A 72,089-nucleotide genomic window follows, 5' to 3' on the forward strand; every position below is an offset into this window, starting at 1 on the left:
AAAATAGAAAATTTAATTATTTGTTGAGGGAGGGAGAGGGATCACTTTTATCTCCCTGAAAGCTGTAGTCAACCTTAGTGAACAGTCTCACGAGGACATGTGTTTAAGACAGGCCTTACCTGATTGCCCAGGACCTTCTCCATCTCCCCTCCATCGGCCCTAGGAGGAACACCAGCAAAACCTCTGGGTGGTGGCAGGAGCTCAGGAGCAGGAGGGCAGGTCCCCAGCCCTCAGCCAGCGCTGTCCTGTGGCTGCATCCCCAGGTCCTCTGTGGACAGCACAGCTCCCAGCCCTGAGAGACTCTGGGAGGAGTTGTTTCATCCCCATCTGAAGCTCTGGTTTGGGAGAGCACCTCCAAAAAGCAGTGGAGACAACCCTGATAATATTCCACCCCACTATTCTCCCTGCTCTGGCATTATAGATATGCTCCTCCACCCCTCCCCCTACCACTACCTCCCCTCCCCCAAAAAAACCACCCAAACCCACAACTTTTCCCTTGGGAAACTTGGTCAAATCCAATTTTCCAGCACATGGACCTCACTGGGTGCCAGGTGTTTTCATTACTGGTTAGAAACAAATTCCCAGAGGCCGTAGAAGTGCTAGATGAATCTCATCTTTTCCTTTGTCTCCTCCTTCCCCATTCAGATCCCTTTTATTGGTGTCATTTACAGGTTACTAACCAAGTTGAAACATTCAAGCTGAAAGTCCAGCCGTTAAAAAGCAGCAAGGCATTCAAAGCCTGCTTCCCGTGCAATTTTCAAAGTGCTGCACTAAGGAAATGTTCAGGAGAGTGAAGCTTTCCCTTTTATATATCCCAGAAGACTTACACTTTCTAATAGACCCATCTAAATCAACAAAGTATTCCCCAGCCAGGGCCAAGAGTCGGCGAAAATGGCTCGAAGGCAACTGATGCAGCCACAACTTTCCACTGGAAGTTAATGAACTTTTAAAAACATTTTGGAAAGTGATGTATGCACGAGGCTCCTTAGTGTATCACAGTTAATATAATGCGTTCCTTTCCCCGGAGGAGACCCTGGCTGAGCTGTCAGGTTGATCTTCTGGAGCTTTTACTTTATACATACAATCCTCTCTCTGTCTATCCCTTTGTTTTGCTGGGGAAGCAAAAGGCAACCAGGTCCCTCTTGTATAAATCGTGTGCTGCAAAGAATTTGAAGGGCAAATGAACAGGGGGAAATCAAAATCCATCTGGCTGAGTGGACAGAGGAGTCAGGGTGCTGCCCTGGACATCCCTGGAATGTGGAGCTGCACACTCACCTGCGCATGAGCACACATATCGCTGTACCCACACCTGAGGAACAGGAATCTCTGGCATAAAGGGAGTCTCATTGCCCTCCTGCATCACAGGCCAGCAACTCATGAACAGGGGAAGAGTGTCTGGAAAGCTGCCTGGCAGAGAAGGACCTGGAGGTGCTGGTCAGCAGCCAGCTGAGTATGAGCCAGCGTGTTCCCAGGGGGCCAAGAAGGCCAATTGTATCAGCAGTGGGGTGTCCAGCAGGACCAGAGCACTGATCATCCCCCTGTACTCGGCACTGGTGAGGCACCTCGAGTTCTGCGTTTATTTTTGGGGCCTTCACTGCAAGAAAGATATTGAGGTGCTGGAGCATGTCCAGAGAAGGGAACAGAGATGGAAAAGGATCTGGAGCACAAGTTTGATAAGAAGCAGCTGAGAGAGCTGGGGGTGTTCAGCCTGGATAAAAGGAGTCTCAGGGAGGACCATATTGCTCTCTACAGCTACGTGAAAGGAAGTTGTAGCCAGGTGGGGGTCAGTGTCTTCTACCAGGTAACAAGTGACAGGGCCAGAAAAAATGGCCTCGAGTTGCAGCAGGGTAGGTATAGATTGGATATTAGGAATGATTTCTTCACTGAAAGAGTCATCAGGAACTGGAACAGGCTGCTCAGGGAAGTGATGGAATCACCATCCCTGAAAGCATTCAAAAGTCATGTGGATGTGACACTTGGGGATGTGGTTTAGGGGTGAACATGTCAGTGCTGGGGTAAGGACTGGACTCAATGAATTTAGAGGTCTTTTCCAACCTCAGTGATTCTGCACTTCTACAGTTTCTCCTTAAGAAACCTAAAGATTCCTGTACAGAAGTGTTCCTGTACTCCTTCCTGGGACACTTTAGGATGGCCTGAAGCTCATCAGGTTTATGTTACTGGAGTCCAGAAACAGCTGCCAGACTTGAAAAGAAGTAAAGAAAAGGGGGGATCACAGCAGAGCCTCACCTGGTCCAGGAGGTCACCACTGCTCCAGCTCCATCCTTAAATAAGGTCTCCTTGAAGATAAGCTATGGCAGAGGCTCAACAGCTTGTTTGGAGATGGCTCAGCCCACCATCCCTCTCCAGACAGCCAAATGGTCAGTTGTCTTCCAGCCTTAGGAAGCTGAGGTCTAGTTTGGGGTTGAATTTGTTTGATTTCCAGATACCATCATCCCTCTCTGGGTGTCTCTCTGAACACTTCTTTGCACTTGCTCTCCCAAAGCACGACTGGACTCGGCACAGTTCTCTCCCAAGATTGTATTTTCCCTGTCCCAGTTGATATTACCTGTCTTTTTAACTGCTCTGAAGATTATCCCTTTTTATTTCTCACCACGGAATTACGGTGAGAGCTCATCTTGAGAGGTTATCACAGATGACCCTGGAGTAGTTCCTCAAGGCAGTGCTTTCAAACACAGAGCCTGCTATTCTGTAAGCACAGCCTTGCATTCTTCAATCCCAGAGGGATTCCCTTCAATTTAGCTGGACTAAAAGCATCCTGCTGAACCATGACCAGTTAAGTACACAATCCATATCTCTCAGTATGAGTAACCCATATCCTCTCTATTTTCTAGCCTGCAAATTTCTGTGTCATCTCTAATGCCACAAAATGTTCCTCACCCTTATATGTTCTGTATCACTGAAAAAAGACTTATACAAAACCTTTAACAGTGGCGAAGCAAGACCAGTCTCTGGGGAAACCACCTCAAAACACCTCTGCTCGTTGGAGTCATGGCATTAATGGCTTTCAAAATGCAGCAGAGAACCGGTCCACCTAATTGTTGACCCCTTGGTGCTGCAAAATGAACACTTTTGGAAATCAAAATGTCATGGGTGGTATTCCTTGAGGGAGTTTTATTGGCCATATCAGTGTGGTTCCCTTCCTGCTGTGGTTTAACCCTGGCCAGCAGCTCAGCTCCATGCAGCTCCTCACTCCCTCCCTCCCAGTGGGATGGGGGAGAGAATCAGAAGGATAAAAGTGAGAAAACTCACAGGTTGAGACAAGGACAGTTTAATAGGTAAAGCAAAAGCAAAATAAGGTATGAATTCACTTCTTCCCACTGGTAAGCAGGTGTTCAGCCAAGCCAAGGGCAGGGCTCCATCACAGAGATTTGGGAAGACAAATGCCACAATCCTGAACATCCCCCCCCCTTCCTGCTCCTTCCCCAGGTTTATAGGCTGAACATGACACCATATGGCCTGGAACACCCCTTGGATCAGCTGGGATAAGCTGGGGTCAGCTGTGCCCTCTGTGTCCCCTCTCAACACCTCGTGCACCCCCAGTGGGGCAGCGCAGGGGCAGAAAAGGCCTCGAGGCCGTGTGAGCCCAGCTCAGCAACAACAAAAACACGGGTTTGTTATCAGCACCGTTTTCATCACAAAGCCAAAACGCATGACTGTAAAATTTAACTCTCTCCCAGCCCAAACCAGTACACTTCCTCAACCCCAGCCAACGATCATAACATACTAACAGGCTGTTTTCAGTCTGCCCTGACTCACCCCGCCTGAGAAGCATTCAGGAGTTTCTCCAGCTCTGAAGGAAGCTTTGCTAATATCTGGCAGGCAAACAGCAGAGTGAAATCAATAGGGGGAACTGAAGAAGATTATGGCTACAGGTCATTTGTTTACACAGCTTTGCTAGTGACCTGATGAGGGGAAAGTTAACATAAGCCTGCAGTTTTGGAAACCAGAAAATGTTCCCATGTTCAAGGAGTGCAGGAGTCAGAGCCTGTGAAAATGGACACATTGGAGGAATGTCCAGGAGAGGGATATTTTAGCTTTCCAGTATTAACCATTTTGTGCTGGGTCAGAATACAATCCCTGAGCAAGGCTTCAGCAACAAACCAGACCCTGTTTGAGGTACTCTGTTTCAAGGGAGTTTAAAATAAAAAAAAAACCAAAAACACAAAATCCTTTTCTTTTTTTCCTTCTTAGAAAACCTCAACAAATAGGAGATATTATTTAGATATTAGAATTTTAATTAAAATCTCTATCCACACTCCTGCTGCATTCACTGTACCTCTGCACTCTCACCATTCTCCATCTCTCCAGAATGATCACATCCTACTACATTTTCAAGAAGTCTACATAAAATTTGCTATCACAAATATTTTGCTGAACATGAAACATCCAGAATGGTCAAGTAAAGCAGAGTTATGGAACATCCCTTGTATAACACACTGTGCAATGATGCAATAAGTTGGGACTTGTCTGTCTTTGAAAGTCATCGGGGTAAGAGGAGGGATGTGATGTCTAAAAGCTCATCAGTGACTCAAAGGAGATAAACAAGGACCAGGTGTCCGTGGTCTCCACCAGCACAGGAATTAGAGACCAACAAGCAAAACTAACAGGCAGATGTCTTAAACAAACACAAGGATGTGGTTCATTAACCCACGCACGGTTGAGCTGGGGAGCTCCTTGCTGCAGGATGCTGTGGATGCTGGAGGTGCAAAAGGGCTCAGAAATCAATTAGGCAACTTGTCCCCAAAAAATCCATCAGGGATTATTGGAGCTAAAGATATTGCCTCAGAAAGACTCCATACAACACATAGCTAAAGCCTTGAAGTGTCCAGCAGAAATGTTATATACCTTTTTCCTATTTTCAGTGCTTTTTTCCTTTTTTTTTTTTTTTTTTTTTGAGGTTTATTCATCTAGATGGACTGATCCAGAAGTCTTTAAGCATTTTTGGCCTATTTTACTGTTTGAGTTTAATTTCCCAGCAGGATTTTGGTACTCTTAGTGAAACAAATTTTGCTATTACCAAGAGAGTGCAAGAAAAATCCACCTAGCAGGCTAAGAAATCTCCACGGAGAGACAGAAGGAATGATATTCCTATTGTTTTCATGCACTCATATGCCAGAGGGTATGAGCTGCTTCATAAGGCTGGGGAAATTTTACAAACCAGGCACATTCCTCCAAGCCCATCAAGAGACCTGAAACGCAGAGCTGTAGACACAACTCTGTGGATAAGGAAGGTACTAATCCACCTATTGCCAGACATTGGGCTGTCAGGGAGGTGAAAGAGCCACTTCAGAATCCCTTTTAAACCAGCCATTTAAACCTGTCCTGCTACCCAGCCTGGAAGGAGGAGCCCTGTGAAGGGTTAAGGGATGTTACTGGAGCAGCGATGCTGTTTTGGTGCCATATGTTCCTCATCATCCCACTGTTACCAAGGCAGCTTGTGGAAGAGGCACCTGCACGTGGAGCAGCTCCTGCTGCAAGTGCCCAGGGACAAACCTGAGCCTCTCTGCCTGCCAGGAAACACAACACCAGGCATCCAGAGGGATAAATATTGTCCAACCATGCCACCATTTCCACGTCAGGAAAATCACTGCTGTCACCAGAAACTGACTGTAAATCTTCAGCTCAATGTTAGTGCTAAGAAAGTTTTGTTACCTTGCTCTTGGGTCGTTCTAATCCCCAGGTCTTGGGGACCACAGAATCTTGGGCAATGTTTTCCTCAGTGTTGTTAAACGAAGCTTGCAAGCAACTAAATGCTCAAAGATGAGGCACCCCTGACATTTTGGTTGCTCCAGTGTCTTCTGTGCTGCTCTCTGAAGGATCATCAAATGGCTTCCATTCCCTGATTTATGTCTTCCAAGGAAAAGGCAAATCACCATATTTAAAATGCTTGATTGTCTCCACAGGGAACAGTATTAATGTCAAATGCAGGTGTCTACACTGGAGCACCATGAACCTCTTTGCAAGACCCTTACAATTGTTTATTCACTTGATGTAAAATTCCAAGGTTTTGAAACCAAGCCTCATCTGTGAATGGCTCATTCTAGTCCCACTTCATCCCAAGAGGAGAGCAACTGCATGGCACAGCACATCACCTCTCCAACAAAATAACTGTGTGGGCTGGATTAAGGTGATCCCTGGGCTGGGATGGCTTGCAAAGGTTAATAGCAGGAACAAAAACTGTTGCTGAGGAAATCTAGAGGTCTCAGCTTGTTCACAGGAAATCCACAAGTAAAGGGGGGAAACAAGGGGGAAAATTCCCTGGGAAATTGCCTAGATTTCTTTATTAAGAGGACATGGTGTTGCATATCTGATTTAAGTCACAGCACAGTGTGCTCTTTCAGAGGACTTGGTTTTGATGGGAACTTCACTAAAAACAATATTTTTGGTGCTGGAGGGACTAAGGAAAAAGACTCAGGTGCCTGTTAGGCAGCTGTGAGGCAATAGATAGGCACTGGTCCTGCACAGCCAGCACATACAGACATCCTCTTCCTGACAGCAAACCATAGCAGGAACCTGAACCAGTCTCTGGAAAGGTCCCCTCCTTGCTGCTGACCTACACGAGCTACCCCTTGACACCCTGAGACCTTCAGACTTGCTAGGTTTATAGTTTGAGTCCTGTTATGCCAGAGTCACAGGTAAAATGGTGCTCTGAATGTTCAATAGCTCAGGATCATAGAAACATAGAATGGCTTGGGTTGGAAGGCACATTACAGTTCATCTAGTTCCAATCCTTCTGCCATGGGCAGGGACACCTCCCACTAGACTAGGTTGCTCAAAACCTCATACAGTCTGGCCTTGAACACTTCCAGGGATGTGGAGCTCACAACTTCTCTGGGCACCCTGGATGCCCCAGCACTACCAGACTGACTGTACCTGGCAAACACAGCCCTGCTCTCACCCCTCTTCACTGGCCAGCATTAAAAAAAATGGTTACTTGCTAGAGCTGTCCTGTGCTCCTTGGAAACCCTCATCTTTGGGGGTGGTGGCAGAACATCCATGCCCACAGGACACGTGGTGAGGCACAAGCTCTCCCAACACCATGTTCTTCTCAGCACATGCATTTCTCCCTCACTGTGGTCTCAGTGTTGGGGGCAGAGGGCAGTGTGTGTCTGTATGTGTGTCTGTGTGTGTGTGTTTGTGTCTGTTAGCACAGCACTGTGGAGAAAACTTTGACCTCAAACACAACCACTGCTGCCGTGGCCGAGGGAGTGATTTGTTATCACTCACCGACACTTAAGCATCAGCAAACAAGCCTGGAAAACGCCACGGGCTAACAAACCACTCCAGATCCTACAGGGAGCTTGGTTACTTTTAGAGTGCTCTGCCCCATCGCTGATTCTATTAAACACTGAGCCAAGCCGAGCACTTCAGAGCAGAGGACTTTCGATGCAATCAAGTGCAGGCAGCAGCATCCTGGAGGGGCAAAACAGGCCTGACCTTTCAATCCTGGGTGACTACAGCTACAGCTCTGGAGCAGGATGAAGCCAAATTAGGGATTTTTCAGAAATGTTTTGCTGATAACAGCGATCACTCTAAGTTGCTGAATGAATGCAGACACTGCTGCCCCGCTTCCCAGATAAAAAGTGATTAAAGTCTCCTTAAGAGCTTCTAAATCTTCTCTTCAGAAATTCCATTAAGCAATCTAATTAGCTAATTCTATTAACTGATTAGGTGATATTAATTAGTTAATTTAGGGGGGAAATTTATAAAGCTATCGAAGGAAATACAGAAAAAGGAGGGGGACTTTCGACCAAGAGCTTCCTTTCTTCACCCCCACAGTGCCTTAATTAGAAATTTTAATTAGCCATATGCTGGGGGTAGGGAATCTCTAATGGACCTCTGCTCTCCCCACCCTCTCTCCTGCCAGTCATGCATCTACTGGTAATTCATGGTGTCCAATGCGACTGTGGAGGTTGGGGGTTTGGCTTTTGGGTATGTTTTCTTCTCTTTTAGTCCAGGCTGCACTGCACAGTGCATCAGACTATTAATTTAGGAGATTAGAAAAAAAAAAAAACACACAAAAAACCCCACCCAAAACAAAAACAAAACAAAAACCCAAACAAACAAACAAACAAAAAACCCAAAAACACCAAACAAACAAACAAAAAAACACCCCCAACACACAACAACAACAAAAAAGAAAAACGCTGGTGCTTAGGACAGAGCACCACAGGGGGACACCGAGCAGCTGCCTGGCAGCCTCCAAAATAATTTTTCAATTTGCAACGAAGGCCCTGGGAAGCTGGCAAGGGCTCCTCATGCCAGATTTACAGGGGGAAATCTCCAGGCTGGGAGACCCCAGGCTTTGGTTCATACCACTGCACAGAGTCTCCTGCCGGAGCAGGTGGGTGGCCTGTGGGTGGTGTGAAACAGGGATGAGCCAGTCCCCAGGCACATTCCCAGAGGTCCTGGGTGAGGACTCAGTCCTGGCAGCTTTCTGCAGCATTGACCAGATTGGAAACTTGGCCACCATTGCCACTGATACCATGATTTCAGCTCCTGATGAATACTGGCACTGGTGCAACTGAGCTTGCAAATCCTCCCGACCCAGCAGGACGTACAGGGGCTCCAAATGTGCTGGAGTGGCTCCCACTGTATCTATCCCAGGTACACGTGAACCCAGCATACCAGCCTGTCACCAGTTCCACACAGACCTAGCAAGGGGGAGGCAAGAAATCTCCCAGCAGCTGCAACGATTTCTCCCGACAGGCACCCACAGAGGAAAGACTCAGAGTGCTCCAGGCACCTCTCTAAATACCTGCTCTACCTCTGCTTACAGTGTCCTTTCTCCAAACACAATGATTCCTGAAGGGATGGGAGCGGATACCCCCACCATAGGGCCCCCAAGGTCTCAGTGAGGTGTTGAGCTAATTGCATCCCAGCTGCATAAGTAAGACCCCCACATTCATTAGCTTTACTAACCCAGGTGGGCAAGGGCAGAGGTTGGGGAGCTGCAACGTGAGGGTTAGGGTCTCCTGGTTGTGGAGAAGGATCAGGTACTGCAAGTTAGAGCCCTTGTACTTGGATCAGGAGCTTCTTGGGACAGAGTTGTCTCATGCATCACTTCTGCAGCACTATAGGAGACCCCCCTCTGGGATGAGTTCTGTCACACGGCAAATGCAAATGTAGCCCTGGACCATGGTAGCTCTGTTCTATTAATGCTGGCAACGCTTCTGCTAAAAGCATCAGCGCTGCTGCCTGCCTCCTCCCACACCCAGGTTTCTGAATCCAAGAAGTGACAGCTTTTAGTGTAAATTTTGAGGCTTTAAGCCTTCCAGCTATGCCTGCACCAAGCTCTCAAGTCTTCCCCAGCAACCGTCAGGTCCACAGGTTTTCAAAGTGGAAGGTGAGGATTTGTGAAATCCCAGGAACTGTGGCAAAGCCCCGGGGATGATGTGACTCAGCCAGGAGCCCTGGCGGTGTTACACTGCACTGCCTTGCATCCTGACAGGAGAGGAGGTTTGTGAGTGTCCTGGCAGGGGAAGGAGCTGTCACACAGCCTCCAGGTTCCCAAAGTGACTTCTTCTGCAAGGCACTTACCTCCTTGCATGAGACGTCATGGCCTTAACTATGAATTCTTCCTGCAAAGTGGAAGCTGCATCTCTCACCTGTGGTGTGAGCAAAGTGATTCCTGCTCCATCCCAAGGCCATCTTGAGGAACATGTCAGTATGGAGCTAGGTTTGGACTTCATCTGAAAGTAATAAACATTGCAGAGACTGTCTGATGAAATCTATTTCCACAGAAAGTGGTTTGGTCCAAGCCAAAACACATAGAATTTTAACAAATGGATGGCAAAGTGACTGTTTACTGCCTCTCCTGGCTGGATGCTGAGGGGACTCAGGGATTGTCCAGAGAGGATAAGTCCACAAACACTACTTGCTAACAACTCAGAGAAACTCTTGATGGAGATGTAGTGTACGCATCCCCTGTTTCTCATTGCTTTCTTGAAGGTACCAGCCATGCCAAAACAAGGAGTTTCATGCCCAGAATGATCAATTTTGAACCATTTGTTCTATCTGAACACTCTTTTATTCCCAAGGGCCAGCATGCCATGCACTTGAGAGCTCAAGCACTTTGAGATCTTCTTACCACTGGGCTGGGAATTAAAAAGTCCAAAGAGTCACCCAGTAATAAGGTTCCTTTCCTTCCCAGCTCCTGGCTTTCCTGGGATTGAAGAAGCAGTATTAGCAATAATGACAATAAAAACACATCCCTATCAATGAGTACTATTAGGTAAACCTCTGCTGGCCAACCCACCTGCCTCCCAAGATACACACCTGGATGCTTGCACACTTGGGGAGCAATGTCCACCTCCAGCAACCACCCACCTCCCTCACCCTCCTGTCACTGTAATGGCAACAGTCTGGGAACAGTAAGGACAAGCACAGAAGAGCTTTTGACCTGAGCAGCACAAAGTACAGGGTGTCAGCTCTGGGGCTGACCCCACTGTGGGCTATGTGCGTTAAAAGCCTGAGCTGGATAAGGGAAAAATTTGAGCTCAGAATGTCAAAACTGGGCACCAAGACTGATCTCAGCTGAGTGCAGAAAGCATCAAGATGTTTGTTACTATTTCAACCCAAAGTTGGGGGTTTTTTGTCCTGTTTCTTTATTTTGTGCCACGGCCAGGTCTACACTCCCATCTAAGTCTGCTGAATCTTATTTACTATTTCACAGGACAAATTCCTTTTTCCTCACAGTCCGAGGGCACAAGGACACTCCAGATGTGTTATGTCCAGTCTGCCTCATCCTTCTTATCAAGTCTCACACAGAAATAAGTGCATTTTTTCCAGTGGTGTGTAATTCCAACATCATCCCCAAGAAAGGATGAGAAGTGCCACTGGTTGAAAATGTTTCTCACATGCTTATGTCCCACTAAGAGCTGGACCATACCTGTACTATTTCCTGTGCTGGGAAGTGCTTCAAATTCTGTTTTGTACGGAATGAATGCAGGAGGGCAACAAGGATGTGCAGCATTAAGTTTAGGTTATGGAAGTTTCCCATGCAAGAAGAGACTGAAAAGCTTCTAATTCTTCCTCTGAAAGGAAAGAATTCTCTGAGGATATGATATTAGAGGTTCTAAAACTATGAATAAGAAGGGAAATATTAATATTAAACAGTTGTTCATTATTTGCCATGCTAGAGGACCCGGGAATGCTCCTAAAATTTGCAATTAAGCACATTTTAGACACAAAAGTAAGCATGTTTACCCAGTGCACGTAGTCCACCCACAGAACTCAGTGCTGAAGGATGTTGTGTAGGCCAAAATCCTGTTTGAAAATTCAAAGAATTATGGTATATATATCGACCGGTGTCTGCTGAAAACCTTGATCTGACAGCACCCTGCAGCTTCAGGGGTGCTCAGCTGCTGACCACAACAGAGGATGGTTTTTGGGAGAGCCTGGAGAGGGGACACAGTGGGCTCCGTGGGCATCACCGCCCCACAATCCTCTTTCTCTGCCTTCCCCAGAGCCAGACCGTGCTAATTGCAGGCTCAGCGTGTACTTTTGAGAGGATCCCTGGAGCGGCAGAAGTTGGTACTAAAGTTCAGCTGTAACAGGAGCTTTGTTTAGCGGTGCTGGGACCAGAAGGTCAGCAGCAGCTGCTCTGCCAGGCTTTAACGCTTTGTTCACCTCCACGCGCTCCCCGTGCAGAATTTCCTGTTCCCCCGGCAGCGCAAGGAAGAACCTCCTTTTATTTTGTCAGCCCTATTATTCATCGGGTTTAGCTCTGAGATAACGCCGAGAGGCCGGCCTGCCTGCCCGCAGCTCTGCTGGGCTGTAACACAGTAGCCAGCAGCAGCTTTTTCGCTGCTTTTTCTCAAGGAACCCCAGTGGCACCGGGGAAATTTCGCAGCTTGTGTTTTTGCGAAGCGCTGCTCAAAGGGTGGCGGCTCTCCAGAGCCACGGGGCTGCACCACTGTCAGGGTATTTAAATCAGGATAAAACAGAAGTACTCAAATAAAGTCCCACGTTGCAGGAGATCAGTGTAGCCATGCAGAGGACTCAGCTGCTGTTTCCCAGTGCAGATCCCTCCTGGTCTGGATTTTCCTGAGCAATCTGCAGGGCTGGGGAGTGCATGTGTTAACCTGATAGAAGTCGGGGAGAGTTCAGAGGTGACTATAAACAAGTAGAGGAATCTCTAGGAGGCCATTATGTGGAGTGACTCAAGCACACAATGGATATCCAGGAGTCCTGTAGCTGCCAGACCCCATTCTCCACGCTTGGCACCATTCTGCCTCCACCAGACAGCAGGGTGGGCATGAGCCCCTGTTTCAGTTCTGAGTACATAGGGAGCAGCAGCACAGTTTGTACCTATCCCTCTGAGATGTTCTTATCTTTCAGAAAGGACAGCCATACCACTGATGCCTGCTGGAGGCGACCCCAGGCTGTCATAACCCCCAGACTATGCTTGGGAATCATCTGGGAAATGCCAATAGGGCCATGCCAAGGGCCATCTACCAGCACAGACAGTCTTGTGCTGCCGTGGGAGCCCGTGCTCAAGACCTGTGTTGTTTAGCAGTCGAGATGCAGCTGATGCACCCACCCTCCCTGGCTGCTCTCAGCCCCAGATGTCTCCCCCCCAGACCAGTAGCACATGCATTTCCTGCAGCTCCTGAGCAGCCAGCCCAGCCCTTGTGCTGCAGCAGACCTGCCAAAACCTCGGCTCAGCCCCCACAGCCCTGCTGCCCCCGGGGCAGCGACGTCTCCAACTCTGGCAGCACGCCACGTCCTGTACACACGGCCAAGGCATCTTGGAGGAGATAAAACCACAGCTTCCCAAGCACTCACCCACCCTGCCAGGCCCAGTGCCACGTGCCTCCCCGCTGAGCTGCTCTCCGGGTCAGCCCGTCTCATATCACAGCTCTTCAGCAGCCCCTGCCTGGCCATTCAGTTACAGTTCCAGGAGTTATGGCTTTAAATTAAACTACTGTGTAATGGTGATAGCCTCTGGTTCTCCAGCCTCCTGGTGAACAGTTGTGACATTCTGACCAGAAACCTCCAGGAATTCCAGTTAGTTAGAAATTGCCCACCCTGTTCACTGGGGTTTGCCGGTGTGAAGGTTCTCCGTAGCTTTGCTGATTGGTGCAAAGCTGAATCAGTGCGCTCAGATGAGAGCATCGTCGTGTTGGCCACGTCACACACAGGGTTTCTCATATCACAGCCTGGCAGTACTCGCTGTCACCTCGTGTGTCAGCTCTGGGACATCCGTGCTTTTGTGTAAAATGCAGGAGAACTCTTTGTTCCCACTCAGAAATGGCTTGGAGGACTTGGACAGTGCTGAACCATCAACAGGTGCTGGCTGGCAATATTCCACATGACCTTGTGGAGTATGTGTCACAAGGAAAAGGCTTTCATACGCAAGGATGCTTCAGCATTCTTCATTTCTGTCTCCTGTCACGAGCATTTATTAGACCAGACTTCCATGCCATCACTATATTAGGAGAAAGAGGTACAACAGAGCTGTTCAATGGAACAGCTCCATATTAAGCATCCCTGCCAGTCTGGAGAAGCTCAAGCAACATGATACAGCCACAGCCAGGGGGTCCATGTGCACCTATCCCCCAGTGAGTCTCCATCTGCCCACTGATGAACGTAAGGAAAAAGCCTTTTATAGCTGGGTGGAAGCTGCTTCACTCGCTGAAGTGGCAGAGGGGAAGCAGGATCACATGAAGAATGATGAAGGCATGCCCTCCACCAGCTCCACCACAAGCAGCTGTGGCAGTGGGAATTCAAGCTCTGACGCTTCCCAACATGCCAGACCAAATTGTCTGTGGGGGTAGGCAGTGTTCAGCTCCAGCAGAGTTACACTGGGGCCAGTTTTGACATATCATCCCTGAAGGGCAGCAGCAGAAGGCAGGTGTCCTTATCTGGTTTAAATCAGGCCGTGCATCACTGGCAGTCCCTGAGGTGATGTAGAATCTTGGGCCAAGCCAAGAAACCCAGTGGGCACTGGGCCCTCCAGCTGTTATTGTGTCATAAAACCTGCTTTGTACACCTGCTTGTATCATCCAGTTTCTTGGGGAAAACAGCTTTTTTGACCATCCCCAGAGAGCAGTTTTGACCTGATGAGTGAAACTGGCCAAACCTTGTAACTGTAGCTGATGTGGTTAGCATTGGCTTCCCACTCCTCAGGATTTGTTAGCATGCTTCTTGCTTTAGCAGTATGGGTTTGGAGCCTTGGAATTGTGTTGTCCTTCACTGTTCAGTGGTCAGTAAATCCTCAGAGGGATGCAAGCCTCAAGAAAGCACAGACATACCTCTCTGCATGGGCACTCAAGGTGACCAAGTCTAGCTCTCATAACACCACAGGTTGGGATGGGAATACAGCCAGGACTGAACTCAAGGATCTTTCTCTCATTATCCTGCAGAAACAGACAAGGAGACACAACCATCATTTGCAAAAGCAAGAGGGACCTTTCAAGAAAACTTCAGGAACAATAGTTACCAAACCCAAGCCAAGGTCCCTGAAATGGGCTGTGATGCCCATCATCACCAGGTAGCACTTATTAATGCAAGTCCCTACCAGGACAAAGCTTGATCCTCTGTGATCCTCAGGGCAAGCACCAGAAGACTCAGGACCAAACAGAGGTAGGTTGCTATCCCACTCTCACTTTTTCATTTTTCTTTTTCCCTGAAATCCATAGGAATATTTCCACGACGCAGCAACATTAAAGGGAATATGATACTGCAATATCCCGTGGAGAGACAGCTGTAAGTCAATTATGAGCTACCTTTAAGCCAAGAAAAAGTCTCTGAATTTAAGAGGAGAGACACCAATGAAGTCCTACCGGGACAGACTCTACAAATAAAAGAAAGAACGTTTTTGCACAGTTTCTTTTGAAAACTCAGAAGAGCAGTGCTGGGCAGGAATAAAGCTTTCTCTGTGATTCACCAGAGGACTCCAGAGGAAACGTACCCTCCTCCTGTAATGACAAAGGACCAGCTTTCCCCCTTTTCTCACTGGCTGCAGTGTAGTCAAAGCAGATGTGGTGACACACAGCAAGCCAGGGTTTGAGTTGGCTGCAGCAGCCCAGAGTATGGTCAAGAGTTTGGTCACTCCATGTCCCAGTCCTTTCCAAGAGCTGTAGGAGGGCTGTTCCCCAGCAGAACCTTCAGCTGGGCCTTTCACTACAGGTTCTTCTCCTCCCCCTTGGCTGGCTGTATTAAATAATATCAGGGACATCTGCTGCCTGTTGTTCTTTTTCTTTCATCCCTTCTCCAGGCAGAAACCAGCCTGGCAGGAACTCCAGCTCCCTTGCATTGTTTTGGATCTCCCTCAGGCAAAGAGGTGGAGAGCAGGGCCCCCAGGTCACATCCGACAGTTCCTTTTAGCAGCGTATTGTAAATATTTGGGACAAAAGCCTTCTGGATCTACTCAAACAGGGCTTTTGCCAGTGCAGAAAAAGACACACATGCCAGCAAAGTGTTTTGTTTAACTCTGTGTCCTGGCTCTTTCCTAACTCACCAGGTACTAAGAGGGAGGGGAGGTGACCTCAGGCCAAGCAAAGTTGGTCTGTGGGCTTTCCCATTGGAGTCGGTGAGTAGGATCCAGCCCAGAGCCCCACGGTATCCAAACATGTGACAAGCACTATTAATGCATTTGCCCTATTACCACCATTTGCAATGGACCATTTCACTCATCCTCCCTCTGGTACGGAGTTCAAGCCCCACTCAAGAATTCCAAATGAGTTCTCCAACTCTTAAGAACTCCAGAATTCCCAAGGGTTTGGCAGCAAGAGAAAAACCCCTACACCTCCATGCTTCAAAACTAAACCGTGACTCTTGGATTCCTACACACCAATTGCAAATAGGCAAAAGAAAAATAAATAAAATTCCTCCTTTCTGAGAAGATCTGGATGCAGCTTCTTACCAGACACAGGTGAACTGTCATGGTACTGGTTTGGATAACGTGATTGGCCTCCTGCAGCCTGGATCCAGTCTTGCAACCTCAGGATATATCATTGCTTCCAATAAGACAGGTTAAGGGAGCAGAGGGAGGGAGCAGATCCCTGTGCATGTACCATGTCCCTTTGACAACCAGCTTCAAGCCTCTCAGTAACTTCTTCCTGTTGTCTTTCCATTGGTGAGTTTGTAGGCCTAACTCGTACCTTGTATGGCCCTTGTCTTATTTGTTTTCCTGCCCCTGTAGCATCAAAGACATCCCCTTAAGTGCTGGCGGTGTAACAGGAGTGCCTCTTGTTGCAGGGCAATTGATTTCACTGTCACTGATGCAGACAGCATCACTGGGGACTGAAATAACTTCAAACCAGCTTAATTGATTAGGCAAAGCAGCTGAAATGGATATTAGGACCCTGTATGGGCCAGAAGTATGAAAGGCAAAAAGCATGGCAAAGCACATGAATGCCAGCCTCCAGCTGTGCTGAAGGGAGAGGAATGAGGGGGAAAAGGGGAGCTATTTTCCTCGTTTTATTCAGTCTCAGCTTCACAGAACTGGAAAATAATTTGGGTTGTCAGGGACCTCTGGAGGTCTGTAGCTCAGTGCCCTGATCAAAGCAGGTCTAGGTTCAAGGTCATCTCTAGTTGTTCAGGGCCTTGCTCCATTGAGTTTTGATTACCTCTGAAGACGCAGAGCGCTCACCCTCTCTGGGCTTCTCTTCTAGTGTTTCAGTGCTCTCATGACAAAGATGCTTTTCCTAATGTCCAAAATGAATTTCCCCGAAGCAGCTTTTGCCTATTTCACTGTCCTTTGTTGTGCACATCTTCTCAATATCCCTCCTTTAGGTAGCCAAACACAGCAAAAATCTGCCACCTCCTTTTGCCTCCTCTTCTCCTGACTCCTTGAACATCCCCTCTGACCAGGAGTTAAACACTTTTCTTTGACTTCTAGAGAGAAAAGCAGCAGCAATGACTGTTGGATTTTGGTGGTAGGGGTTGATGTCACCTCCCTTTCCAGCCGCTCTCCACACTTTGCTTTCTGTCTGAAACTGTTCAGCAATTTGCAGCTGAACATGTAAATGGGCTTCTGATGACCAAAAGTCCCATTTCTCATCAAACTGAATATTCACTAGAAAAATGTACCCAAGGAAAATCACTAGAAATTGGGTTCCTTTGAAAAATTTCACCCATTCTCAGGATCCTCCCCCTCAGCTCTCCTGGGTGTTAAATATTAAAGTAAGGAGCTGCTGGCTTTGATACAGAAGTAGTAATTCTCTGCCTGAGGTATTTCCTTTCCTGGCTCTCCTCCCTTTCAACTCAGAGTGATTTTATTTTTATTTTTAATTCTGTAGCATTTGCCTATTTCCAACACCTCCCCCACGTGGCTTGATGTCAAACCAGCAGCAAGCAGGCCAGCAGGAATGTATATTCCCATTACCTTCAGCACTGGATTCGAAGGTTTTAAGGCATAGCCAGTAAATTCATCCTTCTGCAGGGTGATTGCTCAGCAGAAGTCCCTCTTGCAGGAATGTCACCGTGTGCTTCCCACAGCAAGGCAGCCAGAAGGCTCCTGCTGTTACCAGCAGATGGTTGGAGGGTCAGCCACGACAGTGCCAAGGCTTTCTGGATGGCTTCACTGGGATGCAGGTGAGCAGAACTATTGCTGGGAAGAAAATGCAAGACCACAGCCAAAACTGGGGAGCCCCTCAAAGTGTATTTGGAAGGGTCATCTCTGTCAGACCCAGTGCAATTACCTAGGAAAGGAAAAGCACTTTCCAGTTGGAAAGGATCCAAGAACCATTTCCTTAACCCACCAACACATAGATGAAAGCACTTTAGTTTCCTCTTGTTTTCCAAAGGAACCAAATCCTTGCCTGCTGCAACTCAGCACAAGTGTTGTTAGATCAGCCATCAGGAGATGACCAGACTCAAGGAACTAGGTAAGAGGACTTTGGGGATACCCACAGAGCTGTGGTGGGACCCAGTGTTTGTTACAGGTCTAAACTTCAACGGGTTTCAAGGAGATAAGCATGTGTAGTTCTGGGCTCTGCTCCAAGACCTGGGACTTGATCTTTTCCTGTCCCCCGTGACCCAAAGAGAGGGTACTTTCTGTGCAGCTCTCACACAGAACAACACTTATACCCAGTAAGTAAGAATATATACCCTTCTGCTTCAAAAAATTCAAGTGTTATGCAGGAAAAATTGCTTTAGGAAGGGAACTGAAGCTGTGAAGACTCTGAACATGGTCATGGGAGGCAGGCTTCAGAAAGATGCATGAGCTACCACGCTTGTGGTGCCCTACAACACTTTCCCTAATGCTAGGGACAATGGTGATCTATTTATTTCATTACAGACCTTTGCTGTGTTTTAAGCTGCTGCTAATTAGAAATGTCTGCTTCAATTGCCACTGTAACACTGATTTAGTTTCATGTAGTTTTAAGTGGACTGAAACGTTTCCATCTATAATATTCCTCTCCTGTTTGTCTGCAAACAAGAAAGATAAATGCTGATCAACCTGACAGATAAATCAGACATGAGTAAGGTGAATTATTTAGATCAACTAACATTTATCAGGCAGTCATCCAGTATTTCTGGAGTTTAAGGTAGCTTTCCTGGACTACAAAAAAAAAAAAAAAGTGTATTGCTTGATTGCAGAAACCTGAAATACATTTCTTGCCATAGGGATTATTGCAGGCCTTTGCAAAGCAAAATTTTATGTCTTTAAAAAGCCCTGTTGCCACATCTTTTGTAGCAAAAGCTGACTGCAACCTGGCAGTGGAGCATCACCTGTATTTTCAGTCAACTTCATCAGCTTCTTCTTGATCTGAGATCTTGACCTGCAAATCACAGTCTGACTGAGAGGTGGACATGCAGTCCCCTCAGCAAAAATGTCCTGAATTTCCACACCCAGGTGTGGCATCTTGCCTTCTTCGAGGACATCCATAACCCTGGGCAGGGACTATTTTGAAAACAAGACCCTTAAATGTAGGTTAAATGTCTAAGTTCTCTTATTTGGGAGCTGAGTTCTGGGCCTTGGTTTGGTTGTTCAGTTGACACTTGACATGTCTGGAGATTGTCAACATACCTGTACGTAACTGGCAGATGCAACCAAGGAGGTTTGGGAGACCCTTCTGGGGCAGCAGCTGGAGTCCACACCTGAGTCTTGAGACCATCTCAAAGACAAAAGGCATTACAGGGGGAAGGGAGTCATGACCCTCCCCAAATCCCCAGTACATCCCAGTGAACACAGGGAGCAGTTCATGAGCTCAGCTCAGAGAAGGATGACTTTCCCTCCGGACTCCCCTGGCCGTACTGAACGACTCTCCACCAGCTACAGTGGTGGAGATGCCTAGACCTCATTTGGACACCCAGAGTCAGATGCCAAAATTTTTTCACCTCGATTTCATACCGAACTGCCTCTTGTGTGTGCACTGAACCAGGTCACATCGCCCTCAAGTGGAGAAAGGCACGATCACAGTGAGCGACGCCAGCCAGCGATCACCCAGATGCTGTTTTCTTGTGAGGACACTAAAAAAAACACCAAGGGATCTACCCAGTCCTCCAGGAGAATGTGTGCTATGAAAAAGCTTGCTTCCAAGAACACAAAGATTTCACAGTACAGAAGGAAAAAGCTGCAGTGGAGAAGGCCATAATTCATGCTGTCGAGCCACCACCATAATTCAGCCACCTTGTACAGTTCCATTATGATACCATCTCACCCAACTCAACATCAAACAAAAGGTGGAAGTAAAGCCAAGAATATAATTTACCTCTCCTGGATACTCACACTGTGCCTTTATCACAAGAGAAAGTGCTTGCTTTATGGCCTGATTCACTGTCCCACCGGCGTGCTGAGTGAGCTTGGGCCCCTCTGCTGAAATATGCAGAGTCTTGTAAAAAGAAATCAAAATAGGAGATCAAACTGAACTGATGTGAACAGCCTGACTTCTGTCAGCTTCTAGCACCAGGGTGCTTGGCTTTGAAACCTTACTATTGTTCTTGGTTGGACTTTCTCCAGGTTAAAACAAAAACAAAAACAAACAAAATAAAAGCAACTATGCAAGAACAAGAGCTCTTTTATATGGAAATGTACTGGCAGTGCCCACTTATGTATAAAGAAAAATCTGAACCTATAGATAAATGTACATCTCTCTACAGCTTGGAGGAATGATTGGTGGTGGTGACAGGTAATTATCTCCTGTTTGGAGGCATTGCCAGAGGACAGGACCCTGTGTGCTCTGTTTAGTTGCTGAATGGAAGAATAATACTGGAAACAAAATGTTATGAATCTTTCACCTGGCTCTGGAAGGAGCATTCTCCAGTAGCAGCAGGTAACCTCACAGGATATGCAGGAAATGCAAACCTGGGATCTTTCCAGACTGGTTCACTAAACAGGAAGGGACCTTCCTTGCTTACATACTTTCCTCTTTCAGCTCTATTTCTTAACCCCAAATCAGGGGAGAGCATCTCCTGGGGAGGTGGGCCTGTTGCTTGAGATTCTCTTCCTCTGAGTCTTCTCCTTCCTTCAGTCTCCCAGTTTATCCTGTAAACTTGATGTTCAGGTTGTAGAAATGGTTGGGCACTCTACCAGAAGTGAGGGACACAGACATATTCCAGGTTTATAACAAATTATTCTGGCTACCTTGGATATACCAGGAAAATGGTTGGTGTCAAGGGAAAGTGGTTTCTGGGACAAATCTTATCCTCTTAGATTCACAGCAAGCACGTTTCCACTGCAGCATAGCCTGTGCCTAACCTTTTCCCAGATCCCCCTTCTAATCTCAGCCTGGAGCAGCATGTGTGCAGCCCATTTTATAGCACAAGGACCTAATTACATTTTCCAGCTGTGCAGCAGACTCCTGCAAAGCAAAATAAAGCCTAATAATGTGCATTTCTTAGCTACCACTCTTGGACCTCTTGGAAGCAGTCCATGGCTCCAAGGCTGACAAGCGGTCTGAAGGATGCCTGCACCCTTCCACTTTAGCCAGGAGAGCTTTTCCTCTTTCATCCCTACTTTTTTTATGCATTGGGCCTTCCATTTCCACCCAAGGCCACTTAACATCTTCTCAGACTGCTAACTGCCCTCCAGAAAGCACCACACAAACAAACCCATGCTCCACATCAGCTTTGGCAGCAGCTGATGGTTTTTCCCCTCCCCCTTGCAAGATGCCTGACAAATATCTTCATGCTCCTGCATCTTCATCCAGTGAGCCATTCCTCTGGGAAGGCACCATCTCTTGCCAATGCAGAGAGGAGCACAGGCACCAAAAGGTACCAGCAAGGCACAGTTAGTCTGGGAAACAAATCAGCTGCTCTGAGGGTGGTGGTGAGCAAGGTCCCCACAACAGCGTCACCACAACAGCCAAGACAAGGAGGGATTTGAATACAAGAGAGAAGAGGAGCAGAGCTCTCCAAGAATCCCTTGCTCATCAAAACCATAAGCAATCTTAATGAGAAATGCAGGCCCCAGGCAGTCACAGCAAGTCTTTCTCGGAGAGGTTGGTATTCTCTCCCCTACAAAGTTTCACGGAGCATTTCACGGCGCGTAAGGGATCATCTAACTTTATCTCCCCTGTACAGCAGGCTGTGAGCCAGCCCTTTTTGGAGCTCGGTGATATAGGTTTGGAAACAGTTCTTTGCTGAAAAGGAAGTGGCAGCGCTGCAAGCTGTGGCCAACAGCTGGAGATACCAAGGCACCCTAAGCAGAGGTGCCTCCTGGCCTCCTGACTGTGGGATGATGGGGTCTGGGGCTATGCCCTCAGCTAAGCCTGGATCTTCAGATAATTCTGCAAACCAACCTCTTTGGCAACAGCAAAGCCTGGATGCAGGTAAAGCTGAGCTGCAGGGCTCTCTAAATGAGAGCCAGCCCAAGCATGCTGGGCATCAGTGTTCTGGCCCAGCTTTGCTCAGCAAACAGAGTGGAACAAGTACAAGTTGGACCTGACATGAGCAGATCAACCTACAAATGATTACCCAGAAATGCTTTAGATGCTCTGTGTAAGCCTAACTCTTTCAGAGACCTCAACATAGTCTTTAGCATAGCATCATCTATGAAATATACATATATATATATATATATACACATATATATATGAACTGTTATGGACATCGTAGGGAAATTTAGCATGAATTTGTCTGGCCAGTAGGTAGAGCCTGAGAATGTCAAAGGTGTGAAGTGTTTGGGGCTTTTCCTGGGGAAAAGGCTAAGAGGAACAGCTTGAGTGTCATGAAGCCAGGAAACAATTTTTTCCTTATTCAGATTAAGACAAAATGGTGTGATTGTAGCCATCTGTTTCAGCTAGATGAGGATATTTTTAATTATTTCTTAAGAAATAAAAGAGGGATCTGATGGCCCAATTGCATTCCTGTCCCCAAGCTGGCATTCATACAATGTCCTCAAACAGCAGATGCCCCAGCCTTGCATGAAATTTAGTCACAACACTTATGCCAAATTTCTAGTAGTCAATTTCCTTATTATCCTTTTAAAAAACCCAAACCAAACCAGACAAAACAACACTACACTTCTCTTTTGATTGTGAGCTTATATGTTTCCTTGTTTTATATTGAGTTTGTTTCTATTTGTGTTCACATTTGCATACAGTCCCTATCAGTTCCCTGTAACTTTCCCATGCCATATCTGCCTTGCTTTATCCTTTGTTTGCCCATTGTAGTAACTGATTATATTGCTAAGGAAAATTTGCTTTAATCTGTCATCATGAAAACCTAATCATCTTGGGGCAGGCTGCCTGAATTCTTGTGAATGATGATCTAGTGCCTGTGATTCAACAGATCACAGTAACAGGCAAATAGAGGAGACTTCTGAGCATCCTGAGGATGCTGAGGCCGTACAAACTCATTTGAGCTGTGGTTTATGGGCTCACCACGTGAAGCTTGCCCTTAAAAAAGAGAGTGACTCTCTGACTTTCCCTCTGCACCCTGCTGTGTTCCCCTTCAGGTGCCAGCATCTTGCTTTCCAATCGCTGAGGGCTGGGCTCTCACCGTGGGTGGGCTCAGGCTTGAATCCCGCATCACAGTGGCAACCCTCTCATTACACAAGCCCTCTCCTTCTGCCAGTAATGACAGGAAAGCTGACTGAAACCTTTCCTCCCCTGATTTCCAGTCATCTCCCGAACAAGCCATCATGGCCACCCATGCAGGGCTCCCTGGGCTTCCACAAAAGTCGCTGAGATGTGCTTCCACTCCCTGTAGGTGTGAGCTCAGCAGCAAACCAGCCTTGCTGACTCACAGGCCCCAGGATGGCTCCTCACCAGCTCGCTCCAGATGAGTCACCGTGGGTGAGTCATACCCTGCATCTGCAGTGCATATTTATGGCAGCTTTGCATTGACCGTGTCAGCGGGGAAATTGTTTGTGTGGGGTAACCATGGAGAGAAAGGAAATGCTGAAGAGGACCGAGAGGTTAGGGACGAGGAAAAACCAACAGGGGAAAATATATTGCACCTCCACAGCCCCAGAGTACAAAAGGAAATATTTGTCTGTGTTGGTTTTTGGTGTTTTGTGGTTTTTTCCCTCTCTTTTCCATGATGTCCCTAGTTGGAAGAAGTTATAAGAAGTAGCCTTGTGGTGGCATCATCAGGGTCTGGAGCCCCTGCAAATCTCAGAAAGAAGCATGTTGGCACAGTGGATTCAGCCTTGATGAGTTTTTTCCATGAGAACATCTTTAAGCAAATGCATTGATGCTGCCAGGCAGGTTCCCCTCACCAACCCTTTCACCTCACCCCACACAATCCTGTGGTCATTTGACTCAAAAATCGTAACTAAGTGGCTGCTGAGGGCAGACCCCAAAACCTCACTGAGGGTTTCTCTCTTTGAAGTTTTGGGAGAACAAGGGTTGAGAAGGCAGGAAAATTGATGGCTGTATCAGTTGGGTCTTATGAACTTGCAGAGAGCTTATGTGTGTCTTCTTCCATCCATCAGGGTGACTTGTACAATCCAGACTCCCTTGGCAAGGGAACAAAAAATATCCCATCATCATCTTATTCTTTAATGAAAGGAATAGTTCACACCAGAGGACTTCTGATATGTGGTAAAGGACTATGACTTTGTTATTATTATGTGTTTTCATAAATGGTTAATCAGCCAATAGATACAGCCACCTATAAACATTTCCACTGATGTGGGTCAAACTTCTATTAGAGGTGGTGTTTATATCAACAATATCACTTTACCCTGTCTCTAACCAATGGATTAGTCATAGGCATGATCAGTTTTTCTCTTTTATTGTTGGTCTCCTGAGCAGAAACACCTTTAAGCAACAGGTTTTACAAGGCTGCACATCTGGCTCCGTTCTGAATGTTATTAATTTGTCCACCTGCCACATAGAAACAACATCTCACCCTGCAAACAAGAGGAAGGGGCTGCAATGCTGATTGTGACACAAACCCCTGAGTCCCTGACTTCGAGATGAAGGAGAAAATATTCCTGCACAGATTGTACCATGAATGTTCTCAAGAAATAGAAATAAACTATCTTTTTCACTGCCATACAGAGATCGACTTCTCATCTCAGTCACAGCAAAACCCATCTGAAAATGGTCTCTCTCGACAAAGATAGGGTGGATTTTGCTGTTTGGGATTTTTTTTTTTTTAATCACCTGAAATGGGGAGAGCAGCAAAGTCAAGTGAAGTTCTTTATAGACTGATTTGCAAGGCAGAAAAAGCTGTACTTTGCACCTCCGATGTGCACACAATAGGTAAACACACAATGAGAACAATCAAGTTTAATTTTCTTCCCAAACGAACTAGACAAGGGAAAGATTATCCCCTCCTTGGAGCTGCCTTTGCGAGGTTTACTGCTGAGTAAAACTGCAATACCTTCCCTTTGTGGTGTGTTTACCTTAGATTACACATATAAATTAGGTGTGCCAGGGTAAAAATAGCTGCACATCCTATCAGCCTGAAGATAAGGCCTCTTCTCACGTCTTTTATTTTTTTTTTTTTTTAATGTACTGGTACTTTTCAAACTCCCTCATGCTGGAACCAGTTTCCAGCCAGTCCACACAGCAGCAGCTCAGTCCCTCCGGGCACTAGAGTGAGATGTGCTGGTGGTTACCAGCTGCAGAGGTAAATAATGCACCCACGGTGCAGGGCCCGAGTGCTGAAGGCAATTTAAAGACATTTAGCAGCTCCCTGGCTAGTGTGACCTCTCCCAACCAGTAACCAAGGTCTGCCTCAATTCCCATGTGGGAGGTACCTTGTTGCTGCTGGCTAAAACTAACACACAACCATCCATGTGTGGGTTTCACAACCTCCCCAGGCAGCCAAAATCCACAAGTTAGTAAAAACTGCCCAAGATTATTCTCTGCAGCCTAGATCCTGGCATGGGAAGTTTTGTTTTTTTTTTAAATTACTTTCACAGAAGAAGTACCCTGACACGATTGGCTGTCAGGTACCTCAAGGTACAGGAAATGTGTTGGAGGCTCCTTCGCAGATCCAGAAAGCCAGGAGCAAACTCTGTCTGACGAGCATTAAGAAATGCAGGGATTAACTTGATTTTTTGGCAGAACTGAACTTACAGCTTGTCTACATGATGATGTTATTTCAAACAAGCGGAGAATGTGAATTAAAGACATCATGGCTGTGCCAGAATGGCTCTGAGTGCGCATTCATTTTCCCTTTCAAAATCCCTGTGTCTTTCTAGGAGGGACTGGGACAGAATGGCTGTGCCAGGTGGATCTCTGGTGACATCAAAGCCTCGGGGCCCTGAGTGTGAAGCACAGGCAGTGACTTGCCCTGAGCCCTGGGAACATTGCTGGCAGCAGCAAAGCATGACAAGGTTGAGGGCCAAAGGTTGAATGCGACAGCCAAAATTCGTGCATGCTAGTGCTGAGCTGTGTTCCCCCAGGGAGTCTGTCCTGGATCTGGGAGAAGCTGGGATGTTTTGCCAGGCTGGCATTAGAACATGGAGATAAACAGATTAAACCACACAGTGGTACTTTTACACTGGACCTGTGCTAGCAGGTTTTTCATTTCTTGGTCTTCGAAACTCTCTGGAGCAGAAAGGCACACCTGAAATACTACACAGAGGCACAACTGTCAGGTTCTGGAATATCCCAGGTCCTCCTGTCAAACGTTTGCCCATGGTGAGCTCCAGCTGCCCCACTCTCACATGTGCCTGTCAGATGTAGCTGTGAGGTGCTTTTTCAGCACCAAATCATGGCATTTTTGGACCAAAGGTGAATATCTTCAAGAAAGCAAGTTGCCACGAGATCCCCTTAAAAGTTTGTGAAGTCCTAGTGTGATTCTTCTCACCCACAGTAGACATCCAAAATAGACCAGAGGAACCCTTCCTGCAAGGAGAGATTGATTCATTGCCATCCTGCTGCTCAGTCTGAAAGAGCATGGGCCCTCCTCCCCACCAGATGACCAAGGTCAGAGAAAATGTATCTTAGCTAGAGGGATGTGGGAAGTCAGCAGACACCTGAAAAATAGCTATTAAAGCAGATGTTTAAAGCCCTGTATCTGTGATAGAGGTGTTTGTTGTGTGTTTTCAAGTACAGCTCCAGTTATCAGCTTCTGAATATCAAGTGTATTTGGATTCAGGTTTGGACGAAAAATACATTGAGGTCAGGACCTGAATTCCTTAAGTGACTAGTGTATCTCACTCTGAGCTTCATTTCATCTCTCTCTAAAGGTGTCTCTTTCTTGCAACTGGACAGCGAGAAATACACACAAAGTAAAGTGAAAATTTTCCTTCAGGAATAATAGTGTTGAGATCTGGCAGGAAAATAGAAGATAGCTTTTATTTTGTCAACTGTACATAAACACAGGGATTTTATAAACAAGGAATCGATTCAATTGTTTCCAGAGGTATGAGAGCGAGTGAGAGAGCTGAGATTTAGCTATTAAAGAAAATCTCAGGAGAGGGAGGGAATTAGTCTCCAGTTGAGCCAGATATTTCCCACTCAAAAAATAAATGAATCAAAGTCATGCTCAGTCAGCCAAATTATCCTAGCAGCTGCCAGCATCCCTGGTTACTGGGGTTTATGTGATTTTGAGAGAGGGATGCAGTATTCTCTCTAAATGGAATGTCCTGTAGGGGATCAGGACTGCAGAGTGTCCCAGTTTGGGGATTTTTAAATAAGACAAAGCTGGAGCAGCCAAGAGCTGGTTTTTCATTACCTGGTCCAGGGAAATATGTAAGTTGTTTGAAAAACCCCTTTCTTTTTCCAAAGCTGTCACACGAAGTGTGGTTGCTGAGGTGAGTGAAGGGCTTGGCAGGCCCAGTGTGGGTCTGTGTGTTCCCCTGGTAGGACCAGATGACACTGTCCGGCTGATGTAAGGGCACATGAGCTATCTTTAGCATCCCAGAGAATGCAGAGTGACCCCAGACACAGAGGGATGGGGTGTTCTCTGCAATTTGAGGCTAAACTCGGCGTTGGGGTCCTTTACCTGGAGCCCCCACTTTGCAGTGACTCCCAGGTCTCTGGTACAACAGGGCCCAGAAGCATCATTCAGTGGGGGCTTTTCCACCTATAAAAGCCACCTCCAAGCACCACTCACACGTAACGAAGGCTGTGGAGTACAAATTTCCCCTCTCAGCATGACTGCATCCCCTGGCTTCCTTCCCCTGCTCCCTGACTCACAGCCTGAACTCAGCGGCGGGCAGGGGGCCAAGGAGGAGCCGTGTTTAACCCACAGCTCCCTGCAAACCTCCTTCAGGAGGGAATTCTGCTTAAGGACGTGGTGAGGCAGCTCCAGAGGCCAACCCCGCAGCAAAAGGCGGCTAGGACCCGGGGGATGCCTGGCTGCTCGCCCTTTCCCCCTGCATCCAGCTCCGTGCCACGGCAGCTCAGGTTTCCCCTCACACGCCCTGCAATGAGCCGACTCCTCCTCAGGCGGAGGAACACGGGCGACGTCAAGTGTCCACCCTCCCTGATCTCACACTGATCCCATTAGCGGCGAGACGGTGGCAGCCAGCCCTGCCAGCCCTGCGGATGCCACGGGGACCGGCCACGGCCACCCCTCGCTCCACGTGAGCTCGGGAGGGATGGCTCAGCCAGCTGAGTGCCCTTCGCCCTCTCCGCGGGACACGGGCAGGGCAATGTGCCAGAATCCATGGCTGACAGCAATCCTGTCCCGCTCGGGCAGCATCTCCTCTCCCGGCGGTGCCAGGGCTGGGGGCAGCCGGTCATTGGGGTTTGCTTGCGGCTGGCACAGCTCAGACCCCTCCCCTCCACTGCCAGGGGTGCCGGTCAGCAGCTCGACGTGAGCAAATTCCCCTCCCTCTCCTTGCAAGTGAGGGATCCTCGGGCGTGAGTGCAGGAGGGTGGGTCTGTGCCAGCACCCCTTCCCTTACTCTGAGGGGTTCCTTCCCGTGACCTTCACCCAGAGCACAGCTGGGCAATGTGAATTGACAAGGGTGGCTGGGAAGGATTTTTGGATAATACCTCTTTTTTTTTTTTTTTTTTTTTGATGGATATTTTAGTTTGGGGTGAATATTTAATTTTCTGAGTGGCTGGCATTTCTGCTCAGGTACAGGTGTGTGGATGGACAGATACACTTGCAGCAAAAGGGCTCTTCTTTTGCAGCATCCAGAGCCCCTGGAGGGAAACTTTCCCTGTGAGGAAAACTCCTACTTCTGGGCAAACTGCACAGAGCATGTTGTCCTAGGAACTGTGCTCTGGGAATATTTCTGTGTGCCCTAGGCTCGGTGTTTGCCTGCTGTAGGTCAGATCCCAGTGCAGCCATCTGAATCCATATCGGTGTCTGGGTCAGTGTGTGGAAGGTTTAGACTCATTCAAATTGAAATATAAAGAAAGAGGGAGGAGAGAAGGAGACCAGGAGAAAACACTGTTTTTATAAAGGGTTGTCTGAAAGCTGAATTCCCACTAAAACCAGAATGGAAGATATGATCAAACCTGAGGGAGAGAGTTTTGGCCAGAAAGTATCCTAACCTTCCTGAGCAAGCAGAGGCCTATCCCAGACTTGAAACCTGGCACGAGACACACACATGGAGTGACAAATGCAGAAGCTTATAAGCCATGCCATGTAAGTAGGGAGCTCTCAAAGCATCTCAGCATAGGTCCTGATGAGACGTGAACAGACTCACAGGTTGTGGGAGACAGCATATGGCCTCGCCACTTGCAATATCAGGGCTGCAATGAGCCAAGAAGGTTCTTTCTAGCCTGGTGACTCTTCATCATGACAAATGGTGCCATCAAGTCCTTCAGCTGGATGCCATCTGCCCACCCTGCCTGCGAAGCTGGTCTGGAGCTTTTCAGCAGAGATGTTGAAAAGGCTGGATATCAGGAAAAGGTTCTCCAGCCAGGGGGTAGGTTGGACACTGGAACACACTCCCTGAGGAAGTGGTCACAACACTGAGCCTACCAGAGTTCAGGAAGCATTTGGACAAAATTCTCAGGCACATGGTGTGATTTTTGGTGTTGTCCTGTGCAGGGTCAGGAGCTGGACTGGATGATCCTCCTTCCAACTCAGGATTCTGTGCTGAGAAACTGTAATTTAGCACTGACTTTTGGGAGATGTGTCCATGGACAAAGGGATGGAATTTATCTCTGGGTATCTACACTGCTCTCAAAAGAAATAACTGGAGAGACACAAGGAGTTTCTGCCTCTTCCTGTGCTCACAGCACTGCACATCCTGCTGCCAAAGCCTGGTTGGTCTTGAGCCAGGCACAAAGAAGTCACTATAGTGGAGCAGTCCCTGGGTCAAGCACTCCACTTACAGCTGTGACCACAAGCAGGTGCTCCAGAGGAGAGGGAGAGACTCTATCACAGCTTTTCATTTCACCCTCATCCTCACATCTGCTTGCTGTATTCACTGCTGTCTCTCAAAATGCACACAATTACTCTGGTTTTGGTTCATGTGGTTGAACATGGCCATGGCCCCTAACTGGTCCTTCTGGGTCAGCTGCAGCACTAATGCTGGTAATGCTCAATTAGGGAATAACTTGCCCCCAGCAATCCAGCTCCTGTCTGCAGGAGATGGGGTCAGGAAAAATCACAGCCCATCCATTTCCTCCTGATCTCAGGTTCCTTCAGATGTTCAGCCTCAGAGAGTATAATTTTCCAAGCTGTAACTAGCCAAGGGCAGTCAGCATCAACAGCCCTGACCTAGAGAGGTCTCTTCAGAGCCACCTGGTCTCCCTGGGAAGCTCAAAAACCTCCTTCTGTCCCATCCCATCTGACAGCGACTCATAAATCCGCCGTCAGTCTCTGCAACCCCTTAGAGGATCCTGGTCAGAGTTTGTGTTTGTGATGGAGTATGTGCACAGGTGAGGAGGGCCCTGGGGGAAGGCAGCCAGCTACAGATGCAGCTGCTGGCTCCAGGGGCATCCACGGATCCCACGCTCACACGTGGGGCTTGCCTGGCCGTCACAGCACCGTGGTTTCACGAGGGCTGGGCTCAGCTGTGAGCTGTGCACGCTACTGGTCCGTCAACCCCTTCCTACCTCTCCCGCAGCTGCAGCCTCTGCTTCCCCTCCTCCCAGCACGGCTTCACCTGATCACATAAAATATTTCTCCTGGCCTGCTTCTTCCCCAACAAACCCCCCTCTCCATTTAGGCAGATTCCATTTGCAGCATTTGGAGGTGGTTATGTTTGAAATGGGGATCAGCACTGCAAAGTAGAGCTCAGTTCGCCATCACCCCTCTTTTCATACTACTACATAGGACTTGCATACTACAAAAAGAGCCACAGACTAAAGCGTCCTGGACCAGATATTTCTTTCTTTGACTAAACTGAAAAGTTTATTTGCAGAGCCAAAATAAAATAAAGCAAAATAAAACACAGCGGGTAAAAGAATAAAACTCTGAGTCTCACCAATATCAGATCCCAGCAAGTATTTCCATCTAATAATAATGCATTACATACGAACTCAGAGCTGTACTACCCCTTTGAAGACCATGGGAATTTTCCCATTTATTTTGTACAAAAAATAAAATCCTGAGTGCTGAGCAACTGTCTGGTTGGCTGCTGACTGAAACACTTTGCAAAGTGAAATCATCCCAGGCTTTCTGTCTGAGGACTGCTGCCTTTGCTGAGTCTCACAAAGGTCATGTGGGTTTGGAAAAGTCCACTGTGTTGGGAAGGGGTGCTTTGTATGTAAACTGGCAGCTTCATTGCATCCACCCCTCTGCTGCTGGTGACATGACACGGCACCACGGGATGTCAAAAAGGCTGTTGGGTGACTTTCTTCTCTGTGTCCCTGTTCCATGGCCAAGTGGGGCTTTGGGCATTGCCTTTTCACTGCAGGTGGGGAAACTGGAGGCAGAGGGGAGAAATGGCAATCCAAAGAGAAATGGCAAATCTGTGAGAGAGACCAGAGTAGTATCTGGGTCTACTGACTTTCCAGGCTGAAGTTGTCTGTCTCTGGATAGAACCAACTGTTCCACAGCTTTGTTCATCTGAGTAGACAGCCCAGGTGAAGATGAAAGATGACCTTGAGACACTAATGCTCAAAGTATGCAACCAGAATTTGAGAAATCAGTGAGAAACTGAGACCTTCAACAACCTTGGGCAACCAGATCCTTGATCCCTACTCAGTGAGTGGAAAAAAGGACGTTGAATAGTGAATTAGAGGATCTCTTCTGGCTGACATGGGGGTGCTTGCACCAGCATTCAGTCTGAATTGCTCTTCTGAACTTCAGTGGTGTTGAAAACATCTCGAATGCAGCCTTAAATCTGATCTCCTGTCATCTCAGCTGATTGACAGTTTCAACACTTAAGGTTCTGATAAAACCCGAACACGTATCGCTTCCTGTCCATCCATCTCCAGACAATGATTAATGTGCTGGGAGAGCAAATGGTAGAAGCTGATCTTCAATGGGCAGAGAGCTTGTTGCACAACACACCTCCAGCAGTTTTGACTGCCAGTAGTTTTGTTTGACCTTTGCACCACCTTCACAGTCCTTGCTCTCTGCAGGCACCAAGTCCCTGTGCCAGGGACCAAAAGATCTGGGTAAAACTTTTCCCTGTGTTCAGAAATGATCAGTTCTTGATAACGAAAGTTTGAGCCCAGATTGTGCCACTTAGTCATGCATGTTGATATATAGCAGCAGCATAACAGTAAATAACAGATTTCCATTCCTCCTTTTCCTCCTCTTGGAGAAAAAGCTGAAGCTGAAAATCTCTCAACTTTTGTTGTCCTTCTCCAAAAGGAGAAGGGAAGCACATATTTATAAACAGCTCATTTGCAGAGGGTTGCTAAACAAGATGAAACAGTCCTTGCCAAAGCAGTGGAACAAAGATTTCATGTCTGCTCAGCAAAAAGCTCCCCGTTCCTTATTCAGTCCCCTTTTGTTCTGGGATCAGTAGGAGACCTATCCAATACCAGCCATGAGTGACCTGACTAACGCTGATGTCTCATAGCATCCTTCAGATCAACGAATACATTTGGACCCACAGGGATTAGCTCTAATGCACAACCTTTCTATAAACACCCTTATCTTACACAAGTAAACTCTGGGGATTACCCTCGGTAACCTCACCCTGCTTTGTGTCCCATTTTCTGCTTTGCTATAGGCTTAAAATTACCATCCCCTTCAAAAATTTTCCTGTGGATGAAGTGCTGTTGAAGCCACAACAGCAGCTGCCTGGATAACTCTCTTTTCCTCGCAGGCACTTCAAAACCCTCTCACCAGTAGTGTGATGTTCTTCATATCAGGTTAGCTGTCCCAGGAGACCTGGAGTTCATGTGCCCTGGCTGAAAACAGACTAGGAGTGAAGAGACAGGGGGACATTCAGTCTGAGCCGAGTAAAGTCAGTGATAAAGGAGAACTAGGTAGAGAAACAGGGCAGTCCTAGAAGGCAGCATAATTCTACTGGTTTTTAGACAGAAGTGACGAGAGTCAGAGAAAATGCAGAAGTGGTTTTACAGTGATACAATGTTAAAAATAATAATAACAAACTGGTGGTTTGCAGAAAAGGGGAATGAGGAGGTGAGTGAAACTGCATAGATGAAAAAGACGGTAGAGGCAGAAGTTTCTGGGAAGGGAGCTTTCTGACAAACAGGCTAAAATTCAGACAGAAAAATCCCATGGCAATAGAGACACATCAAGAACAAGGTTTTCTCTTGGCCCTTGTTCCCAGTTACAGGGTTCCAAGACATTGTGTCATTTCTACATGGGCAGCTGGAATTGCTGAGATTTCACATCACTCGCATATTTGGAATTCCTGGTGGAGGAAGAAAGCAAGGATGAGTTCCCTTGGTAGTTCTCTATCCTCTGCAGGTTACTGGCATTTCCTGCATTGCCAGCAGACCCGTCTCCAGCTTGTCTTTTCTGGTCCCTGCTGGATGATCGGTCAAACTTCTGGTCCAGATGTGCCAGACCTGTCTGGACATATGATCTGAGGGCAGGTACAATTCCATCACGTGGACCTGGCAAAGCTGCAGCAACATCATCTGATCTTGTTCTCTATCATATCCCAAAGTAAAACACCAGGATGCCACAAATGCCTGTAGGCATTTCTGATTTGGTGGTCAATGATCTGAAAGCAGAGCAGGGCATTTTTTTGTTTTTTTTTTTTTTTCTGAAAGGATCCTTAGGAGGATTTATTTTCTTTATGGTCGAGGCTCGTATAGGCAGATCAAACAACCCATCCCTATGAAGCACAGAGCCCATGCAGATGAGGACCATCACATGTACTGGGCTGAGAGGCTGCCAGTGGCCTGTGGAACACTGCATGGAAAAGGGGCAAATGCCTGAAATCTGAGAGGGAACTGGAGACTGCTGCGATCTGTACCCTAAGTGCCTAAGGTCTGACAGTTCTGGGGCATTAGTAGCTCTCACAGTTTCCTCCCTAACACTTCTATTAATTTGTATGTGCTTTTGGTAACAACAAGAAGCAGGGGGGAACCCTCCATGAAATAATCAATGGAAACCACAATGGGGACATCTTTATAGGCTGTAAGATCCGTGGAAGCCACAAGCAATTAATTTACAACAAAAAAACACCTTTAAACCTCCCCTTTTTTAAAGTCACTCTAAAAAGGCATAACACAGCAGGAATTCCACTTTTCATGAAGTTTTGTATCCCAGTCCAAGGGAGCCCATTTTGTACTTTATAGCCCTTATGTTCAATTTTTAATTATTAGCTTTTCCCCTTGTAAATTTAAATCCACTTCCATTATATTCAGGGAACAATAGTGAAACCCTCCTGTAGCTAATTTAATGCCTTTAAATTCCCATGGAAGGTAGCCAAAGATCTTGTATCCTAATGGATAGTAAAATGCCTACCTTATTTTAGGGAAGGCAAGTTCAAATCTTGCTATGGCTGTAGTTGTTAAAGGAGACTGTTGGTTAACTTTTTGTTGTTTTCCATTAAGATGACTAAAGAATAATCCTTGTTCATCAAGATAAGATGATAATAAAATATGTAGCAGCTTGTCTAAAGTGTTTCACATTCCCTGAAGGTCAGCTGGGAAAACAGTATCTTGATCCCACAGGATTACACACACCTTCAAAAAAAAAAGGAAGAGAGTTATCATTCCTATCATCATACTAAGCAAGAGGAAGCAAAAAGGTTTTAGTCTGACCATGTTCAAGCATCACACTGAGAGAGGGATGTTTGTGAAGTCCAGTGGAAAATCTTCGCTCTAGTTCAGGGCCTTAATGTTTCATTTTCTTTCCACTGGAAGATGATGGCAGATCTGCTGATTGCAGCGGCAGGGCACAGATCTCCAAGTCTACCTCATCTCCATCCCTAAAGGTGATACAAACCCAACAGTTACTACCTGATGTGGAGACATCCAGCAAACACACCACTCAGCATACCCATGGCTAGTCCAGACCCCATTTCCTACTTTCACAGCCGCCAGACTCTGGTCTCAGGACAGCTCAACCAGCAAAGTTCAGGTGGGAGGCACAACCTCAATACCACATTTCACATCTTGTGGCACTGACCTCAGTTACCTGAGTATTTCTCATACCAAGTGCACATTGTGAGAAATGCTGTTAGCACACTGATGACTAGCTCTATATTTTACTGTTGTAGCTTTCCTTAGTTCAGGTAACTTAAATCAACTTTCTCTTCTGCATCTATGTACTCCATCTATTTCTGCATTGATGGATTAGCCTGTGTGGTCCTCAAGAACTTCCAGGCTCTCATTTTACTCCTTCTTCAGATCCATGTTTGCATTGCCTTGAATGCAACCTGATTTATGTCCTTACCCTGATCAAGTGACCCAAATGTTGCCGTTATACCTGCACAATCTTTCACAGCGTGTACAAGAAAGCATTCCTTTAAACCCAGCACAAGCCTGGTTTTCCTTCTTCCCTCTGGATTCATCACAAAGTAACCTATTCAGTTTGGTGGAGTATGGTGCAAAGTACACAGGAAATGAGGGGAATAGTTGGAATACCAACAAAAGTAATGTCTTTTTAATGAATGGAAAAGTTCATGGAGCATTTGTGCTAATCAGCTTTTATTAAATGAGTTCAAGTGACAGTGTGCAGATGAAAGAGCATCAGAATACCCACAACTCAAATGCTTATGCTAGAGGCACCGAGTCACCCAGGAATCAGCAGTGTCATGAGCATAAAGCCCTTCATTTGTTCTTCAGTGCCACTCAACTTAGGCAAGTGGGACCCAAGTTCATGTACTCACCATGCATTTTGCTGGGAACCCAGTACAGTTTCTTTACATATACAGATGGAGAGTGCTTCAGGACCTGATCCACCTAGATTCATCAGCATGTCACAGTGCCTGAGCTGAGTCCATGACCCAGGGTTACACTCAGCTGGGTTGACTGCTGGAAGTCTCTCCAGGTGGTACTGCCAGCTTGGGCAAGCCCACTCTTACACCTGAGTACTGAGGAGCTTTTGATTTGATGTTTTCCAAACTTAAGTGGGTCTGATGCTGTCTATATATATTCTTCCTTCATCATAGCTGAAATATTGAGCTGTAAATGTGTTACTAAACCAGTGTCATAATGATGCTGTGCAGCTCCTGGAGGAGCAGCTTTTAGTAAACGAAGGTATTTGAGTTTAGCTGCCAATAAGTGAGGTGTCCAATTCAAGGGAGACCTAAAGATTGCTTCAGTGAATTATGGATCTCCAAGGTAAAGCAAACAGGGTCCTGCTGCAGGTGGGACATGGAAGGCTCCATGGAGGGGGCATCAGCACAAAAAAACATCTTAATCAACCTGATGCACTCACAGCAAACATCCTTCCACACCAGAAGACACCTTCTTAACACAAACCTCTACTGTCTTGGTTGAGAAGACCTCGATGCCTAATACACACTATCCTGTGCATTTAATAAACATGAATAAGTTAAATCTCTGCTATATCTGGAGGGAGTCACACTACCTTTTTAATAGGTCACAACTTGGTTCATAAAAATTACAATAATTTCATTTTCCTTTGATGTTCATGTGCATCTTCAGGTTGTGTCTGGATGCCTGGGGTTGCTGAGCACACATGAATTTCTCCAGAATCAGAGATTGTCTGAAAATAAGTTATCCAATGACTTTTTTTTGGTTTTTTTTCCCTTTCTGTTTCCTTTTCATTTTCTGGTTACATTCTAAGAATTTTGCACACCCAGTTTCTGGAAAAGGAAATACCTCTATAAAATAATTTTGGTGAGTAACTCCTAGGCAAAGCTCCCCAACACCACTTCACTGTTTGGTCAGATAGCAGGGCTATTCAGTATGAATATTGCCTCTATTAAGATCTTGTCACTTGTTAGTACTTTGTGTGGTCATGTGAAAATCTACTTGGACATCTTCTGCCAGAGACATTTCAGTCTGGAAGGAAAAGAAGGAAAAATACATATCTATATATCTATTTATACATACATAGAAATACAAATTTAAACCTGCACCCCTGAATCCATTGCACACAAGCACAGACATATCAGTTGTCCCTTATTGCAGGTAGACCCAAGAGAGATGCACACACCAGCAAGTGACCAGACCTGTGTGCAAGATCCTTCACTAGGCCAGCTAATGATGCTGAGGTGAAGAAAAGAGCTGCTTCAGTAAATCCTCTTTGAGCCTGGGGAAGGGTTTCCTGGGTTTGTGGACTTTTCTAACTGTTTCAGTCTGATAAAACAATTTTGGCCTAATAAAAAATAACACCTCACCCTACAAGACTTGGATCCCTTGTTTCCCTTGACCAGCAGTGGTCCAAAACCACCAGATGAGATGCACCAGCTCTCCAGAAACCAGGTGTGACTCAGGCTGCTGGAAAACCCTACACTTCCTGAATTCAGACCAGTTTTGATATGAGGTTTTATCCACTACAGAGGTCATTTCTCATCCTTTGTTCAAATCACCTTTAATTCTGATGATTTTTGGTCAAGCTTTTCGTCTCAATTGTCTGTACATAAAGCTGAGTGGAAAACCCTTGCCCAAAAGTGACCCGAAATGAGTGTTTATCATAACTCGGGTGCTACAAAGGTGGCTGATGATGGCTTTTATTTGATGTTAAGTACAGTATGTGGTTTTCTCTCCTGACCTTGTACACATTGTTATAATGTACAAGCTACTACACCAGCTCATTAGCCCATTTTCAAAACCTCTGAGATAATTCAAGGGTGAATATAGTGTGTGTGTGTGTGGGGGGAAAATCGAGGTAAAAAAAAATAAAAAATAATAATAAAAAAAGCTTTGCATGTGAAAGGGAAAGTAGTGGGAGGAGGGTAAAATCACCAGGGTGAAGTACAACATGTTCAGCAGACTCCCGTCCCTTGGCTGCCTGCCCGATGACTCTCCCGAGCGGAGCTCTCCTAGCAACCGGTCCCCAGCCATTTGAATTTTTATGTATCGCTATGTCGGCGGTGATGTCACGGTTTCCATAGCTACTATCAGTCGGAGGAACGATGACACTTATGCTGCTCAGTAACTGAGAAAGAAAGGGGGGGGTAAAAAAAAAGAAAAAAAAAAAAAAAAAACAAAAAGAAAAATTTTGTCCTGGCTGAAAAATATTCCACAGAACTCTTGCGCGACTCGCGTTTCGCTGATGGAACCGTCCTTCTGGGCACTGGAGGCAGGCACATCGCCTGTGCTGCAGCAGCTGCTGCAGCGTTCATCCTCCCCTAAGTGCTTCATTGTAGAAATTAAATATTGTTATTAATTAAACTCCCCATCCCACAGGCTGCCCGGCCCTGTCTGGTTAGAGCGCACTCGTGAGAAGAGAGCAGGCAATCCATTTGTCATGCGGTGACAACTTCTGGCATCGGGGATGGAGTGTTTCAATAAGAGAAGGCTTTGATCCTATTCATAACAGAGTATTTAAATAATTGCTAACCAGGCAGAGACTTCAGGCATTATCCCAGGGAGTGTTGCATTATTGCAAAAGGTTAAACTGAGCCGTGGTGCTCAAACCAAAAAAAAAATAGGGGAGCTCAAGAAATTTGGTCAAGGGATTAAGTTTGAAGGCACGGCTTTGCTAACGTGAAATAGATCGGAGGCCAGGAGACCGTCTGGGCACATTCCCCTAAGAATGAGCCTGGAACATGGCACAGGGCAAACAAACACAGCACTTGCAATCTCACAGCTGATAGTTCGGATTGCAGCAACTCCTAGACTCAACTCAGAGAGCTTTTGACTTGTACTTTGAATTTTACAAAAGCACAAAACACTGAATATTCCCCACAGTGACAGTGTTGTTCTCTGCCACATTACCAAGCCTTGCTCACTTGTTCTGAGGGCTTTGCACACATTGAGTGCTCAGATGCTGATAAACCTCACAGACACTGATAGCAAAGCTTCAAAGGACAATGAGCTGCCTTTGCACTCAGCCAAACCACATCTTTCCCACTAGCATTATTCTTAGCACAGTCTATCAAAAAATCCTCAAGAAATAGCCCTGGTAAGAAAAAAAAAAATCCTGAGAATAAATAATCTTGAGAAATAACATTTTGTCTGGTGTTGGACAAACGTGTCATTCTCACACGGGATGCTGAAGGGATGAAGCAAGTTAGGGACCTTCCCTGTGGTTTGTGCTTGTAACTCTGGGATATACCTGTGAGGGGAGTGAGCTGTTCAGCACATGCTGTTCACCAGCCCCTCTGTGAAAACCCCTTCCCCCAGATGCTGTGTCCTACCTGGTGCAGCAGCGCCCCAGCTTTGGGCTCTGCATGCTCTGACCATCCCTGCAGGCCCGTCTCAGGGTTCTTCATGCTGCTGAGACCAGCAGCAATTCCATGAGATGAAGATAACCACAGATTAAACTTGAACACCTATATCTAAGTGTCTGGCACCTAAGTTCCCTTTGTACTGGAAGAGCCAATTATAGCCAGAGAGGTTAGAGTGCTGCTCAGGGTCCCCAGGGTAGACACCTGCCTTTGGTCAAGCCATGTCCAAAATCACCTGACACGAGGTGAGATTCAGTCAGTGTCTTTCTGGGGGCTCTACATGTCCTCTCTGCTTCTTAAAAATATCACAGGTCTCCTGCAAACCCTTCCTCTCCTGTGCCTTCTGGCTTTCCCTGTGGTGTTCCCATACCATAGAGCTTCCTAAATGGCACAAGTTACTTATTTTAAGCAACTTCTCTCCACCACTTACTGCACAGTTTCCAAGATTACATTCTGCCCTGCAGGATTATCAGTTCACAGAGCCTGCAGTGTGCTGAATCCCTCATATACCTTTCAGCAGTTGCCTAAGTGCAGCCAGTCTCCATTCAGCTTCTCCAGAGCTGACCCACACATAAACTCCAATGGAATGGAAACTCATGCAGGTGTTTGCATTTTTTGCATGCATATGTTATACAGTGACCCATCATGGTATGAATACCCACGGGCCTGAGTGTTCATCCACAGGTCAGATTCTCTGCACCAGTAGGTACATCTCAACATGAAGGTCTGGGTCTACCCAACAAATATGAGTTTCTATTGCCAGATCTGTTGAGGTAACAATCACCCTACATTCCTGCTTGAGCCTACAGCCATCCTGAGAAGGCAGAGAAAATATAAGCTGGACTCAATCTCCTTCTGCAAGATCTTCTGGAAATCCTGTAGTTGTGCCTGCTGCATGATTAACCACTGATGCTCTCAAGCACAGTCACATTTGCCCTGGTCCTCTTCTCTCTCCAGACAGATTCCTGGGGCACCCATGCAGCTTTAGGGAGATCAACACAGGGGAAACCTCATTCAGAACAGACCAGAGAAGGGTTTTCCTGTAATGGGTAGTCCAGCTGTGGCACTTGTTGACACAGGAAGGGATAGGTGCTAAAACTGTACATGAACAACCAGGTAGATCCAGGAAACATTAGAAAAATTCATGGAAGAGAAATGCTGTGAAAGGTAGTACATATAAAGAAGACTCATCCTTCTTGGAAAAGTGTCTAGGGCTTCAGCAAGCACTCAGAGAAATGCGTGTGTTAAGACTGTTTTAAAGCCTTCTTAGGCAATCCACTCACAGCCACAGCAGGGAAGAGGATATGGGACTTTGTCTGACACTATATGGGTGTTCTTACATTCTTACTATCAAAAACCCATATTTTCTTCATGTTATTTTTGCTTACCAGCGAGAACCCAAAATATGACGAGCCCTGGCAAAGGGTCTCTCATCCTTCCTTGCAAGCAGGGAGGTCTGTAACGTAGTAAAGTGGTTCAGGTTCATGACAAAGTACCTTCTTATCCCTGTTAGGTGGCATCTGGGATTTCCATGATTGTTGCTTCTTATGACAACAGATTTAAAGCAAAAATTACCCTCTTGGCTTGCACAGAACAGAGTATTTTTGCAGAGACTTAAACTATGTACCTCAAGGTCATGCTGGTTCCAGGCAGATCAGACAGTAACAGTCTCACATGATCCTTCCCCTCCACAGGGTTTCCAGAACAGATACCATGCCTTTGGTCCCTGGTTCAGTGCTTACCATTCAGGGTTTGCTGCAGTGCCTGAACAGCCACAGGATGATGCTCCATCTGTGCAGAATATCCCCAAGTCTCCTATAGCCCTGTGTCCCACCCTCCAAACAGCTGAGTGAGGCACCCAGACTCCCTCAGCCACCCTGGATGGACACTTCCCAGGAACAACTCAGAGGAGAAGGAAGATGTAAATTGCACCTAGCAGTATCAAACGTGTGTAAACAGCCATGTTCAACCAGGTGAATCATTTCACCCTTCTAACAAGGTCCCTCTCTGAGCAGTGAGCTGGGAAATCAAGGTATGAATTCTCACAGTGTCACCCTTCCTTGCTTTATTTGAGATCCCTCGCAGGCCAAGCCAGCACTAGGTGGGTGATCTTCACATGATCAGACAACTGCACACTTGGCAAGGGCACTGTGATTTCACGACCTACAGAAATCACAAATCCACGTATCATTCCCCTGAATGGTGGGACAATGCCTACACTCACCCCTGAGCCTTTCACACAGATACTGGTGTTTTATTTTCCAGGAGATAATTAGATTTGCTAGAGACCATGCACCTGCTTCCAAGGAACGGTGGATACGCTATTTTCAGTCATGATTCAGAGTAACCTACAGCAGCAGCTCAGGGTTTTTTTGGCAAGTGTTTTGCAACAGCACTGTAAAGTTTTTAATGTGCCATCATTTCATTTCAGTTGTTAACACAGATGTCTGTTGAAAGATAATGTTGCACATTATAATCTTTCAGGCACCGGCACAAGATCACTTTCTCCGAGAGGCAAGTCCTTGGCAGATTTAATCCCTGAAACAACACCCTCCGAAAATGTGTGGGAGCATTTCTCCCAGGCCTGATGCCTGCCTGGATAAGGCCGGGCTTGTTAAAAGTGTGAATGTACACATCTGCACATACACAGGCGACTTGCTCAAGGAATCTCTGAAATTGCACCCTTCATCCTGCTGCCTGCACATGGGAATGACTCGCCCCATATTCACTTCGGTCATTTGCAGAGGTCCTTATGAGGAACACATGTAGAACTGTGATTGCTTTTGTGATCTGGATACGTGACCAGCAAGTGCAATCACCAGCCAGTGCAAGGCTCATTCAGGAGGAATTAACCATTGATGGAGAATATGAATGAAAAAAAACCCCAACTTAACAAGCATATGCACCTTCATGCTTTTAGTGCCCAGCTCAGCCTGGCTTAGGGATGGGGAAGAAAGCCTGCCTTTGGCCCTGTAGAGTGACATCAAATGGCTCCTGCACATTCCTGTGAAGCCTGATATACTGTGATTTTCTCCTGCTGCTAGCCATCTCCTCCATCCTTGTGCATAGGAACAACAATAGAGAGCTGTGGGCAGCAGAAATAGCTGGAGAAGACTCAACTGGCAGCTAATGACTTCAAAAGAGAAGCCACCAAAGTTAGCTAGTGAGTCACTAGCGCCCCTGTTGAGGTCTGTTTGCAGATACCTACCCCTCTGGCAGCGGCACAGCACGGCTGGCAACACCTCATGCCCATCTGCCTACCACTGCTCATTCCTGCCTCCCTGCTTCTCCATCCCCTTTCACCACAGCTGTTACGTTCACACTTCTTGGTCTCCTCTATCCATGCACAGAGGACGATCCTATCCAGACCCCTCAGGCATCTCTTCCTCTCCAGGGCAGCACCTTGTGCAAAGTGGGACACTTCCAGGAGGAGTCAGTATCCTGCACCTCCTCATCTTTCCCCGTGGTCTCTCTCAGCCCAACCACGTGCCGTGAAACAGGATTTCCCCGTGGGGCCGTGGCACCCCGAGGCCTCCCGGGGTGGGTGTCCCATCCCCGGGGCAGGAGCGTGCCTGTGGGGCAGCACGGAGCTGGTACCGGCGGTGCTGCTGCCCGGGGCGTTTCAGAGCGACTCAGCGCTGCCCTGAATGAATCGCTGTTCGCTCACGGGCCCTGGCTCCCATTGTCACCCGGTGATGAATGGGGCATCAGCGCGCCGCAATACTCTATTTGTTTTAGAGGTCAGTGTCAGACTGAAGGGTATTCTTCATAAACCAAATCAGGGAGTTTGTGCTTACGTGACCAGATTGGTAAGTGCACGCGAAGCCCCCGCTACCTCCCATTGTCCCGAACGGGAACAGAGCTCTTTTGAAGACCTTACCCATAAATTATCTGACACTCCTCATTCCCCCCGCCACCACCACCACCACACACACACTCTCTGCCAACTCCCCACTCGTGCTCTAATTCAAATATCAGTTCAGAGGTTGAGGTACCGATGTTTGAGGTCTGCTCATATCTGGGACCACAGCTTGGTTCCTGAGGGAACAACCTGGTATCTAAGACAAACCCTTAGCCCTAGTGGGAGGATATCATGAGCTGGGCAGTGAAATTCAGTCCTTGTTTCTGTTTTCTCCTGCTTCTGCCTCTAAGCATCACCTAGTCTGATCTGACAGCCCATAGGGGGAGCATGGTATAGGGGCAGGGACCTGTCACTGGGAAATCCTCAAACAGACAGGGGACCATTGTTTTACCTCACTTTGAAAACAAGGCTGTTTAGGTGTTTCTTTCTTGTTCCTTTTGCTGGTGCTTTTGAGATCCCAACAAGAGTTACAGTCCAGGAGATCACATGTTGGGTTGGTATTTCCAGGCAGGACACTTGGGACTGGCTGCCTGAGACTACAGGTGTGTTTAAAGCCTTGTCCCTCTTCCTCCACAGGCACAGGGAGCTACACCTCCATGGTGATTATCACCAGTCTGGCTGAGCTTTGAAGAATCCAGATACTGCAGGGGTGGGGACACAAGCCAAGGGACCACAGAAAGGGGAGAAGCGGATGTTGCAGGAATAGACCCAGTTTGCCTCTCCATTAATTCTGAATCTCACAAACCAGCCACACAAAATGGAGGCAGAATTCAACATTTTTGAGGATGGAGTTAAGACCCAGAGCTTTCCAGCTGCCAGACCTGCATTTCCCTGTATAATTTTAGGATAATGCAATGCCGACTCCATTCTCGAAGGCCCATGATGCCTGGGCAGGAATGCCTACAGATGGAGAAGACTCCAGTAGGTTTAAATCTGATTTCAGTACCTATTTCTTTGCACTGACCATACCATTCACTTGTCATGACTCTGGTTTGCAGAGAGCCATGAGCCCTTGCAGTCATCCAGGTTAAAGAAGATGAATTTCCATGGATTTTTCTGCATATCCCACTCTTGGAGAGGAAATGACCTTGATTGCCACCAGAATATCCATTGCTCCAGAGCTTCTTCCCCATTTGGCACAGCATGCCAGAGTCACTGGTGCTTTCTGCTCCATTTGCACAGTAACATTTGCTGCCATTTTTCTTATTAAGAGTCAGGAATTGGTGACCCTTTGCCCTAAGAAGATCTGGAGATTACTTACCAAAATAGAGTAGTCTATTAACTCCACAACTGCTGCATGTGCATCACTGATAGTGGAGAACAGCGAGGCACCTCTCGGTGGAAGCAGTCCAGCCTGATAGGATCTGTGGCTGAGGGAGTGTGTGTGTTTGCACAGCAGATACTCAGTGTGGGGACCGTGAAAAGCCTTTTTTCTTTTCTCAAAACGTGGCTTTTGCTACTTCATACAAGTCTTTCTGTCAAAACAACCTGGCCTGGTGGAAGTGTGATTAGATATGGCACCCACCCTGGTCAAAATATCTGCATGAGGGGAACAGGCTGTGGTGGGAAGGGGAGGGTGTGTGCTAATCCTTCCGTAGCTGGTCACCTCTCTGAGGCCTCAAGGCTAACAGAAGGCTTTGAGATATCAAATCCATTTCACAATCAAGTCCTTTCTCTTGTGTATGGCTTGTCCAGAAGGAGTAACATGTAAATAAAAGTAGGAACTGATCATGGTATTTTCCAATACAAGAATCAGGGGGCATCAGATGGAAGGAGCAGGAGATCTGCTCAAAACAAGCAGGAGAAAGTTCTTCAACCTGTGCAGAGCTGGGCTGCAAATCACCAAAATCCATGCAGTCATCATAATCCATGGTTAAACTGGGGAAGTAATTTATAATGCATCACAGCAATTTATTGAAACTGGGGAATTCTCATTCCCCAGGACTAATTCCCGAATATGGCACACATCCTTGGGTCTGTGTTCTTGGTGACTTAAGCAAGAACGCAAGAAAAAAATGGAAATAAAATCACTCCAGATAGGATATGTTGACAACATTAAACAAACTCATGAAAAAGGGAGAGAGTACCAGGTAATTAAAAAGACAAACGAAGAGCTCATGGCCCACTGTGGCTCACACAAACAATCCAGTTTGGTGCAAAAAAACTCTGAGCTGGAAGATCAGGGATGATTTTTGTGAAGGTGATGTAGGTGACCACAGCTTCCCTAAATGATGGGGAGGCAGTGGTGTGTACTTCTCAGAAGGCAAATATTCCCTCTGGGTGTGTGGAAAGGGGTAAAGATCTGACAGCGTGTACAACAGAGAGCATTGCCCCACCTGCACATGAGCAGGACCTGTCTGGGACCTTCTCTTTACAGAGGCTGTTTCCATAGTGGAAAGAGTTCAGGAAGAGGCTCCAGTGATAAGAAATATGGAAAAAAAATGTAGAAATATCAATCCTTTGAATTTATCCAAGACAGTAAAAAGTGACTTGAGTTATCCCTGCTCCTTCTGTGAGAGGAGGGGAATGTGAACAGTAGAGAAAGGGCTGGCAGCAGCCAGGTGGTAGTTAGATGTGTCCAACAGCATTTGTCTAAGTGTAGACACCTACATCCCAGTTTAATTACTCCAGGCCCTGATATTGCCTATAGAATCCCAGCCAACAGAGAGATTCCTCTCAGCCTAAAGAAAGCAGCTGAAGATGGATACCACCACCAAGTGCCCCTTTAAATCTGAAAGGACTTTGAAGCGATCAGCTCAGCTGGGGACATCTACACGGTAAACACCCAAATTTAGGTAAGAGGAATCCCACCAATTCAGTCTAGAAATGATTTACCCATCTTCTGATGGCAAAGGTAATGAACCATTGCAACAACATATCTACAGATACACTGGATTCTCCACCACCCAGGGACTTTAAGTGAAGACTAAACATGTTCTAACAGAAACTTGTGTAGTTCAATCAGATGGTAAGAAGCAGACACAAAGCAGCCTTGGAACATAAACCTCTTCTCTATGGTGCATGGGGGTCTGGCAATAACCATCTTTTTCAGTCTTAAAAAGATTTTGAGTCAATGTCACAAAGGACTATGAAATATCAGTTCAAGATCTACAGATTGTCATGTTTGGTATTTAGACACATCTTGCATAGGGAAACTTGGAAAATTAGTATTTTCAGCCTCTCACACACTCTTTTTCTTTTCTGAATAAGAAAGTAAGGAAAGCAAGAGAGAGGACTACTCTGCATAACTATGGCTTGGGTCTTTGTTAGAGCTGAAACTATTTGTGTCTTATCAAAGATGCAGCAAAAAGGTAGTGGTGGTCTTGGAAAAGCACCCCATGAAAACAGCATTTGGCTTTGTCAACTCTTTCCTGTTGTGCTTTGTTTTCAAAAGTTGTCTTGTTTGAAAGGGGGAAGCTGTTTGGCCACAAAACGCAACTGTCACCTCTCGCAGCCCAAAGACTCAGAGCTAAAAATGCTGGTGGGAAGAGGGGGAAGGGAAAGGAGAGCACAGCCCGCTCTTGAAAAATAGTCTATTTAAATTCTCCTCCAAAACCACAGAGTAAGGTGGCAGCCACGTAGACTGAAACCACCTGCATCCCGACACTCAGAACTGCGCAGAAATGGTTTTTGCACAGACAAAGGACTTTTCTGATTTCTGGAGCGTCCTGTTGTGGCAATCACATCCACACTGGGCCGGAATGGGAATTATCTGATAGCTTTTTTTATTTGGAAAGTGTCAGTTAACTGCAACTCGGCCTTCCAAGGAAGCATCTGAATAAGCATGTCCTGTCTCTGCCAGCATGGCTTGTCCTACAGGTGGCCCTTCAGCGTCTCCTGTTGGAACTGCTCCACTGTGCCGGTGGCTCAATGCCCACTGGAGACAGGACTGGGATCTGCCACATGCTGTGCAGGAAAGAGGAAAGAGGAGCTGATACACGCTGCAGCTTTGACAACAAAACTCTCCTCTCAAGTTTATTTGTTTTTTTTTCTGAGGTCAAAAACCCAACATATTCAGGCAAAGCAAACTCAGTGGACTCTTTACTGTAGCATCAACTCCCAGCTTACAGGTAATATGATAGCATGTAACAAAACGTGCTTGGCTCACCGCATTCTTCTTGCAAGCATAACAACAGCGTGATGGTAAGGGGTGACCACAGAGGGATCCAAAGCAGCAATACTGCGGGGAACAGTCCTGGATACAGTTATCTTTTGAGTCACCCTTCCTGTCAATATTTATAGAGAAATAAAAGGCTCTGGCTGGAAGTGAAGAAGGTTTTTTTACTGGAACAATAGGCACATTTTGGCTCCTAAAATCATCCACAAAGCACTTTTAAAATGATCGCATGTTGTGAATTTATCACTGGACATGGGGACTTAGGAACAAGTCCTCAACAACTTGAAACACTGGAAGCTGGATGGAAAGGTTTTTTTCCCTATTATTGGAAAAAGCTCACTCAAGAGGAGCAGTTGGTCCTGCACAACGCTGGTTCTCAGTTCCCTGATCCATCACTGCTTGGTTTCCTAAGTATGCCTTTTCAATGGCCTGGGACGGAGGTTTCAGACAAGACTAGTGAGTGGACCATGATCCTGAAAGCTGGCTGAAGATTTGTATATCACAGAATCATACAATCATCAAATGCTTTGGGTTAAGTGACCTTAAAGATCATCTTGTTCCAAACCCCCAGCCATGGGCAGGGACACCTTCCACTAGACCAGGTTTCTCAAAGCTCCATCCAGGCTGGCCTTGAACACTTCCAGAGATGAGGCATAATGTGTCTCTTTTCCTCATGTCAAGGAGTTCAAGCAGCACTGAACAAGGAAGAGACAGCAATTAAGATACCTGTCTGGGACCTTGCATCTTTTATGCACTGATTACACACCTTGGTTGGCAGGTTCTTCTACGGTGGTTTCTCAAAGTCTTCTTTCAGGACAGTTTCATTTTGTCTGACCACATAGACAATTTGCATTCAGGAGTTCTACACAGAAACAAGGATATGAGATAATAAAAGATGAATATTCTACCACATCATGTGAGAGACAGAAGCTAAGAGAATGCAAATAGCTCCTCCAAAGATATGAAATGGAGAACATACCTCTCCTACCAACTAAGCAGAAGAGGAAAACACAGGGTTCTTGCTATTTCTGGCTTCATCTGTGCTAGTAAATTAAGCTGTGCCAGGAAATGTTCCCTGTTAGTGGAACTCGATGAGCCACACTTTGAGATCATCAGTACAGTACATGACTGGTTTATGATCATGCCAGCAAGCACTGTCCCAGACAATTCCTGGAAAGACCCATTTCCAAGAGGCAGCTGTGAACTCCCTTTTCTTCGAATGCTAACTGAGATTAGTAAAATGAAAATGGGATATTCCGTGCTAGTAGACTGTACTATCCATGTTTGACTTAATAGTGAAGACAAAGCTGACCAGATCTTTTAGTTTCATGCCCCAAACCGTCCTCTTGTGTCAGGAATGACAGTGAAGAAAGCACAAGGTCCAGGTGATTCTGGAGTCTCAAACACCAAGAGAACCTCCTCCAGAAGATGTGTGTGGGTTGTGTCCTCAGCATTATCTGAGGGTCAGGAAAAAAACAGAGCAGGACAGAGTATCTTCCCCCAAGAGCTAGTAAATAGTGTCAATAAAGCCAGGGAGAGCTCAAATATGCAAACCTATGGGCTCAATGAAACTGCTCACATGTAACATGGGGATGTCCAGGGGCACAGACACCCAGTTGGTTCCAGAGGTGCATGGGGAAGCTGCTCAGTGCTGGATCACAAGCAGAGCCAATGCACTGGAAGGCCCTTAGTACTGTACTCATCTACTTGTGACATTGTATCTCTAAAAGTACAGTCATGAATATAAACTCTTCCAGTTGCCAGCTTGATTCCTTTTGTGCATAAATAGCCTCATTTAAAAAAAAAAAAAAAAAAAAAAAGGTTGGTGTTCTGTTTATTCCTGAATAAATCTCTACTGGTATAACCAGTACTGCATAAAGGCAACTGCTACTGGCAAAACAAGAGCATTCTAATTATACCAGCATATCAGAAAAACTAAACAAACAAACAAAAGCCCCACAAACAAACAAACAAAAATGCCACACCATGCTCATCAGCTGTGGAAGCATGAGACAGCAGTTGATCTCTGCTCTCACAAGCAGAGCTCGACCCGGATTTGCATTCATTCAACTCTTCTCTCCCAGTGACTGGGTTGAAGCTCATTCTGTTCCTACACAGTGAAAACGTTTTAACTTCATCCAGCAATTCCTCAAGCCACCCATAAACTTCCCACTACTACAGAGGGCTTTAATATGTTTTTTAAATGAGGGACAAAGCTCTCTGCAGAGCAGCAGCAGCAGTGTGGCATCTGCAAGCAACCACTGTCTTATCCCTCCAGGTCATTTTTCAGCTGTAGTATGTTTCTTGGCAAAATCAATTCAGCAAATGTCCAGATTTATAGAGTTCAGCCACACGGCAACCTTTTTCAGGGCCACATGAACAGCTATTATTTAAAGCCTTTTACTGTGTTCGTAGAAAGGAACAAAGTGCACTTTCCCATTAAAGATTTAAAGCCTTTTTGTGGCAAAGCACATGTCACCCTGAAGGACACCTTGGGTCTTGCATATAGATGCATCCTGTGCAACTTCCTCTGCAGGATCAACGGGTTGATTCTTGGTAATGGGAATTCTTGGGAATTCTTCTGATCTTACCATTAGGTTGTAGGATAAGATCTTTCTCAGGGGATTATGAAGTGCCTCCCACATTGGCCTTTAAGGGCATTTTACTCTGCACAGTGCAGAGAGCTAAGCACAGGCACCAGAAATATCTTGGGGACAAGAAACAATTCACCATGTTAATGCAGTGCTCTTCCCAAGGACTTCCAGCTCAGCAGCAAGGCATAGACACGTATTTTTGTGCACATACAGTTATGAGGCACTGAAGTGTTGTCACTTCTTCAGCAGTTTGTTACACCCTCTGCTGAATGGCACTGCTCTCCACCTCTGAGACCTGGACCGTATCTTGTGTGCATCTTTAACAACATCTCCTGGATTTACTTCAGTCAGATGAAGGCAAATGGGAAGAAATGCAGCTGAGCTGACCCTGCCCAGAAGAGAGGACAAGGGCACAACTCTGCTTTGCTGGGACTGTAGCCACGGCTTGAGCCTCATGGAACGACTTACCTGCAAACTTGGCCCCAGGCAGACTTTCAGCTCACCTGGGCCTGAAGAGCCAGTCAAGGTGGGATCTGGGGGAGGATCCAGGATCCTTGGCAGAGACAGCATCTCCCTTAGGAGAAGGGCTGACCTAACCTGGGGAAGAGGATGAAAAGGGATTTGTGCAAGAACAGGTCCTGCTCATCCTTGTCTTGTGTTTTGCCCCTCTCTAAGTACAAGCATCCCAGCGGCTGCTGGTAAAGGGAAAATCTCCCCTGCAGTTTGTTCCTCCCAAGACAGAGATAGAAATAAACCACACACACACATACACACACACATCACTCTTTATGCTTTCCACCTCCCATTTCACAACATTTCCTATGACAGCTTGATGGGAGGGGGGGTTGTTTTTGTTGGGTTTTTTCCTTGAAGGCAGCTCAGTCTCCATTTATCTGCATCCCCTGGGCTTTACAGCACAAAGTGCTAATGGTATGATTCCACGAGGAGCTTATTCCCAGCTCTGCACGGTAAGCACAGTGGGACAGCAGGAGGAGGAACACAGCAAGCACTGGGACAGCACCTTGACTGATCACCCCTCTCCTCAGCCCGTGCTGGGGTGGGAGGGTGGAGGGGATCGCTCTGCTCCGCCATAAACAGACTCCCCGCCATGCAAATAGTCCGCCACCAAGTGATGCCAGTAGGAGAGCTTTAGTGATTTAAATGATCTACGTGACAGAGAACAGCTTGATTAATTCATATGAATTGTAACTACTTAGGGCTCCATTCATCTGGAATGATCTGTAGTCCTATCTACCGCAGAAGTTACAAAAGGTTCCCAGCTTCAGCTGCAGGTGATGTATTAGTCACCCCCTCCCCGAGACAGCCCGTGCACTGAGAGATGCTTTGTTGCTACATCGAGTGACTGAGAGCAAGACAAGGACCAGGCTCCACAGCAGGCAGCAGAGAAAATGGGGAGCCCCACCAGGCATTTCTCCAGGGAGGGGCTGCAGTCTAGGGATGCCTAACTCCAGGGCGGGATGCAGCTGGCTCCTTCCAGGGTGAATAGTTTTTCAGAAACACTGCTGACTTCTCTGAAAAGTCAGCTGGCAGCTTGTGCATCGTGTGTGAGGACACCTGGCTGAGGCTGAACCCTGGGCCAGACACTGCTTTGACACAGTGGCTCATGGGATTACTGAGTTTGGTCTCAGTACTGCTGCACATGACGGAAGAGTTTGGCCACAGACCCCAAGTTAGACACACGGATGCAGGATGGGGCTGTTTGGTGGCAGCTGCCCTGGGTGAAGGACCCAGGACCGCACACAGACCCTCACCTCTATCCAGAACCCACTTGTACTTTTGGTTAAATGGAGGAGACAGGGTCTTCATCCTCCTTAAACCAACCCCCATCTCTTAGCAGCAGAAAAGGAGCAGTGGGCACATCCCAGTCAACTGCTGAATCCAGCATGAGCCTTGTCACACAGAGTATGAGGAAGAAGTGGCTCTCTTGATGGCAGCACTGGTGAAGACAAAGCCAAGCCCTAAAGAAGTCTGGTGCCTTGGTGGAATGTGGATCTGGGAGTCCTGCTCCTTGTCACACTGTGCTCAAGGCTCTTGTCCCACACCAGCCCTGCTGCCAGATTTGTACCTCCCAGCACCCAGCACCCACTGGTCGTGACCTGCCCCCACAGAGAGCAAGAGTGGCAATCCAGGACGCTGGGTCACAGTGCCACCATGTGGGCTGTGCCAGCTCCCAGAGCACTGAGAGAGGCACATGGGGTGTTGTGAGCTGGATCTGGGTCCCTCCAGCAGGTGACTGATGGAACATGGAAATAAAAATATCAAACTGAAAGCAGACATCCCACTTGTTGACCACTTTTCTTGTTCAAGTCCTAGGTACTGTGGTCAAACATTTGCTCTTCTTGCAGGTTCCTTTGAGGGTCCTTTAGACAGGACCTTTATCAGACTCTCCCAAAATGCTGACACCCTGGAGCAGGAGTGCTTGCACTTCTGCACTAGACCTCTGCCCGTGCCCATGGTGTTCAGTAAAACACACGCTTGGCTCTGCTGCTGTGAGCCTGGAGGAGACCCACCTCCCAGTTTTAGGTGTCTACCTGTCAGCCTCTACCACTGAGCCAGTAACTCTCAGCTCTCTTTGTAGAAAAAGGTCACACTGGGGAGGACATGACTCAGCTGCTGCATTTCAGCTGTCTGCGTTAGGATGAGTGAGCCGTGCTCTGTGTTGGGGGATACACTCCTCTGGAGTCAGTGCATCCAGACATTTAACAATGTCATCGTGCCCCTCCTAGCCCAGCTCTCCTGTCACCACACCAGCTGCATAAAAACCATGTGTGTTTTGAGGCAAAAAAACCCTTCCTTTGTATATTTTAATACCAGCCAAGTAAAACCATGTGGTTTTACTTCAAGCTGTTGTGCTTGCTACTTAGGGAACCTGCATGAGAGATTGGAAGCAGTTTTCCTCCCAAACCTTCCAATCCCATGCACATGCATGGACAAATCCTGCTGCAAAGCTCAGCACCTCTGGTTGTACCTGAAACACCTTTCCAAGTTGACACCCCAGTTCAAAACCACCACAGGACCTGAGCCTGCAACAGCTGTGGATCAGAACAAAGCAAAACTGAGCAAAACAGAACAGAGGGAAAGAGCTAAAGTTCTTTGAGATCTTTTTTTTTGGTGGCAAAGAATTGCTCTCCACTGACTACTGCCTTCCTGATTGATGGCCCTTCCCTTCCCTTCTCCTTAGCCCTCCGAAATACACAACCACTTTCCTCACTGTCAGGACAGGCTGCAGAGTGCCCTGGTCAGCAGCTCATCAAAGACCTGTGCTGTTTGTTTGGAGCCCTAACAGTGTCAAACTGTCCAACCTGTGACCACTGTAAGAAACCTTCAACCTCAGTGATAGTGGCCTTGGGAGAGGGAAATGAGAGAAGATGTCTGTCCTGGGCAGCAAGATCTGCTCTTGGATCTCTTGCCAGCCTACACATCCTTGCTGCAGCAGCCTGTCATCATTGTTTTTTTGCTGGAGGGAGTCTCTGGAGGCTGGAGTAACATTCACTGTCCCACAGCGCTGAGTCACCAGCAGGATTCCCAGACAGGGCCATCCAGGGGACATGAAGCTTTCCTCCCCCAGGGCTGCCAAACATGTCAGGCCTGGAGCTTTCCTGGGAATTTCCCAAGGAGCCTGGCTGGGCTGAGTGGCCCAGCACTTTCAGACAATACTGAGAGCAGAAAAGGCTCTGCAGCTCCCCCAGCACCACCTGCCCTCACCTCACCCAGACAGCATCAGTGAGACCATCAGTGAGGAAGGAGCACAGCAAAGGCAGCTTTTACTTCCAATCCATCCCACCCCTGCAAGAATTAAACAAAAGCTGTGTGCTCCATGGCTGGCACAGCTTGTGTCTGAGCTACACCTCTGGGAGATGCTTCCTGGAAGTACTCCAGGGCACAGCTCCAGCCTTAGAGTGTCTCTGGCAAGGCAGCACAAAGAGGACGCTCCGGCCCTTCAGTGTTGCTTGGTGCTGACACTCATCTCATGGACAAGCTTGTCATTCAGCAGGGACACTGTGGAGGAATAGGGAAGTGGAATTGGAGATATGTCAGCAATTACCTGCATTCTCACTGCAAAACAGGCCCAGTGAGTAACCTGAATGAGCACTTCTTGGAGGTTTGGACCTAGATGATCTGAGGTGGGGCAGAAAGTCAAGGGCAGGAGGACTTTCTGAGATGGTAAATTGAGGACATATGCTAATATTGACTGAATGTGGAGTGTCCAGGCTGGTGACCCTGTGAAACTCAGGGCTGAGGGGTTTCTCTTCTGGCTGGCTGTTCAGCGTGCCTGGGGCTACCAGCATCAAACACAGCCCTTGGAATAGCTCCCCTGTGCCCATTTTCTCATATTTTGGCATCCATCCGAAAATTCCCCACTAGGGAACATAGTAGGGTTTTTTTAAAATCATGAAAAAGTATATTGTGGTTCCAACAGTCATGACTTCAGACCTCAGCTCTCCCCCTGAGGGCTCTGTGGTGAGCTGCCCCCATGGCTGCCTTGCCGTCTACAGAGCTGTGCCACATAAAGTGAGCTCTCATGAGCAAAGAGGTGGCCTTGAAGTTCTTGTGGCCAAGTTAAATGCAGCAGCTGCCAAAGCCCTTGCCAGGCACAGCTGGACCCAGTACAGGTGAGCCTGCTCTCCAGTAAGCTCTCCTGGAAAACAAACAGGCAAAGTGAGGGATGTGGCAGACAACCCAGCACAGACACAAACTGCACTACTCCAACAGATAAGAAGACTATGGTGTTTTCTCCCCCTTGTCCTTTCTGCTCTGGTGTTCCCCTCTTACCTGCTTGCAGCGTGGAGCATCAGGCACTTCTCCCTTGCTGGAAGAGGGTCATAGCCTGAACAACAGATCCAAAATCACTTTCCCCACACCTTCTAGCAATAGCTCTCACAACTTAATACTTAAACCTGCCCGTTTTTACAGTCCTTGCTAATTAGCCCTTAATAAAGGTTAAACATCAGTTGCACATCCCTACCCCAAGACTCTGTCTGCCAACTTCTCCTGGTCGTTTCCCTACCTTGTGTCCAACTTATCTGCTCAAACCAGGAGTGCTGCAAGGGCTACTGACAGCTGTACCTGTATAGCTCTCACCAGCACAGAGTTTAGGTGCTTCTTCTGCAAAACTATGGGTGAATAATTATTTTCAAGCTACTGTCTTGTTATCCCATTTACAATGGGCAAATAAACTTAAGAGTGAAGCACAAATAGGTTTAAAAGTGTTTAGAAGCTTCTCCAGGCATCCACGGCTCTGGCTGCTGTATGTGATCTCCTCCTGCTTGGGAGAAGACTGTAGGGAGGCTTTTCACCACCCCAGGTGGCATTTCCCTAAGGAACAGAGCAGTCACACTAAATTAGGGTTGTGCAAGAAAGTACTGCCAGAAAAGTACCTTTAACACACCCCCCACCTCACCCCCCAGGACCTCCTGAGAGAATATTCCATTTTTTTTTTTGCAGGCCAGGTCTGAGGAAACATCAGAGGTTTAGTCTCACTGGCCCCACTCCCACACTGAACTCACAGCATCCTTCCCTCCCTCCAGCACTCTGATCAAGAGAGAGGGGTCCCAGTGCAGTATTTTATTAGAAGAAAGGAAATTCGCCTCCAGAAAACTTCCAAAAAGCTTAAGGATTTAAGATGCTAGAGAAACCATAATTCATAGGCAACAAATGCTGGCAGATTGTGTGCCAGAAGTGCCATCTAACAGGAGAGTGATGGAGCGACTGCTCCCATTCCTCATTGCCAGCACGCAGGGGCTGTTGTGTACTCTAATTGAAAATGTAAGTGTAGAGGAGTCTGGTCTGTACAACCTTCTCAAGAACAGGCCTATTAAATTTAATAGATCTCAAGTGCTCCCAAAATCTATAAATGATGAATCCTCAGGGAGTGGGGGGAGAAAGGGTCCTTTAAAGCATTCTTCACTGGAGCTGTAAACCACAACACACAAATTGTTGAGTGGGTTATTTAATCTCATTGAGCTCTTTGGTAGAAGAAGGAGACATCACTGAAGACTTTGTGGCCACAAACTTGCCTGTTTTCCCTAATGGTATCAGATGGTGTGAGAAAAACTTGTATATCACTTCTGCCTCCCAGCCTTGTGCACTTTATCAGGAACAGCACAAACCAGTGCTGAGCTTCCTTTATCTGCATCCCTGCATCCCTGTGTCGTAGTCTGAGAGCTGAATCCCTCAGGAAATGGTCCTTTGCACACCCTGTGGATGCTGCAAACCTGAGAGTCTCCCAGGAGCTCAGCAGCCCTTGTTGAAAGCTCAGGCTCCCACAAAGTGCTAACTTTTTCCAAGGTTAGGAATGAAGCCGTGAATCGCAGTGGTCAGGGCTGAGCAGGTAGAAAATGCTGAGCTGCCCACAGTGTGGCATCTAGACCAGCACATGATATATATGCAGCCACAATGCAACCAGGGGTTTTGCTTTCCTCTGGTGGTTGCATCATAAATGAGGTTGTTACAGGCTGTGAGCTTTGCTCAAGCTTTAGCTTCCTTCAAGGACAACTCAGGAGTGCTTCGAATCACTGGATGGAAGAGTTAATGTGGGCTGCTCTGTAGACTTGGCTTAGAAGAATCCTCTTCCCTGCTTCATATGGGAAAATGAACATTTGTTCTACTTTAAATTTCCCTTTTTTCTTTTTTTTTTTTCTTCTAAATCCTCTCATTTAATCTACAGAAAAAATGTTCACAACTCTGCAGTGTGAGAGGAAAAAAATGAACACAGAGAACTGACAGAGAATAGGCTGTGTTGCATGTGTTACCACTTGGACTGTGATCCTGTAATCCATCTTCTCCACATCTCTGCCAGCACAAGGGACCTGAATACCTACTGATCAGCTTCAGGGCAGCCCACACCTCAGGCAAAGGTGCTTCTCACTTGGCCTGGCACAGGTAGAGACAGTTTAAGCAGCTGAAAACAGGAGTGGGTGAGCAAACAGAAAGAGCAGGAGTACTGTGATTTGGGGGAGGACAGCTGTCCCCAGATTTTATATGGGGACACTTTGCACTGGCACGTGCAGTCCTGGCTTTTATTGATGGGGAATCAAGATCTCAGTGTGTCCTTGGGAGTCTCTCTAGTGGAATGTTCCCTGCCCATGGCAGGAGGTGTTGAAAGTAAATGGTCTTGAAGGTCCCTGCCAACCCAAACCATTCAAAGATTCTATGAATCTCCTCCCTTACTGTAACACTGCAGATTACTGCTTGAAATAGGAGATTGCTGCAAGGCTGAATTCAAACGGTGGGAAAAGGAAGAAGAACGGGAGGAAAATGCCTTATTCAGATACCTTCAAAAGAAGTAGATGCTAAATATGAAGTGCTGTAAGGGAGCTGACTGTGTCACCTTGGCAGAGCAGGCTGGGCAGGAAGAGCTTTGCTTTTGGGAAGTCAGGTACCAGCTGCAGTGACTCTGCTCACTGTTCACAGCACCAAGAATCATGCAGGGCTGTTGCCTACAGCCCTGGTGCCACAGTGCTGGGCACAGCATGGATGGAAAACAAATGGAAAGATCATTTATTCTGAAAAGACCTCCCAGTCTAAATGCCCGGAGACACAACAGGGAAGAAATTCCTTGGCTGAGCTGTAGTCCTGTCTATAGGATCTGGCCACACAAAAACACCCCGTGTGGCAAGGCTGTTTATGAAAATGATGGATGTCACATCCTCTTGTTTGCAACGCACCAGAAACAAAGCTCAGGTGGTTTTCCGTGCTGGGAAATCTGTGCCTGCTGCCCGAGCAAGGGCTGTACCTGAGCAGATGTGCTGCTGCCATCCCTCACTGTCAGTGAGATGAGAGGCAGCAGAGCTGTGGCTGAAGAGCATTTGCAAGAGGAGGACATGGCAGCTTTGTCCCCAAAGACCTCTGTCATGGATTTGTGGCTTTTCCAGGGTGGGGCATCATTGTTTCTTACAGAAAGGCGTTTCACATCTCTGAGTTCACATATGTACCGTATATTTGCTCAGTGAGCAACGACTTCAGCTTCCCAAGCCCGCAACTGTTGAACGCAGGGAGCTGGCAGGGCAGAGCAGAGGAACATGTGAAATCCTGCCATTGAGGGAAGCAGTCTCTACTTCACCGAGCCCAGGCACTTTCAGGGCCTGGAGACCCCTCTGCTAGCCCCTGCTCTTGAGATCTCAGCACCGAGAGCTCCCACAGGAGGAGAAAAAACCTCTTGGGCTTTCACCCTCTTGCTTCCAGTTCCTTTAAAATTCTGTGGAAAGGAGATTTCCAAAGAAGTGTTCATTGTCCTGTGTTGCCACATATTGTGTCCAGCATGCAGCACTACCTCCTTTTGGCCTGTGTTGGAACCAGTGGTTCTTTTTCTAATGCTTCTTCCAAATTTGCATTCTAACATCCCTTCACTGAAGAGAGTGCAATCTGTTAGTCAGGCAAGGTTATGTATATCCAGCAGTCTCCTCTTTCACAAGCATCCCTACCCTGGTGCAGCTGTTTGGACCGTCACCAGTAATATGTCCCTGTCTATTTGGATCACAAGAGAATGTGATCTTTCATGTTGTAGGAGATTTACATATGGCATTTTCACTGCAGCAGCATAACAAAACCCCACCCAAAGACTCAGAGCTTCCAGGAAGTTCAGATACAAATTTTACAACCAGGGACCTATTTTTATTTGGCGTTGTTTTGTTTGTTTGTTTGTTTTTAAAAAACCCTAACCACTTTTTTGTTGTTTATTTTTTTTATTCCCTTTGATAATTTTTCCTGCTGTTGTGGACAGATACAAAACCATCAGAGGCAGCACTATGCAGCCTGGGATTGCTTCCCAGCACCCTGGTCCTGCTCTGTACCCCATCCACACCCCAGTCACATCCTGGGAGGAGGCAGATCTTCTTCTCCAGGCCACAATGGTGAGGTGGAATGTGTCCTCCTGCCTGGATGATCAGGGAACCACCACTAACTACCCTTACCCTGCACTCTGGATGCCACCACTGTGGAGGAAACCTCTGTTTCAGAGGACACCACTCCAAGTGGGAAAGCAGGAGGGAAATTATGGTGCTTGGAGGAGAAAAGCATCCTTTACCCTGGCAAGCTAGCACAGATCTGAGCTCATTTCCTAAATATGCAAGACATAGAAAACCCTCAGGCCCAATCTACAACAACAGCTTCATCTCCAGAGCTCTCCAGGGCGGAAAAGCCTCAGTGCTGATGACTAGAACTGTCTGCAGAGGTGCTAGGAAAGGGAGCTGGTCACTCGCTGTCTGAAAGAGAGCATCCCCAGGAGAAGGAGAGGTGGAGAGTCCAGATATTCAACTCTTAGTGTGATTTGGCCATTTCCCTGTAGCTTGGAGGCCAACAAGGCTGTGTGAGCCATGAAGCTGGTGTCCAGAGGGGTCTATTCTCAAGTGACAGGATGGTAAAAATGATTCACATGCAGTCATCAACAGTCTGTGAAATCTCAAACAAGCCTGAACCTTGGAGGCCTGATGGCTTCATGCAATTTCTCTCCATTCACAGAACCAGTAGGAATAGCTCAATAGTCAGGCTGAACCAATCCAGAGGTCTGCCTGGGCTGTGTGTCAGCACAGCTGTAGAGCAAGTGTCAAAAACTGCCATAAATGCACCCATAAAGTAAAACCAGCTATCTAAACCCATGCACACACACAGAAAAGATTTTTTTTTTTCCTTAATGTTGTGTCTGCAGATCATCAGCATTTGGCTTATAGCATGATTTCTGTTATCAGAATCTCACTTGCAAAGCAATTTGTCTGACCATCAGGTTTATGTGGAAAATAAAAATGCAACTTGGGGAAATGAGAGGGAGGAGGCAAAGTGTTTTTCAAGTGATCTCAGTGGTTGATTTTTTCCCAACCTCGGTAATAGGTACTGCTAGGGAGAAACTTTAAAGAGCACATGAAAACATTAATGAAGGTTGGAATAATGTCTAGTATCCAACCCAATAATTCTCCTCCCAGTAATTTCTTTAAGCCTCGTACTCGGAGTTCAGTGGGTCATAAATTTTGCCTGCTCTGAAGTTAACTGGATCCACAAGATGCAAATGTATTACTCATACCCTGGTTAATTTGTATGCTCATTGCTTTCCAGCCTCTCCACAAATTGATTTTTAGATTCGTTATTTAAGCCAGGAAGATATTTCCTGGCTCGTCCCTCAGAAGGTCACAGAACAACGTGATGCTGCCGACTGCCACGAGCAAGCAGAAAGTCAGGCAGAGGGCTGCAGAACAAGTTTCCCCATCTCAGGCTCAGTCAGAAGTCAATCAAGATGCAAGCTGCACTTGGCAGATGCCTGTTCAGAGCTGTGCTCCAGGCACGGAAGGAGAACAACAGGGCCATGGAAAAGGCAAGCAGGGCAGTAAAACAGTTGAGCAGCACTGGGCTGAGAGGGTACAAGCTTACACCTCCAGGTGGTCCCTTTCCTCTCACTTTCTTCTCTCTGCACTGTCTGGATTCATCTGCCACCTTGAACCCCACCGACTGGTGGCCTTTGTCCTCTTAGTAGGGCTCTACCGACTTTTTAACCCATTTGGAAGATGCTGTCCAGGGCTCTCAATGTCCTTGCTGGCATCCTGCTGTCTCCACAAGTTGTCCAAAGTCCATGACCTCTGCACATTTGAAAGCTGGATCGGGATGCTGCTTGTCAATGAGGTGAGATGTCTGCATGTCAGTGCTTGTCTCAACCAGGGACTGCAACCCAGGCCTGGGACGATGGTGTGACCACAGGGCCAGATCCAAGGCTGCCAACTTCCAGTGCCTTTCCATGAAATGCTGTCTGCACTTGAAAACATGCAAATCCACTAACTTGGAAGCAAGGCTGGAATATGGCTCCATTCTAGGCCCAACATCTCCGGGTTTTAACGGTATCTTGGGAAGATCAACCTTCACCTGGAAGCAGGAGTTCTTAACAAAAAGGCACAAAGGCCCAGAGCACCTTCAGACTTAAGAAACTGAGTCATTAGCAGAGCTGCACCTCTGATTTGCATCACACACAAAGCTGCCTGATAGAGCTCTGGAAGATTCTCCTGCCTGTCCCTGCATGTCACATTGCATGCTCCTATTACCCAAGTTCTTCACCTCCTTTAAGGAGCAAGTTTCCCTTTCCCACAGGTGCTCATTACGTTGTTCCCTCACCCTCTTCAGGGCGTTACATCCATGTCTTGGCCTCTGCTTTTGCTTTCTTTTTCAGCTGATTACATTTTGACAGTGATTTTGCAGCCTTTATGTACTGGCTCCCACTCTGTTTGTATTCTAGGAAACATTTACTGCCTGTCTGGCTTGCCAGCACTAGGATTGCTCACCATCCCTTGGGAATAATGAGAAATGATGTGTCAGAATTCACCCGCTTCCCAGCACTCCCTGTTTACTACGAGGACCCCATGGGCAAGAGAACAAATAGATTACTACAATTTATATCTCTCTGGATAATGTCTTGCAGTTCCTTATCTTCCCAATTGGGATACTTTTCACTCTGTTGGGCCCCTTTCAGCTCAGGAATTGTGTCATAGTGGCATCCACATTGGTGAAAAATTTCTGGTCTGACAACAACAGCGTCATGGGAAAACCAAGATTTCCCCCCCTTTTTCTCTTCTAAGATGTGCTTGTTATAGTGTGGTGGAAATTAGGGCTTGGCAGGAAAAGGCTTCTGAGTCCCATTAAAACTTTCTATGATTTCCAAAAGGTTCCCCTTTCCTTGGTGAGACAAAACCCAGAGCTTCCATCTTGTAAGATGGAAATGAAATTATACTCTTGGCCAAGCCCCATTGTGGTGGGTGGGTGCTTCTGCCCCACTCTGGGATGCTGAGGCTCAAGTTCCCATTTTGATACATCCAGGCCAAATGGTGAATGGACCAGGGGGGCTTTTGGCTGCCCTGAAGTGGTTCTGCCTCTTAAACTGTCTGTCAGAGGTGCTCCATTTTGTATTCAAACATCCTTTTGAAATCATGACTTGATCCTGAGATTTTCACATCCCTTGGAACTGATGTTTTGGAAAAATTATAACCTGGTCAGGGATATGCAGATCTGAAGATGCTCCTGCCTGTCCCTAAAATAATTTCCAAGACTGCCTAAATTTACTGTTGCACTCAATGAATGATCTTAAAGGTCTTTTCCAAGCTAAACGATTCTATAAGTTTCTAAATACCATGAAAAGTATTTTTTGGCCGCCAACATTTTCTGCTGAAAATACATTTGTCTGAAAAATTCCCAGCCAACTCTCGCATCAGCTGCCCACAGAAGCAGGGCATGTTTTAGGTTATTAGCAAAGAAATCCTTCTTTTCTTCCTCTTTTGCCTGCTATCATGAATTTCGAAAATCTTCCTGAAACTAAATCAATGGTCATTGTCAGGATCCCTTTCCCCTCTCAAGGCACCTTTAAGTTCACCAAGCAACCATCTCATCATCTTCTGCCCTAGGCCTCTGTGGCGGTGGTCTCAGGAGCCAGGTGATGTCACAAGCCAGGTGGTCTCAGGTGGCCTCAGCTCTTTTCATTTCAGATCCCAGTTGGGTCTTTGACTTTTGCTGCCTCCATGGCAACCAGATTTGGGAGTCCCTTCGCTCAGGACTTCTTAATTAACTCATCACGCTCTGCCCTGACAAGACAGGTGGTTTGAAGGAAATGGCAACAGGGAAGGGGTGGCTTTATGTGCTTAGAGAAACCTCTGCTGCCTGTTTAGCCTGTGAATCCCATGAAGAAGTGGGACAGCTCAGATTCCCGCTGATGCTCAGCCTGTCCTCAGTGAACAGTGCTTACCACACAACACCAACACGCTCTGCACCTCCCAGCCTGCAAGGCACATCTCAGCCATCCCCACACTCACCTGAAAAGGCAGGAGCATCCTTGTCTCAAGCCTCCTGATGCAATCAGTTGGCTTCAAAATCTTACTTAACATTTCCCTCTAACCTCCCCTGCTCATGCCAGACCAAGAGGAGAGCCCTGTGTCTCAGGGAAGGGCAGTGCTGCCCTGAGGAAGAGCCATGAAAGGCTTCCAACCCACTTGCTCGCCTCTCTCCCAGAAAAGCCATCTCCTTTGGCAATCTGATTCACTCTCCCCAGCCTATCCCAACCCCATTCCCAGGAAGGAGGTCCTGTTAATACTGGCTGAGTGGAGTGGGAGGTTTGTGGTCTAGAAGGTTTTCCCATAGGAACAGGAGTTGGACCACCAACCCTTCCACACTGACCACCCAAATGGAAATAACCTTTGGCCAGTCTTGGCACAGGCTGGGCTTGACACTGGACACAGTCCTGCTGAATAGATGGGTTGAAGCCATCTGGGGGCAAGAACTGGGGGAGGATGCAAGGAGACTGTGGGGAATTGTTTAAGAGAGCTCTGAGAAATATTGGTTGAGTGCTTCCATTTAATTATTCACTCTGCTTAATTTGCTCTTGGACAAGATGAATAGTTCTTTGACTGTGCAGTCTGGAAGCAAGTCCTTCCTGACTAAACAGACTCAGCATTAAATGGTAAAATAAATGGAGGCCAAGCAAAGAAAATTCCTTTTCTCAGATTGATCATGTCAGGGTAGGATTGTTGTAGGGAAGCCAGAGCTGATAGAAATATAAACACAAATCCTGCCACTTGCCAGAATAACATTCTCCAGTTTTCCATTTATTCCAATTGTGGTTTTTTTCAGGAAATTTCATTTTTTCAGAAAATACTGCACTGTCAATGTCACTGTAGTTGATATCAACTGGAGGTCTGGGTGGATGAGTAGAGCTGGTTTAAAACACAGCCACTGCTCAGAGTGTCAGGAGACATGGTGGGATTCACCTTTACCTGCTTCAAACACCTGGAAGGGAGATTTTCAGGCCTCAAGTCCACCTGTCTTCATAATCTTCATAATCTCTGCTTACAGAGAAGCTGACACCACTGCGGGGCAACCCATCTGACACATCCATCTCAGGTATCTGACAGAGGACCCAAGAAATCACCTTTCCCAGGGAGTGTGGCTCATCTCAGTGACTTCAGCTGCAAACATCTGATCCAGTCAGCCCCATTTTGGGGCTCCCCTCCCAGATCAGGCACTGGCCACCCACTGGCAGGATGTGGGCAAGTTGATTCCACTTTCTGCTCTGTCCTATGCAGGTATGAAATGTTTCAGGGCATTTGCTAAACAGCTGCAGGTATTTATTGCTATCACGCCCAGTAGGATCCCCCTCAGCATTTGGTTTCAAAGCAGTAATTATATAAATAACAAATGGGTGGATTTACGCAGGAGTAAAGCAGCAACATCTTCACCTCTTGATTTTTAACCACTGACTATAAACAAAGACTTTTAGGCAACCTAGAATTATTCATTTACTAAATTCAACCCCTGAACCAAATGACTGGCAATGGTAACTCCAGCGTGAAATCCTTCAAACCTCATTTTCAGGTTTTTAAAATAAACAGGACCAAGTTTCACACAATAAAGATGTGAAAATTCTTCCAACACAAATGTCTGAGCCCAGCTCATGCTACATTAATTTTATTTTCCTTCTTTCATCCTGATTAAACTGTCCACTAGTAATTCTTTGCCTCTGGCCAAATGCAAACACAACTCTGCCACTAATAGGAATTGAGTATGTCTGCATAAAAATACAATTAAAGTAACAGTACACTTCACATTTCATGCCACTCAAATTCTCAAGTAGGTCTGTTATTACAGGATTTCTCATGCATTGTTAGAATTTTTTTGCATTAGACTCCAAGCAAACGATTTTCTTCTCTGGTCAATCAGCATTAAATATAATGCTACACCGTATCTTAGCTTGAAATAATAATAATTAAAAAATCCTGTCCCAGATGTTTAAGACGCTTTTTCCTCCTCTGAGAAGGGTTTAGAGATGTGAAAGCTTTTCCCATCTGGCATTACAAGGAACCCATGAATTTTTACATTTTTTGCCAAAACTCAGGATGACCCAAATGGTTACACACTAAGGAATCTCTCCTGAGGTGAGCAAAGGCTGACATTCAAGCCACTACTCTGAGCAACACAGAGAGGAGGTTTGACCCCAGCATCTGTAGCTGGAGAGGAGACTCCTTCCAGCACTGACCCAGTTATCACACCACAAGAGGAACAAGGGATGAGCCTTTTCCTCCAGCTGTAATTCCTACTCTGCTCCCAAAGCAAGTAGGACTTGGGAGCCAAAGCTTTGGCGTTGAAAATTATAATTTCTTGATGAGAAAGGGCTGCTTAGAAAACTCCTACCCAGCACTACTAGAGACATCTGAATCAGGGCAGGCAACACCAGCTCACACAACCCAAGGGTCAAGCCTGTCCTTCAAAGAAAACTTCATCATCTACCAGGGAGGAGAGTTCAGCTGTGAGGGACGTGTCGTTCAGCCTTCAGGGTTCTTATTCCTGAATCAGTCAGGATAATTCAACAATTCCCAGTGCCTTTCCATCATGAAACCATTTGTACCCCTACTAAAATGCTGCCACTTGGATTGGGGACACCCATGCACTCACACTTTGCAGCAGGGACAAGTCAATGTATTGTGGACAGTCCTTGTGTGCTTCAGCCTAGAAAAAGATGCATTTATTGAGGTTTGGGAAGGTCTCTCTTCTAAGAGCCTTTCAGACATGGCACTGAAAAGCTGTGAAGGACAAAGAAAGATCTGGAAAACCAAGAAGGCACTGGTTGAATGAGTTAAATTGTATGAAACCTTTGGCTCACATGCATGAGGTCAAAGCCCAGAACCTCTGCAACGTGAATGTCAACCTGGTGTGGGAAACATTTAAACACTTGAGGAAAGTTGCAAGTTTATCTGCATTGGCTGCATTAAAAAAAAAGCCCTAACACAGCAACTCATCTCATGGCTCACTCTAAACAACTTCAGAACCTCATTCTACCCCCAATTAATTCAATCACTTCTTTTATATCTGCTGGAATCAAACTTGAGCGAAAAAGCTCAGCTACCCTTTTTATCGCCTGCCAGCACTCCAGCAGTCATCAGAGAAGGTTCCAATAGGTCATAATTTAGTCAATATTTTACTTTGCAAAACACATGAAAACCCTTTGACATCAAAAGCAGTAGATTTACAGATGCTGGGCATTTACAGATATGCTTGTTCTGCCAAACTACGAGCGTGCTCACTAGTTCAGATTGAACTTCTGTTATTGCCTCAGAATGGAAATTGGCATTTGTCCATCGGCTCCCCAAATTCTGTTCAACAGCTCCTACAGATTGCAACCATCTTTCCTCTCTGTCTCACTTAAACCTGGGCTGCAGTGGTCAGATACCTGCTAGCCTCTCAGCATCACCTACAGCCATGTCTTGTGCCCAGCTGCTTCACAAATGCATTTGTCTGTAAATTCATAGGATAATCTGGAAGGATATCTAACTAATAGGGAATAAAAATTGAAAGCTTCTTCACTGGGATCTCTTTTACCTCTTGGCGATGCTCATGAGAAGCACTTGGAAAGCCACAGGAAAACTCAAGTTTCCTGCAGGTACATGGCTGTGTTTGCAAAGCAGAAAGACCCTGCAGCACAGAAATCCATTGACATGTGAGTGAGGAAGCCTTGACGCCAGCGTGATGGGCCTCTTTGAGCTGGGCAGGGTGAATCCCACCCTGCATGCTCAGTGTGCCCCACGAGCACCAAACTCTCCCAGGGAGGTAGGAGACCCTCTGAGTCAATCCAAATGCTGTGTTGCCTTATCTGGAAGCCAACACACATTTATCTGTCCTCATGTCCCCAAGGACCATGGATCTGGTGCTCACAATGCAGACACAGTGGTGGGGAAGTTGCAGGGGATGAGAACAATGGAAATACATGTCTTACCACACCAGGAGCTTTTGCTTAGTGCATTTTTCAGAATGACAGTAAGTAGGGTGGGGAAGGACATGGATGGCCCATCTAGCACACCCCTTTACTGCATTTCCATCCCCTTCTTTCTTGATATTTTGCCCATGAACCAAGCATTTCCATTAACAAGTAGGTTTTGCTGAAGATGAATCCACCAGGAAATTGCTGTGCCACAATGCAGGACTAATGTGGGTGGATTTGTGTTTGCAGGACTCCTGGCTTCTGTTTCAAAACCTGCATTAACTCCTGAGTTGACCCTTGGCCCATCATGAGCTGAAATCTTCTTATCTTACTGAAATGGCAAGGAAGAGAGCACCAGTCTCATTAGACCCTTTCTGAAGTCATTTACTTTGGGTTCCTGCCTGTAATATTTCTCTTCAGGCTTTATTTTTATTACATTAAATTTATCTTGGGAGGGAAAATTTCCTTTTATTCCTCACTCACTCCAGTGTCACTGGGCTTCCTCCCTGCGAGGAGGACAGGAGACATTGCAGGTCTCTGGCCTGCTCTTCAGCAGTGTCATCTACCAGCTGTGTTTGGGAAATCATCTCAGCAGATGCAACACGGACAGTGGCAGCCCAGCACCACCCTTTGCCTATGCAGGTTTTTTTAGTGATGATTCTTTGAGCTCATCTTCATTTCTGCATGGAAGTAGTGCAGGTGAGACCCAACCAACCCACCAGCAGCACCCCAAAGTACCCTTTTGGGTGCCTGCTCCTGGCACTGGAGAAGAAAGGCAGGAGGTTTCCCCTCTAAACACTCAAAAGGTACAGAAACTCCTGCTCCACCAATTTCAGCAATGCTAAAAGCATCATGTTTCACTTGCAGGTGCCATCCTCAAACGAATTCCCTCTGCCACCACTACCGTGAGGGCTGAGGCGATGCTGCTTTCCAGAGATCTACCAGAGGAGCAGATCTACCCTTGAAGAGACACTTCCCTTGGCTTTGCCTCATGTTCAGAGATTTGAAAGAGCTTGTGCAACGTTGCTACGGGATTTATTTTGCTCCTAGGATGCTCTCAAAGCCCTTCAGCCTCACCAAGCAGGACGCCTCCATCCAACCTCTCCTAAACTCCACACGTCCATTTCCTACACATCCCCTGTCTCAGTTGCCGCACAGATCCCAGCCAACCCACCAGAACGGCCCCTCCGTCCTTCAGCAATGAGCTCAGAGCAGGAGGACCCTTTAAAACCCGTGGTGGGAGCAGCGTCGCCGGCGGGAGCAGCGGAGCAGATGTGCCGCGGGGAAGCAGGAGGGAGGCGGCGGGGGGCCCTGGCAGCGGAGCGGCACGGAGGGGATGGCAGCTGGAAGACAGACGGCCTCTCCACAGCCTCGTGCCGGGGATGGGGGAGCCCCTTCCAGCTCGTCCGTGCTGCCGCTGCACGCTCGCATCCTCATCAATAACAGCCAGCGGATGCGATGGATAGCACTCGGGGGGTGAATTGCGGCCAGCTGCACGGAGCTGCCCGGAGGGAAAAAAACCAACCAAAACAACACTTATTTAGCCAAAAGCCGGGCAGGTTTTTTCCTCCATCCCTCCAGGTTTGGAAATACAAGGGACATCTTTGCTTCTCTCGCTAAGACGCGGTTACTTGAATGGCCTCGTGTTCCTCTTTGGGGTGATGCTGCACTCCTGTTTGCAGCTGGCACTCGGGGAGAACTCTTTGAGCTACAAAACAGGGAATGGCTTCTCTCAAGTGAACGTGTTGCTTTTATTAATGTGTTTTTTTTTCTTTCAATGCACAAAACAACGGGGGAAATAAAAGGATTCAACCCAAACTTAGGTATTGCAGTTTCAAGAAATTTACACCTCTGAGCTTCAGCTGGATGGGTGAAGATGAGTAAATAAAAACAAAACCAAGCAACAAAACCCACACAGACACTCACACAAAATGGGAGATATTGAAACAACAACAAAACAAAAAAACACACACACACAAAATAATACACACACACACACACACAAAACAAAGCCATGTTAAAGGCCTTCCAAGACTGCTGTATGATGGGTGAATAACACCCTCCTATGGATCTTCTAAACAGGAATTTTTTTTTTTTTATAAACTCAAAAGAGTTTCACACAGGAGCTGGATGTGACGCCAACTTCATGTCAAGTTGAAAAGATGCGTTGAAACAGCTTTAGAAGTTCATTTGTTTCTCTGAAACAACTCTGAGAATATGCAGAGTTATTTCTGAGATGAGATTATCCTGGATTCAAGTAAATATAGTCCTGCTGTAAATAAATAAATAAATAAATAAACACAAGTAGAGAATCAAAGTTCTCCTAAAATAAGAACTTTTACAGGAAACAGGCAGGACCTTCCAGTGGTGTAAATGAGTGTCTCCCCACTGAAGCAAACCAGCCTATGCTGATTTACCTTAGCTGAGCACCTGGCTTTAATTTCACTGTATTTTATGTATCTTAGTGCCAAACCCTGAAAATAGCTGCCTGCCTTTAACAAGTGGTTGCCATTGACCTGAGCAGATGAGAACAAGCCAACCAGTGCCTCAGAGCTCATTGTTACCACCTGATGGGACAGGCACAGTCAGATATAGCTCTTGGCATCAAATGGGGTGTCCTGGCACTCTGGGGCTCGAGTGGGAGCCCTGGAGGGTTTATAAAAACAAATGGGTATAAGGGACACTGGGAATAACTTGATATCAAACACCTTCCTAACAAAGCTGATTGAACTCCTGCTGAGTCTCAGTGCTTTCTCTCTATATTTCCACAGCCCCTCACCAAGATGCTATGACAACCTGAGCACCTCCTCTGTGGAGTAAGAAATGGCAGAGATCAGGACATGAAGTCCAGAGCTGAAAACTCTTCCCTTCAAATGCCTTACAGCGCATTTGAAGCTTCAGTGCAACCCTTTGGTGAAGGAGATATCCCGTCTCTGCAAGTTGGGAAACTGAGGTAGGGTTGTGTTATGTCTTGCAGGTTCACCCACCAGAAACCATTTCTTCCAATTCCTCATGGCTCTCTGCCTATGCCAGGCAGTTATTTCTTACAGTTTTGTCCCTGCTATGAGCCAGACCTTGAGGGAGAGGCCAGGGGGTCACTATCACACGGGGTTTGATTTCATGGGAACATAGGATAAAAACATACTGAGAGTTGTATTTGCCTCCTTCATTTGCATCTGATTTCTAAACCTTCAGAGTTGTATTTCCAAGCTCTTCCCACAGAGAGCAAAGCTGTGAAATTTTCTTAAAATATATATCGCACAAAGCAAGGAAACAGATAGGCCTTGAAAATCTCAAGACTCCAGGAGGTGGGGATTAAAAAAAGAGAGGAACATTCCCTCCCCACTGCTATCTGAAAGCTCATGCTGTAACCACCATCTGACAAAAAAAGCAGCCCCGCACCTTGCAATGTTCCCACCACCCCCTGGAGGGGATGAGGATGGTGCTGGGGTCTGAATGCTCTCCTTAAAGCCACCTGGTAGTTCTGGGACACTCACTTTGGCCAGGGCAGAGGCTGTCAAAGGTGACAAGTTTAGTGACAGCACAAACTGGATCACCCCTTTTCTTCCTTCCCCTTCCACCTGTGTGGAACCACATACCCACACCTACCTCTCCCCTGCAGCACTGTGCAGAGAGAGATCTAAAATTAGCTGGGTGGATTTAATGTCACACAGCTTCCCTCTGCTTTCTAGTGCTCGGCTTCTTGCTATATTTAAACCCAAAGCAACTGGTAAACAAAGGTTTGGTGCGCTCTACTCCGACAGAAATAGGCACTGCAGCTATTTTTACCCTGCAGACTACACAATGCACGTCCAAGCTACAACCAGCAGCAATAAATATATCCCAGAGAGGGTCAGGACACCACTGTAAGCAGTGAGCAGTAATGAAACCCCTCTGCTCTCTGAAAGCCACTGAGGCAGCCTTATCTACTCCCTAATTTCTCCCTTTGAGGCTCATCACACAAAAGCCTGATAGAAAGCAGATGAGGTTGTGTGTCATGTTTGTACATATTTTTTTTCCCTTCCAGGTTTTGTGTTTTAGCTTAAGCAAAGTGGTGCACTGGAAATATCAGAGTATCTTGCTCACAGACTGGATGCACTAGGGCTATTTCAGCTCTGTCCAGTGCTGACACCCATGGATGAGCTGCTTAGATGTGAAGACAGAGGTTTTACCCTTGAGGTGACTTTCAGGAGAGGCTCTGAGGCTCAGATGCTCCAAGGCTAAGGCAGGAAGTGGTGTTTGTAGCACGTTTAGGGTTGATGATGTTTATCCTGCTAACCCTGGGATGGTTGCCCTCATGGGACAACATCAAAGGCACTGCTGAGAAGGACAGAGTGAGTGTTGTGCACTCACCTGGGGAGCCACACACGGTCACCTTGGTGCCTGTGGCAGGAATGGATGCTGGATTCACACCCTCTGAGAGAGGGGACAGAGCACTGATCAAATTCACATCCTCAAAGTTTGCCCTGCTGTCTCAACCCCTGCAAGGTGTCAGCGTGTTAGTCATGCCAAGGTCAGGCACATCTCGGCCCTTCAGCAGGGCTTTGTGGAGCATTGCAAAGGGGTCAGACCAGACAGTGCCATGTACAGAAGTTCTCAACCAGTTCCAGTGCCTAACCCTCCTCCATCTCACAGGGATTTGATGTGAGAGGACAGGTAGCCAGGAAGTCTTCTCCTCCAGTCCCTGGTCTGTCTCCCATTGCTCTATAGAAAACACTGGGACCTCCCCATCCTCAGAGTCAGGCAATTCACACTTCATTTTTGCTCAGGGTCCCAGCAGAGAAGAAAGGGCAAGAGTCATAATGGTTCCCATCCTTGACACCCTTCTCCTTCAGAGTACCAGCCCTTTTGGCTTTTATCTCCCAGTCTGCAAAACCCTTGCTTGTGATGCAGGGTCTGGGCACAAGAATGGTCAGCCAGGCTTGAGCTCTTTACATCAAACAGTGCTGCCCTCCCCCAGTGTCTGCTGCTAGAGAGGTGCCCCAACATACCCAGCCTGACCTTCACCACCTGCTGCAGGCAGGCTGGGGGCTCCTTACAGGCAGCACAGTCTCTTTGGGAACTCTGAAATTCACTGTGGGTCTGCAGGAGTGAGCTGCTCACTGGGGGTGGGGGCCAGACACTCACCCACAGGTGAGCTTTGTAAAGTACTGATTCCCTGAAGCAAAGGTCTGCTGTTTTCCACAGAAACTGAATGAGACTGTTCATGTCCCTGCTTGGCCCTGAAGGTTTAATTACACACAAGATCTGCTACAACTCCTAGCATTTGGATCCCAAAGGCTTTGGACTCCCTCTTTACTCCCGATGGACATTTTCATTCCTACCTTGGCTGAAATTAGGGATTTTCAGACTTAAGGTACTGAAACCCTGCTAAACATATAATGCAGATAGCAGGAGTCAACAGAGAGATGACCAGAGTCCAGAGGGGTACTCCCTGGGGAAAAGCAGCTGGCTTTGAACATCAGTGGCAGCCAACCATGGTGCAAAAGGCATTTGGGAGCATTATCCATATCTATCCCATAAATAAAAGTTAAAGGGACAGTCTTGGACCCTAAAAACTCTCCCAGGCTTAGCAGGCACACACCCTGTGACACCTGGAATAGCTCTACACCAGCACCATGATGCCAGACCACTGCAAACAGCGCAGCTGGGGATGCTCACACGTCCCAGTTTCAGCTGGGATAGTTAATTTTCTTCCAAGTAGCTGGTACAGTGCTGTGTTTTGGATTTAGGATGAGAATAATTTTGATAACACACTGATGTTTTGGTTGTTGCTAAGCTGAGCTCACACTAAATCAAGAATTTTT

This window comes from Myiozetetes cayanensis, unplaced genomic scaffold, assembly GCF_022539395.1.
Source record: "Myiozetetes cayanensis isolate MyiCay16 unplaced genomic scaffold, myiCay2020 scf1, whole genome shotgun sequence".
Taxonomy (NCBI): domain Eukaryota; kingdom Metazoa; phylum Chordata; class Aves; order Passeriformes; family Tyrannidae; genus Myiozetetes; species Myiozetetes cayanensis.